Source organism: Tachypleus tridentatus, chromosome 9 (genome assembly GCF_004210375.1).
Source record: "Tachypleus tridentatus isolate NWPU-2018 chromosome 9, ASM421037v1, whole genome shotgun sequence".
Classification (NCBI taxonomy): Eukaryota; Metazoa; Arthropoda; class Merostomata; order Xiphosura; family Limulidae; genus Tachypleus; species Tachypleus tridentatus.
In genome coordinates this window covers 139,045,096-139,117,184 of record NC_134833.1, presented here as the reverse complement: position 1 = coordinate 139,117,184, position 72,089 = coordinate 139,045,096, and the positions used below count along the sequence as shown (strand labels likewise).

Genomic DNA, 72,089 nt, shown 5'->3' with positions numbered 1-72,089 from the left:
GCTTTGTCAACCACGGGAAACCGAACCCTGAATTTTATCGTTCCAAGCCCGTAAACGTAACATTGATGGAACGTGAATAACAAAAACATCAAGATAAAATGTCCACTTATATATTTAAGACAAGTTTTGAGTTGTTTTGCTGCAAGCGGGTCTCATTACTTTATCGTATAACTTCTTGTTAATTTATTCGTTCCGTTTGTTTGTTAATCATAGTGTTCTCACCAAGAGTATCGAAATCTGATTTATAGCACATTAAGCCATCAGGCTTAGCACTGATCGGCTAAGTAACTACTCCCACAAACACAATTACCCTCTTGTCGTTTTATTTTAATCTTTAAACTGTATTATTGCAGACTACAGCTGTACTTATCGCTTGATTTCACCTTTCAAAGTACATATGAAAAGAGTCCAAGATAATACACTTGACAACCATTAATTTTTATCTTCGACGTTTGACGACAGCCCCTTAGCTGAGCAATATATATAGTGCGTACCAGTTGAAAGGTTGGCATCGCGCGGTGCAACACAAATTTATTGTTTGTGTTGTTTTATTTCTGCACTGAGTTTATTTAACCTCTCAAATTATTTCACAATCTTAGCTTTATTTATTTTATACCTAAGCAAATATGACCACACGGAGTTCCATGAGAGTTGGTTGGATTCCGCTGTCTTTGGCACTGCTCTTACTTCTTGGTGTCATAGTGGTATACATTTGGGCAGTGATTAGAGAAGATGTTCGCGCATGGATACCGTATATCAGGTAAGTGCTTACACCGGTAAGATATCTGGATGTAGGTTTGCTGTGGCCCCAGAACAGAGATATTTTAGTGAGGATCTTTAAATTTTCTTTCGAATTAATAATAAATATAAAAAGACAATACACTGCACTAAAAATAAGTACAGAATTGGTCATAAAGAACAGTTTCATAATGTATTAAAACTACAAACATTTAAAGTCCTACTAACAAACATTTACATATACAAACCTGATAGGGATCTTTTCTATGTTATAGTAATTCATTTTTAATGGCTGATATAATAAGAATAATATTGAATTTTTCTGCTAACTTTCCTTCACCGAATGAGAGCCATATGTAGCACAACATTTGCACCTCCTCCTGACGTCTGTAATGCCTGCACATATTTCAAACACGACGTACTCATTATAGTAAGTGTTTTCAGAGTTTAAACCCTTGTGGACTTAAGTTTTAAAAATACAGTTAAGATAAGACTGATGTTGTTTAATTAAGACAAGTTTAAACAACGTTCTTAATAAGTTTAAAGAAAATTTGAGTTAATTCTATGACGCTATAGAAATAGGAAAATTACTAATGTTAGTAAGTCAATAATAAAAAAATAGAGATATACCTTCATTTTCACGGTATTATATAAAACCCTGATATCCTAATATCACAAAATATTTACATAAATACACATATTAGCTCCCTATCAAAATAAAATACTTAGAATGAAACAAAAGAACAGTCTGGTACTCATCAGTACAGTCAATCAAACATATTTTTTCTTTATTTCTCTTTATATTTTCGGTCGTAATTCCAATAATATCCTACAAGATTCTACCAGCTTATTAGGTTTACGTTAGTCCTAAACACACTTGCATATATTAAGCTGACAATGCGAAACAATCTCTATAATGAAGTATGATACAAAAAGTAAAATTGAAAACAAATAACATTCGATATATTGAACATTATCACCAACACCATTAATGTAAGCAACACTAAATTAATAAGATAGTATAACTTACAGAACATAAAACATTAGCTGCTAGCTTGAGCTACTGTCGTATAAGTAAATTACTTTTAAAAAAATAACGTTGTGTAAAATTAGGTATTTTGCTCTAGCTCTTCCTCACACATCTTTAGACCAAAGAAAACTCACTAAGCCTATCTGTTATCTAACAGTTTAAACTATGTATACTTATTAGCAGTGATTTTCCTACAGCACATCCAACACTAATTATGATGAAAATGCAAAATAATGAATAAAAAATTAAATAATACATGAACCATCCATAAAAAGATGTTAAAGTTGAATATAATACAAGGGAAACAACACGATAAGCATATCATGTAGTATGTCTAACACTAACATTCTTGTGTTAACTAGCCTCTAACACTTAACAAACACATGAAGTAATAAATAACGTTTTCCGTAAAAGCCAGAAAGGAACCAGAATATGCTTCTGAAATTTTCAGTAAAAATAATAAAACTTAAAAAGAAAAATTATAACCTCGTTAATTTGGTAAAGTTTGTTTGAATTTCGCGCAAAGCTACTCCAGGGCTATCTGCGCTAGGCGTCCCTAATTTAGCAGTGTAGGACTAGAGGAAAGGCAGCTAGTCATCACCACCCACCGCCAACTGTTGGGCTACTCTTTTATCAACGAATAGTGGGATTGACCGTAACATTATAACGCCCCCATGGCTGAAAGGGTGAGCATGTTTGGTGCGACAGAGATGAGAACCCGCGACCCTCGGATTACGAGTCGCACGCCTTAACCCACCTGGCCATGCCGGGCTAATTTGGTAAAGGAAGTAATTACTAAATATTAATATAATTAGGGTAATATTGTCATTATAGTTCTGTGTTAGAAGAAAAACCAACAATTTGTTTGTTTGTTTGTTTTTTGAATTTCGCACAAAGCTACTCGAGGGCTATCTGTGCTAGCCGTCCCTAATTTAGCAGTGTAAGACTAGAGGGAAGGCAGCTAGTCATCACCACTCACCGCCAGCTGTTGGGCTACTCTTTTACCAACGAATAGTGGGATTGATCGTCACTTATAACGCCCCCACGGCTGAAAGGGCGAGCATGTTTGGTGCGACGGGGATGCGAACTCGCGATCGTCAGATTACGAGTCGCACGCCTTAACACGCTTGACCATGCCGGGCCGAAAAACCAACAGCAAGTGTATTATAAATTTTGTAAATCTAGTATTATCGAATCAAATAAAATACATAGCAAATTATATGTGTTTGTATATATTATTATAATGGTTTCATTATTATTAACAAACGCCCCCCAGTGGAGGAATGGTATGTCTGCGGACTCTCAACGCTAAAAACCTGATTTTGATACCCGTGGTGGGTAGAGCACAGATAGTCCATTTCTAGCGTTATAAATCCGCAGACGTTCTGCTGTGCCACTGGGGGACTTAACTAGCTGACAGCAGTTTAAAACAAATACAGCAAAGGCTGCGGAATTAACTAGTGGATAGCGGTTTAACAAAGACAGACTAGTTAGGTCAAAGGTCGCTTGTTAAATAGAAAAACAAAACAGAAAAAAACACATAGTGTTACACCGGAATCTATCCACCATGTATGGAATATATCATATGCCACAAACAATTATAATACATGCACACACACACATATATATATTCATTGTAAATATAACAGTGAAAATATTGTGCACTGTTTTACACTTAATGTAAAACACTTCCGTAATTTCTTTCTTTTTTTTTAGTGAGGCGGGTGGATATCCTCCCGAAAGTGGGGTGTTTGGAATATTTCTGTTCCTGGGAGCTTTATTAGGTAAGGTATTACGCATGACTAATGGTTTGAATTATACATACTTTATTTGTTGAAGCAGATTATCTGTAGTATATATCTACAAATGCGGGTATAAGAACGGTTTACAGATGGGCTTACAACAAATACAAAGAACCCAAGAATCAACTAGATAAACATTTCTCCAGATGTTATAAAAATAATTTTGTTTTATTTTCATATGTTCAAACACCCTATTACCTAATTCTAAATCCTAGTGCCAGCAGTATAAACAGTGACTGTCTCGTATATTATTTGTTTGTTAAATTTCGAGTAACCTAATCGAGGCCTATCTGCGTTGACCGTCTGTAATTTTTGAGTGATTACGAGACGGAAGGCTGGTACTCAACAGTGGAAAACACTTGAACTACTCTATACTAACGAATAGAAGGAGCGATTATCTCATTATAATGTTTCTAAGGCTGGAAGGTCAAATGGAACCCGCGACCCGCTTGTTGCGAATCGAGTGCTCTAACCATCAAGTGATGCCAGACTCGGTTCTGCATTACATCTGTAGCCCACTACTTCTAGTTACATATGCAAACTAGAGTTATTATGTGACGTGTTAAATAATCACTTGAGCCCTATAATTAAACAGATGTGATCATCTCATGGTTAATCCTCAAGATAATGAATAAGAGAGACTCTTTCTGACTTTTAAAGAAGTATCTCACATGACGCCAGTCTAGAAGAAGAGTCTTTAGCAATAATTTTTTTCTTTTACAAACTGTTCAAAGGCATCTGTCTTTTGAGTTTTTAGACAGTAGTGGAATATGTAGAGAATATATCTTCTACTAGAGAAACTCTATCCACAATTCTGGTTTCAGAACAATGGAAAAGATGGTTGTGAAAGTTTGTAAAGTGAAACAGACATCAGGCCTTTTGTCACAGTTGACTGAATCATTCAACAATAGAGAGAACAATAATAGTTCCAAGTGAAAGACGAATGGGCTGTCGTATAGCTGACTAAGTCCAGCCAGAAAATCTTTTATTTCAATCACAAGTAAAGGTGGGATTACCTGAAACGTATATAACTCAGTGACAAGTGACAACTGAAAGACAGACTGGGTCTTATATTCGTTTGTTTTTTTAATAATTTAAACAGTTTGTCTGGCTGAATAATTCACAAAAGTAAATACCGTAATTAATACTGCACGTTCTTGAAATTGCTATATAAATGTAGATTTAGTGCGTGAGTAAAAGACATTTCAAAGCACTGTACATGTACACTCTATTACTATATGAAGCCTAATCATACTCTTTTGATTTGCCCTAGTCACGTGTTGGAATAAACGGATTTAGTTTCAGTGATAAATTTCATTACAGAAAATGTTTGCTCCTGAAGAAAGGGTAAAACCGATACGTTTAGTAAATAAATAATAAAGTTTCTCGGGAACTTACGGTCGTTTTCTTTATTACTAATTATGTGGGCTAATAATAATTCTTTGACACGTCCTTTTTGATAATTATTTACAATGTTTTCCTGGTATGCTTTTTTCATAGGTTTACTGACAATGACCCTTCGATACTTCATTGTAATTGAAAACACACAAAGAAACAACAAGATTGTCAAAATTCTCAATATATTAGGTTTATTTGTTGGCTTGGTCTCCATTGTTGGCATGGTTACAGTGGCAACCTATCCTGTTGGATTCAACAGTAATGACGATAACAAATCTGAATGGGTGAGTGAATTTCATATATAGACTAGCTAGAGTAACCGTCTCCTGGACAGAAGTTATGTAAATTCATAATTAATGAAAGGTTATCTTAGAACATGAAAAGTTGTTTTTCTTATACGTAATTCTAAATATCGCCCATAAAAACTGCGAAACATAAAATGCGAAAAAATAAATTTATATGTATCTCCCCAGTAAACATCCATGCCAAATTTGGCGAAGATCCTTCCACAGGGGTTGAAGTAGCAATAAGAAACACAAAAACGCCATTAAAAACTGCAAAGCGCAAACTGCAAAGCAGAATATTTGTATGCACCTCTTCATAGACCCAATGAACCTCGTCACCAATTTTGATGAATATCAATCCAAACACTACGAAGTAGTTAGGTAGACGTACAACAGATAACAGACAGTAGTTATATTTATGTAGATAAACAATAGCAAGTTTGAATTTATTTAATAATCAACTAGTTAGCACGAGATTCTAAACTACAATGTATTAATTAGAATCTATTAGAAACTCTTTACTAACAAAAGGTGATAACCCTCTCTCCCAGTTCCAACTAGTCTAAAGCAAACGTTGGAAGAACACCTGACAAGGCGACATGGATTAAATGAAATAAATGAATTCTATAGATTCCACCTAAACGCCAGTCACTGTATGATGCTATGCCACAAAAGTATTAGATGTCAAAGAAACATAATAAATCTATAAAAACAAAACAAATAATACACACATACCAGTGTTTTGTGCTCTTTTACTTCTTAGGCCTATCGAAATTCTAAACATTGTGCATTTTCTCTTATTCTATAACTGCAGTGCTATTAAAAACTATTAATCATCTCTCAATATTTGAAAGCCTTTACTTTAGTGTCATTTAGAAATTATTTATTTAGAGATACTTGCCTCTTGTTTTTATCTTCAATACTTATTAAGGATTTTGAAGAATTAAAGTTCACTCATTACGGTTGTTCTCTAATGGCACCAATACTTCCACACTAGCCGATAGATGGCTCAAATAAATCTTCAAGAAGGATGCCAACAACACAAGACAAAAATTTATTAACTGACAAATTTATTTTTTAAAAATCTTAGGTTAACGGTTCCTGGACAATATAATTTATTGCTTTAATCTTTATTTTTAATCAACAGAACGAAACTTAAGCTAGTTTTATGTATATTTTTTATATTATCCTATATAGTAGGATAAAATGATTCTAATTACTATATTTTTTGTGTTTTCCACATTATTCATATTGTAGGTTAGGATAAGGTCACTTAAGGTGGTTTTATGTTTGCTTTCTACGTTTGCTTTATTGTAAATCAAACTATAGCTACTTAACATAGTTTAATTTGTTGTTTTTAATTAGCTTCACAGTTTTAGTATTTAGTGGCTTGTGGGTTTTCCTAAAGCTAGTCAATTAGAATGTATTAACTGGAGATTGAAAACAAACCAAGTTACAAAGTGTGTGGCTATTTATCTCTTTGATTTTTAATTTATTTTGGCAGGAACAATGATCTGAATCATTAAAGATGCAAAGAAACAATTTTGTTAGCAAATATCAACAAACATTCAATCAAAATTAAGGTAATAAAATAAGAGCAAATGTGTCTGTTGTGTTGGACTATCAAGAGGGAGAGAGAATAAGAAACGAAACATTAGTGATGTTTTTCTCACCTGTACATTGTAAGACCTCCTCCTGTGTAAGGTAAATTAACTGAAACTATGAAATGAAATTAAACCTAAAACAATATGTAAAAAGAATAAACTCAAAGATCTCGGTTATATTTGAACAACGTCAAACCTTACACAAAAAAAAACTCTTAAAAAGTTATCTAAAAATCTTACCAAAATCTTCCAGTCTACAAAACGATTAAATAGATCAATAAATCAAATTCTCAACAAGAAACTTTACAGTAGAGACACTGGATTTTAACAAAATCAAATAGAATATGAATTTAAACCAGACTTGTTGTTGTTTTGAATTAAGCACAAAGCTACACAATGGGCTATCTGTGCTCTGCCCACCATGGTTTTTAGCGTTGTAAGTCCGCAGACATGCCGCTGAGCCACTGGGGAACTAAGCCAAGCTTACACACAAAACGTCTTCTATATCTATCATCTGCCACTCTTGCTGGAATTCAAAAGTAGGGACAACTCCGAATCATTACCATATTTGCAGACTCAGAAGACAGATTACTATTCCTAGATATCTTCTACTATCTTCCCTGCAAGAAACTTGGTTAACTGCCTGTTAACAGGTGAGTTTCAGCCAGAGTTAGCAAGAAGTTGAAATGTGTTTATTTGAATTACTTTCCACACAGAAAATACTGAAATTCAAAATAATAGCATATTAACTACACAGTACCATTCTCAACCACATTTCCTCCTCATTTTATGTTCAGTTCAAAATAAACATCCATAATTCTAAATCTACTGAAATTACATAAAAACTAACTTTACTTGTATGTTGGTCAAGAAACAATATAACTCGCCCTCTCTGCAATAAAAAACACTTGTTTAACAACACTAATAGGACTAGAGATATAAAATTAATTATACAGCTCATCTGCCATTTTAAGATGTGGGGGTTTAACAAACTATGCATGGTAAAACCAGAATAAGGATAATATCTTTAAACAGAGTTGTGCATAATAAAAAAAAAAGGTAACCCCATGAACAATGGCAATATATGTAAAAATAATCTTTAATGTAGATTATTTGCAAACACAAATCACTTCAAAAACAGAATTTTGACTGAAAAATATAATGAACCCTTCTACAATGCTAACATATATAAACAATACATACCATTTAATAGAGATAACATGTCAACTTAAAACATCTAACATGTTACAAGAGAGTTCAGTTTAGATAAGCATATAAAATTTAAAAAACTAAATCATCTAACTGTAACACAATAGTTTAAAATACAGTAAAAGAGCCCATTCATTATAATTGATATATATACACAAAAAGTGTCACAGAAATACACTATGGAATATGTGTGTTTTCTTATAGCAAACCCACATCAGGCTATCTGCTGAGTCCACCAAGGGTAATCGAACCCCATGAGTTTAGCATTGTAAATCCATAGACTTACCGCTGTACTAGCAGAGGACAGCTATGAAATGAAAATAAATATCGTGTATATAATAATTCAGAAATAAAACAAATAGGCCTTTCGAACATAACAAATGCATATAACAGATTACAGATAAAGCAACTCTTTAAATTAACTAAACAAAATCTACTTAGTGTTTTGAAACACGTGTTAAAATATTTCATTCATAATTTAAAACGGATTATCTATTCGTGAAACTTGTAAAATAAGCAAAGTAAAACACAATCATAGAAAGTAACTAAAATATATGATGTTCACCCAACAGAACTTAATCTAAACCCAATAATACATATACACAAAATAATTAAATAAGAACAAAAATCTACTAAGATATATATGTTCTTAGCTTACAGCCATAGTACGAAGAAAAAGTGTCTGAACACTCATAATAACTTCAACTCTCTTATCTACAGGTTATGAAATAAATAAAATAACTTGATATCTTCATAACAGCCTTTCGAGAAATGAATGTAGTCTAAACTGTAGAACGACTGGCAGATGTATGACTTAATAAATGGTATTGGTATCCTTTATCTTGACTCACCATAATGTATAACTACATCAAACACCATAAAAGAATAAATTCAATCACACTTTGTCTTTCATTTTGCTGCATCAGTAGAAAATCATTCTTTCCCTACTGGGATGATTCAGTCGTCTCCTGAGAAATTTCACCAAAAAAGTAATTTCCAACGCCACAGATACCAGTACAAGACTCTCAGCTGGAATTACTAGTGTTGTAGTGACCTTTTTGATAATAATATAAGAAACTTCTGTGGCACATCAGGTCCACAGCCAGGAATAGCCAAAACTGCAGTCATTTTTTACCTTCAATGATTTAGATATTTTAGGGTGCTAGTTGCAACGTATTGTTTACATATAATAAGGGGCATATTGGTCTATCTAGACTGTCTCTTCTACTAATCTAAAACTACAAAAATAACACTTTCAAAACTAATCCTTATCGTTCATACGTTTATCAAATTTTCCTTTAAGACACTTACATTAATTCCTCTACCACATTCAAAGGCAACTCATTCAAAATACGAAATACATCATTAGGAAAATACAACCGTCTTAGCTGAAGATGACTCCTACCCTGCCGAAATTTATATTTATTCTACTTTTCTCGTCATTAAGTCTCAAAAAGTATGATACATCAATATCATTAATTTCCTTAACAACTTGAAATATTTCAATGAAATATATCCTAACACATTTTTTGAAAAGAAATTATTTTCAGGGATTTCAATATCTCCACATATGGCAACCCATATACCAAATACCATTCTAGTAACCCTACTCTGAACCCTTTCCAACAATTCAATGTCCTTCCTTATGTAATGAGCACAAGACTGAACGCAATACTCGAAATGTGGCCTAACCAGTGACCTAAGCAAAGAAATTATAACTTCTTTAGACTTGTATTCAATATTTCTGTTGATACAACCTAAAACTTTAATGTCCTACCACGAGCAACAGCACACTGTTTGGATGGCCGTAGCAATTGATTAGCTATTACTGCAAGATTTTTTTTCTTTCATGATATTGTTAAGGTATTCTAATCCAAATTATACTTACAATTTAAATTGTGATAACATACAAGCATTATCTTACATTTATTATAACTAAAATCCATATGCAATTTATTTGCCTTACTCACTAAATGATCCAAGTCCTCCTATAAAGCAACGTCCTCCTTCTTACACCATGCAATACCCAAGGCCTTAATATAATAAGCAAATTTAAGTAGTCTATTGACAAATACTTCATCTATGTCATTGATGCAAAGGTCCGAAGACCAAGTCCTGAGGTACCCCATTTGTGACATTAATTCAGCTTGACTGAATTCAATTTAAAACAGCCTTCTAGTTTCTTCCATCTAGCCATTCTTTTATCCAATTAACCAACTTATTTCTCACACATATAGTAATACTTTTTCATAAAATCTTTATCTGATACCTTGTTAAATTCTTTGTGAAAATCCAAACAAACTAAATCTACACTCTTAACTTCATCTGTATAATTAGTAAATTTTCAAAGAATGTCAAAAGATTTTTAAGGCAAGATTTTCTCTCATTTAGACCATGTTGGCTATCCAATAAAATTATAAACTTTTTAAATTACTTTAAAAAGTCTCTTTTATCAGACTTTCAAAAATCTTTCATATAATTGATGTAAAATTAATAGATCTGTAATTACTGAGAGAATATTATCATCCCCCTTGAAGAATATTAGTTAATTTTCAATCCTCTGGCACCTACCCACTATTCAGAGACTGACAGAAAATATTACAAGAAACTCACATATTTAATTATTAATATAGTTAAACATCCTTGGGGAAATATTTTCTGGCCGAGAGGACTTATCATTCTCTAAACATTCCAATTTTATCTTAATAAGCTCAAAATTAATGTGATCATCTTGTATGAATTTTTACATCTACCAGCTATTCATGATTAGGAATATTTTTAAATGTCCATGAGTAAAATTTGAAGAAAAATCAGTATTTAATAACACAGCCATATCTTAATCATAAGATACCAGCTTTCCTTTATCATTTTTCAAAGACTCAACTCCTATCCTAGCATTTTGTGTTTGCCCTTAACGTTTACTTATGTGGGACCATTGCATCACGTAAATCTTTTATGCAAAATTTCTGCTGCAGTGACAATTCTCCACACTTTTTGGGCCGTGGCATGACAATAAAACTTTATATGTAGTATTAAACACTGAAATTTATCATGGTTTATTTGTGTAGTGCTATTAAATTGATTTATTCTGGCATGTACCGATACCATATGCTAACTTTCTTCTATATAATCAAGACACTGTATGTGGTATAATGACAGTTATTTCAGACCATAAATTTGATCAATATATTCTTTCACGCAGAATTCTTATGAGACTCCATTAGTACAAGTATATGAAAATTGTAAAAAATTATATGTATTCTCACTCTGACTCATTCATTTGTCAATAGAGATCAGGAAAGCATTACCATGGTGTTAAAATTTACATTCTCTAATGATATGGAAAAATTAACCCCATAGAATGTAAAGAATTACAACACTTTCTCTTGCCCTAAAACATTTGCACAGTATTGTGTACATCTGAAATTAAAATCACTCATAAGTATGACCTCATTAACAACCGAAATCTTAACCTTATTGTGAAGGTTCTCATTAGTTTTACCAGTAACATTTGGTAACCAGTTCTCACTAAAACTCCTTTCCCTTTAAATCGGCTAACAGAAATCCAAATTGCTTCAATTTCCTTATTATTATTTTTAATATCCTCATCTTCAATAGGATGTAATTCACATTTTACATATAAAGCCACTTCTCCCATCTTTAATACTTTGTCCCTATTAAATAACCTATAACCCTGTATTTCAATAAAATTTGTCATCAAAATTATCTAAAGTTAACCATTTTTCATTTGTTTTCATTATATGAAAATCGTTCATGACTGACAGTGCTCTAAAGTCTTCTATTTAATATATTATACTTCTAGATTTACAATAGTTACAATTAATCCTATCCTTGAAACTACGTTTATACTCACTTCCTAATCTAAACATTTGTCTACTTTTTTTCTGGGCTTTCACCACAGCCGATTTTAAGTTTAAAACTTCCTTTACAGTTGAATTAATAGACATTACAAACAAACCAAAACCTACCCTATTTAAATGTAAATCATCCATTCCAAAAAGCTCTTTTCTCCTATTGAACCGATCCTACAGATCTAAACAGCCAAATATACTCATACTTATATATTAACTTAAGCCTAACGAATTAGTCAGAATGGCTATTATTTTGACCTTAAATAGAAATTAAATGCTGGATCAAACAAACTCCAATCAGTCAGAAAAACGTGGGCAAAAGTGTGGGTTAGGGCTGTAATAAGCCCAGTTATAGCAATTTTGTGTCATGAAATATCCTTTAGTGCAGAGAGTAGTATTTAAGATAAATCGAGTGGGCAAGCTCCAGACTTACAGACTTGTGTATACTAAGAGTGGGCAAGCTCCAGACTTACAGGCTTGTGTATACTAAGAGTGGGCAAGCTCCAGACTTACAGACTTGTGTATACTAAGAGTGGGCAAGCTCTTACAGACTTACAGACTTTGTGTATACTAAGAGTGGGCAAGCTCCAGACTTACAGGCTTGTGTATACTAAGAGTGGGCAAGCTCCAGACTTACAGACTTGTGTATACTAAGAGTGGGCAAGCTCCAGACTTACAGGCTTGTGTATACTAAGAGTGGGCAAGCTCCAGACTTACAGACTTGTGTATACTAAGAGTGGGCAAGCTCCAGACTTACAGGCTTGTGTATACTAAGAGTGGGCAAGCTCCAGACTTACAGACTTGTGTATACTAAGAGTGGGCAAGCTCCAGACTTACAGACTTGTGTATACTAAGAGTGGGCAAGCTCCAGACTTACAGGCTTGTGTATACCAGTGCTTGACAAGCCTGTAGAGTAAGATCTCTGCTTGTGGATAGTTGATGCGGACATCTTTGATCCTGCATCCTGGTCCATTGCGATCAGAAAATCAACATCCATATTTGGGCCAACAATTACAGCTGTTCTTTCTCATTGATCACTTGATCAAATATCGTATGTCTCCAAATCTGCTCAGTCCAGACTTTGGCCTGTCTGGAATGTTCCAGTGCATGGTTTAATCCTTCACCACCTTTTATCTCAAGCACTGAAGAAGAGGTTTGCTTTGCTTTTGTAACGGATTCTGGTGATTTCATGGTTAATCTCTTTCTTGTGAACTTGCAGTTAACACTGGAACGAAGAATCCCGTATAGTGGGGAAGCATCAACTCTAACCTCTGGAGCTGCCAGGCCATGAAATGCTGTATGTACCTTATTTATATGCACTGCAAACTCCTGGGGTAGTAACTCTTAAAGAATAGTAACTGGTAAATGATTCACTGATTCAGTAGAAAGGCAGCTGTCCAGTATCTATACAAACTTGTTTTTGCTTTTCATTTTGACTTTACTTCACGTGTCTAGTCTTTTCATTTTCTTAGGTTTAACTCAATCATTTAGTTAAATTTCAGATCTACTCTATATTTATCCTGCGCAAATTTCCCTTTATAAAAACTAACCAATCTAATACTCGTACAGAAATCGGTTTTTCCTGAGAATACCACTCTGCCATTACATGTAATCAGTTCCTACCTGTCTTCTGTACTGGAATTTTGATGTTAAATGATTTCAGTGAATTTCTGTATTGCCGGTTATTAAGGTGTTACTTCTTCGGTTAGTCTTTTATAAAAAAAATAATGGGATTGACTGTTGCATTTCAACGAACCCATAACTAAAAGAGAGATCATGTTCGATAGCATGATTCGAAGCCACGATGCGAAGATAGTGAGACGAGTGCCTTAACCATTCTGGATTAGTATTATTTAGAATAGTGTTCCTACCAGATGTAGTAGAGACACTGTTTGGTACATGAACATTTACTAAATTGCTTGCTTCAAAATGACTTTTACCAAACAATAACTGAATATTAGCTCAAATTATAAAATAAAACATGTTAAAAAATATTGTGAGTTTAATTTATTATTTTCTTCATACGTAATATGTATAAAATTAATATGATTATTGTATATTTACATTTATTATTTATATAATTTAGTTATGAAGTTTATGTTTTTATTAAACAATTTTTTAAAGAAATGTAAACAATGTTTCAAGCTCTGGGAAAATTTTATAGAAAATAAAAATATCTGAATATCTGTCTGCTGTCTACAGAGCCTTCATCAGCTTATTGGCTCAGTATCTGTTCAGCATTAAAAAAATTTGTTTTAATTTCTATGTACATCTCATATTACACGTTCTGGTTTGTTTTTTTTTCTAGAGAAAGCATATTCTTCTCCCACACACGATCGGTGCTTTCATGCTCTTTATAGTTGGAGTGGTCTACACCCTTTTACAAACTATTGTAACTTACTTGATGTATCCAAGACACCATGGGTTAACGCTTTTTTACATCCGGCTTGTTTGTGGAGCTCTGGCTTTAATCTCTTTAATAACCAGTATCCTTTACTAAGCTGTTTAAAAAGTTTCTAACGTCAACGCTCATACATCTGATCGGGAAATAAGAATATTTTGTTTGTTTGTAATTAAGCAAAAAGCGACACAATGGACTGTCTGTGTTGTGTCTGTGGTGGTTTTTAGTGTCATAAGCTCTATCGTTGAGACACTTGAGGATAAAAGTAAAATAAGACAATGCGACATGTTAGCTTTGTTAAAATGTTAATCTGTATTTTGTTGAGTGCTCTAGGTTTATTTATTTTTGTTGTTTTTATGAAGAATGTTGTTGGGACATTCTGAGGGGATGTTCTATGTGTGTATTTTAACACCTTTAGAACAATAATGATAATTTAACTTCAGTAAAAATTATTACTCGATTCTGAGAAGAAATTTATCTGTATTCTAGTCAGGTTTTTGCTGCTAAATATATCATCAAATAGAGCATTTGTATTTTATGTACAGAATAGTCATAAAATTATTTTAAATGATTATATCCTAAAAACTAAAGTTAATTAAAAGCACCTTGAGAATAATGAATTTTATTTATGGAAGTTTGGTACATGTTTCAAAACCTTTCACAGAAGGTATTTAAGGTGTTATTTTGAATTAGGTTGTTGCGTGTATTATCTGTTCTATATATAGTTCATTCCTCTAGGAATCCTAAGCACTCATAACTATTTTTCTACATCATCATTCTCACAATGATAAAATAGGAGAAATCTTACTTTGATAGTCTGTGATAAAAGCGATTTACCTATGTTTCTTTGGCCACGTTGTATAATGTCCAATCTTTCCTAATTAAAGCTGTGGGCTCTCAATGAACTGCTGGCAAAATTCTGCATCCTTGGGATAGGTAGTTAAATATGATTGGTTTTCTAATAATTGCTTGCTATTGCACAATGTTTTCTCTTCGATCGTGCAAGTTATCGTCCAATTTCTGGTGAAAATATCGAACGTTTTGCTGAGAGAGTCGAACGTGCTCTTATGATTACATAGACCACAGTGTACTCACCCCGGTTACTTTTATAGCTTTCAAAAGGGAGGTATCAGAAAATAAGCCCCATAAGAACATCCGCCCTTGATACCTGGGCAGGTTTGCCATGTTCAGTCCCGCTAGTTGATGAGAGGGTGGAAGTAGAATAAATACAGTTTCAAACATGGTACCCCCCAGAATTCTGTAGTATTTTAGCCAAAACTACAAACCCGATTACATAATTGGGTTAAGCGACCTGGATAACCTAACCCTAGACTCTATAACTGAACTATCGGGTGCATTTTAACGTTGATAATATTACTACGTTGTAGAGAGAAATGAACTCTCAGACCAGCCTGTATTCCGTAGATAAGTTTGGTCTCTGTAGCTTTAAAACTGTGGGAGAAGTTTGTGGACAAATTAATTTACACACAATGTGATGATTAATATATAATTTTCAACCAAAGGCATTTTATCAGTACCTAAGCAGTTCTTAATTTTAAAATACTGACCACAGAGAGAAGGCATATGAGCATTATCTGGCTTTAAACAGAATAGTAAAATACACTGCTACTTTTATAACTCACCCACAGCTGAAAGTGTACACCTTTTTCAAAAGGAACGTGATGTGAACCAAATACTTTATGATCCGCAGCTTCGCACATAAACCATTAGGCCAATCAGCTTTTGAAAAACGAACTTGGCATTTGAATGTTTTAGTAGTGATAACTCGTTTTAATTCAAGATTATGAATTTGAATATGTAAGAAAATAATATGACACAAATAATTATAATATTTAAGTGTCTACATAAACTACTCATAAGCATCTTAACCAGTACAGAGAGTGAATCATCATAGGAAACGTGTAATGTCTTTAACTGTCTGTTAAGTGATGTCGGCTGTGTCAGTGGAAAACCAAACCTGGATAGATAGAAATGAAAATGGAACGGAAAGTGGAGAAGTGAGTATAGAACTAAACATCCATCCATAAAATAGTATTTGATAATCTGTTAACCTATTCTCAATTAGTAGTAGATATATTGCAGTTATCTAAGCTAAGTAAATGATGTAGCATATATATCATGAAAACAACAGCATATTAAATGTTTTTAATTAAAAAAGCCAACACAGTTAAGAGCTTGGTGGATTTAATTATCAATTTATTTTTATTACTACTATTCGGAACGATTAAAAAAATTATATCTCAAGGTTTTTCTACTTACAACAGTTTTCACTTTCTTAATTACAAGCCTTCTTATAGTTCTAAACTTATTTAGTTTTATGCTTGAAACAAAATTAGAATTTAATTTTTTACAAAAGCTCAGATTTATGCTTGTAACATCCGAACTTTATTTAAAACAATTCACTTTGACACTTAAAACATCTCAGATTTTACACCTATAAACACCTGACTTTCATAGAATTCCCCAGAGTTTTATCCTTGCAGCATTTAAGTTTTAAAACTATCACATCTTAACATTGTAAAGACCTGAAAGTCATGTATTTGTAACCCCTTAGTTTTGTACTCACGAGTTTTCATAAAACTTTTATAGATATGCTACAGTTTTAAACTTAACCCAACTAAAAGTGTTATTGTTTCACACCTAATTATATATTCACAATTCTTCTCCATATATAAAAGTTATTTTGGTCTTATGTATAATTTTTTTTTCTGCAGCAAACAACAGGACAAAGAATTAGCATCGCAGCTGAGTGGTTACTGGCTTTATTTTTTATCTCATATTTTTTTACGTTTTATAAAGAGTTTCAAAAGATTTCATTATCACTTGAAATTCAAATAAATCGATTTGGACAATCATCGTCTCATCAAGATCTTTCAACAGAAAATCATATTTAGTGTGTTACAGCTATCGATGTGCATAGTGTAAGTTTCGGAGAAAATCGAATTAAAGAGGAAGGGAACAATAAAAACACGTTTTTCTATAATGTTTAAGTGATTTGTTTTCTTAAATTACAATTCAGTGACTTGTTCATTACAGTGTTGTTGTTATTATACATTTCGATGGGTATGTAAAGTATGGTCGTGTCCAGAATAACATTCAGTGATGTATTCAGAGCTACGTGTTTGTTAATGACAATTCTATATTAAACTTATTAAACTATTTATGTTTTTTGATTGGGATCCAGTCGTCCGTTTAATAACAACGTATTTATTCATAAAAAATCCATATGAGAGTTAAACTTTTCTCGTAGACTAGAACCCACTTGTCTGTTTCATTACAATGGGTTTATTAATAAAGATTCGTATGATAGTTACCTTTATATTTTTTAACTAGAACCCCTTTGATCATTTCATAAAATCATTTTTATTAATAACGATTTCTTGTGTTAGCTAAGTTTGCTTTAGATTACAACTCACTTGTCTAGTTCATGGTAACGTGTTTATTTAATTTCATACAGCAATTAAACATTTTTTGGTTTTTCAAACTATCATTATTTTTATTATTAAAGCTTAAATATTACTTTTACAAACTGATTAAAATCATTTTTGTTCTATTATTTTATAGAGTTTAAAATTGGATAAAATGAATAATAATTAATAAAGTACATTAAAGTACAATTTCCAAAAACAAAGTATTTTATATATAAAATATTATAGATAATATAATATTATCTATAAAATGTCAAACCTACGAAAAACGCTTTCTGTGTTCTGCCCACAACGGGTATCAAAACCCGGATTTTAGAGTTTGCAAGTCCGAATACATACTGTTGTAATAAGGGGAGGGATGAATGAAAAACAAACTGAGACCCCTTTTACTGGTATGTTTTGTATCAAACAACCAAACTTGTTTGAACTATGAAAAGTTTTGTTATCAAACAGCTGAGATTTTATATTTTAAAACTGCACTTGGTGGTTTACGTTTAATTTATTACGTTTGTATCAAATTACAAAAGTATTTCTTTTAAACATCATTTAAATTTATTGAAATGGAGTAAGCAAATTCGTGTGTATTTTAAACGGGAATCTAATAACTAAATAATGACTTTATTGTTTGTTTATTTTAAAAGAAAATATTTTCTGCCGTATTAACTAAAACTGCTCATAATCTAAAACATTCTGCTTTGCAGTTAAATGGATTTCACTCAACGATCAAAAACGGATCTTACTCATTAGGCATACGGGATACGAATAAAACGGATCTTATTCATTAGACATACGGGATACGAATAAAACGGATCTTATTCATTAGACATACGGGATACGAATAAAACGGAGCTTATTCATTAGACATACGGGATACGAATAAAACGGATCTTATTCATTAGACATACGGGATACGAATAAAACGGATCTTATTCATTAGACATACGGGATACGAATAAAACGGATCTTATTCATTAGACATACGGGATACGAATAAAACGGAGCTTATTCATTAGACATACGGGATACGAATAAAACGGAGCTTATTCATTAGATTTACGGGATACGAATAAAATGGATATATCAGATAAAAATGAAAGATAATTTACTCGTTAAAGATACGAAATACGAATAAAACGGATTTACTCAATGGATATACGATATATCAGATTTATTGTAGCCAGAAAATAAACCAATTAACTGAAACATTTTTCGGAAAATGGCTTCTTCTTCATGAAAGGCTTATGACGACTGTATAATTATAGCTTGATTATCAATAGCGTGTATTCGCAGCTTCTTTACCGCACCAATTATCTTTATTATTAGAAGCAAGCTTTCTTTTAGAGGAAAAATACTTTTGACTACAGCTTCGAAGTAATGTAAAATCCATTTCATATTCACGTGTTTATATACATGACGTTTCTTTAGTGTGTCCAGTGTTAGATTAGTAAAACCACAAGTAGATGTAAATCTAGTGAGATTAGTGACTTCAGAACACCTCCTGGTGTAATAATGTGAAACTTGATTCTGTTAGACTGCCAAACGAATACTTTTCTTTCAAGATTATTTGTGAAAACCAAGTAAAGTCTTAGCAAAATAAACGTTAGGGATTCACGTATGTTTTATTTATTTAAAACCTTTCTAGCAATTATTTTTATCCTGTGGGTAAACAGTGAATTGACAAACTTACAATTGAATTAAAATAATAGTGCCATCTAGTGACACTATTTTAAACGTTTATCATTAATTCACGATTCTAACCTGAAATTATGTTTATTTTTAGGAAATTCAGAACATGGTGTCAAATATTTTACTTATCTGATGTTCCTAAGCTTCAATCTGTAACAGTGCTATATTTGACTAAACCAAAAACAATGCATGCTATGTACATGCACATCAACAGAAGCAGTTCACCATATATATATATCCTTCAATTCCGCTTTTAAAGAAACTAGGTTGTTCATATAAATTAACAATCACAGTTGAAACTAATCCAATCGAAATAAAGTGTTCAAGTGTATTATTGCCGACTGGTCATGATCCCATTGATTTTTAAACACATTGTTTTAGATTATTTATGAAACAAATTGCTTATATATCCATGACATTGTTATTTAGAAGGACCATAACAACGTACGAAAATACCAACCATATTGCAAATAGTCCCTTTACTTATTGCTGAGGTCCTCTGTTGATTTATATTAGCTACAAACTATTTTTAGTTAAGTTTTGGCCAGTTATATATAATGGGTGTTGTGATAAGAAGAGACACAAAATTACTCAATATTCTGCAATGTGTAGACCTCGGCGAAAGTCAATGGTATAAAACAAGTCAGTACCCAGATGTTAAGCATAATAAATAATAAGGTTATTTATTCTTCAAAGACTTCGAAAAACATGGGCTGTCCGTGATGAGTAAAGGTAAGTTATACAACGTCCACGTTGGCTGTAGCTTATCACAACAGGCTCTCGTCCAGAGTTGCTGATAAGTGTTGGCTACCATGGTGCAGGGGTTGTTGTTCATTACTATCAAAATGTCTTCAAAGTAACTGCTGAGGGGTGACTAGCCTGACACTTGATCTGACATTAATCATTATAAGATCTTCTGCATAGTAACTGGTGATGGTTGGTTAGCATGACACTTGGGATGGTGTTGATCATTATAAGATATTGTCCACAGTCATTGATGATGGTTGGCTAGCATGACACTTGGGCTGCTGTTTATAATTATAAATATTGTCCAGAGTTATTGGTGAGAGTAGGAAATCCCAAAACCAGTATTATTCACTGGTATGGTAAATCTTAGGATATACTTGCATGTCACGTAGGCTGTGGTTTACCTTTACAACGTCTTGTCCGAGTTACTGTTGGATGCAGTATAAATCCGTGAAATCATGGCATATTAGAGGATAGACTTGCTTAACCTTTCCTGTGGTCGGAATTGACCATTTTGGTAAGAAAATAAAAATAAATAATTAAATATTAATAAAAATAATCATCGTCATAAATATTTTGTTTAAAAAAAAGATTTAATGGTAAAGTTGGCTTTGTAGAGAAAAACACTGGTAAACTAAGCCTCGTTTTGGTCACCAACACGTAACAAATACAACTGGTGTGTTTGATAAAACCATAGGAATGATAAATCTAGTTTTGCCACGAAGCACATGAGTAAAGATATATTTGGTTTGCTTAATGAAAACACAGGCTGGAGTAAATCTAGTTGGGATAGTGAAACCACAATTACTGGTTAATATGACAAGAATAGTAATATCGCGAGTAAGGTGTGATCTGCTTAGATTATTAAAACCATGAGTAAAAAGTAATCCTAGTTAGATTAGTAACACCATGAATAAAAAGTAAACCTAGTTAGATTAATTAAACCATGAATAAAAAGTAATCCTAGTTAGATTAGTAACACCATGAATAAAAAGTAAACCTAGTTAGATTAATTAAACCATGAATAAAAAGTAAACCTAGTTATATTTGTAACACCATGAATAAAAAGTAAACCTAGTTAGATTAATTAAACCATGAATAAAAAGTAAACCTACTTAGATTAGTAACACCATGAATAAAAAGTAAACCTTGTTAGATTAGTAACACTATGAATAAAAAGTAATCCTAGTTAGATTAGTAACACCATGAATAAAAAGTAAACCTAGTTAGATTAATTAAACCATGAATAAAAAGTAATCCTTGTTAGATTAGTAACACCATGAATAAAAAGTAAACCTAGTTAGATTAATTAAACCATGAATAAAAAGTAAACCTAGTTAGATTTGTAACACCATGAATAAAAAGTAATCCTAGTTAGATTAGTAACACCATGAATAAAAAGTCAACCTAGTTAGATTAGTAACACCATGAATAAAAAGTAATCACAGTTAGATTAGTAACACCATGAATAAAAAGTAATCACAGTTAGATTAGTAACACCATGAATAAAAAGTAAACCTAGTTAGATTAATTAAACCATGAATAAAAAGTAAACCTAGTTAGATTAGTAACACCATGAATAAAAAGTAAACCTAGTTAGATTAATTAAACCATGAATAAAAAGTAAACCTACTTAGATTAGTAACACCATGAATAAAAAGTAAACCTAGTTAGATTAATTAAACCATGAATAAAAAGTAAACCTAGTTAGATTTGTAACACCATGAATAAAAAGTAATCCTAGTTAGATTAGTAACACCATGAATAAAAAGTCAACCTAGTTAGATTAGTAACACCATGAATAAAAAGTAATCACAGTTAGATTAGTAACACCATGAATAAAAAGTAATCACAGTTAGATTAGTAACACCATGAATAAAAAGTAAACCTAGTTAGATTAATTAAACCATGAATAAAAAGTAAACCTAGTTAGATTAGTAACACCATGAATAAAAAGTAAACCTAGTTAGATTAATTAAACCATGAATAAAAAGTAAACCTAGTTAGATTAGTAACACCACGACGATGAGCAAATCTGGATGCTTTATTTGTTTTTGTGTTTAATTTATTAATTAAAATATATCCTATTGTGAAAATATTGAAAGATTTACAATGATGGTACGAAATTGTTCTAGCAATGAGTTAGGTGTACCACATGACTTACTTAAATTATTTTATTTAAATATAAACAAATAGCCATGTATTATCATAGTGAGACGTTCATTAATTATTAAAAACAGTCCTACTGCTTGTAAATTATGTTATAGTAAGCGTTCTTGTTACTAGTTTCAATAATTTTGAGAAACAATGAGTATCAAAGTTTTCATTCGATGCCAAAAGCCTTGCGTGTATTTAAAACTACCTTTGTTTTATATCTCTGACTTGTTTTACTCATCAGGACTGAGTCTTCTCCTTGCTCCTCAAAACTAAGGCCCCATCTTGTGGGACGTGGGCTTATAGATGCCTCTGTAGTAATTAATGAATTCTAAATAACCATTTATTTTACAGCTATTCATTCTGGTGAAATCTAAGCTAAACGATGTGTCACCAGATAGTACGACACATTAAACTCTAGACGAGTTTCCTCGCCCAATAGGAAAAGGGCCATGATTCGTTATATATGACTGAAATGCTCTCACCAAACGTCAGAGTATTTTCAATGGTTAACAACAAACTCCAATTTCAAAAATTTCTATTTTTAATAACAAACTGGGACTCGAAATTCTGCGTTTTATTAGACTCACTTCTTACAAAAAAAGAGAGAATAAATGAGTTACTTTTTGCTAGTATTTTTTATTAAGCTTATTCCTTGAATCAGTAGTTAAAGTTCGTTATTAATAAGCAATATATCAAATTTAACATCATAAGTCCAGGACTGATTTACTAGAAGGTTTTGGAAATCAACCTGTGTAATGCTTTTCTATGTGAAAGTGTTAATTTATTTCTCAAAAACAAGTATAGTCTCTAATCAACGATTTCTTCACCGTGTTATATTTGTACGCGGTACATTTACCATCTTGTAACAAACTGGTGTAGGTTTAGTGAAAATGTTTGTTTGATTAGAGATAGCCAGTAAGGTTTCCATAAAGGTAAAGGCTAAACGAGTCACACTGTATTGTTTTAATGGCAAGGTTCCCATAATGATAAAAAAACTACAACAGATGATGTTAACATTGTTTTAAAAGTAAGATTTTCATAACAGTAAAAAACAAAAATAAATGACGCTGAATTTTGTTTTCAAGGTAAAGTATTCATAATGGTAAAAATAAACAAATAACTGGAAGGTTTTCTTAACGGCAAAAAACGATACAACAAATAAAATAAATTTGATTTAACGGTGAGATTTCCATAATGGTAAAAAAACTACAAGAAGGAGTGATATTCTGTCGGTACTCACCGGTATTGTCCACCGAAACTTTTTTTTTAAGGTGGTACCGGTACCGGGATTTATTTGAGTTGAGTTTTTGGAGTGTTCCATTGTTCCTTCAAAAGTATTTATTATTTGACACCCAAATTGTCGTTTTGTGTTTGCATGTATATACTTTAATTTTTCAAAATCAGCTAAATACCTGTATTTTTTTGAGAATTTTAACCCTGAATACAATGAAACTTTTTTTTATACAAGGTATAATTTTTTTAACAGCGAAACTGCTGACTTTAATTTTGACAACTGACCCTTGAAGTTTTATGAAAATCTCTAGCAGAAATTTGCAATGATAAAACACCCATTTACAGGTGTAAATTGGGGTTTGGTTTGGTTTGAATTTTGCGCAAAGCTATTCGAGGGCTATCTGCGCTGGTCGTCCGTAATTTAGCAGTGTAATACTAGAGGAAAGACAGCTAGTCATCACCACCCACCGCCAACTCTTGGGCTACTCTTTTACCAACGAATAATGGGATTGGCCGTAACGTTATAACTCACTCACAGCTGAAAGGGAGAGCATGCTTGAAATAATGGGGATTAAAACCCGCAACCCTCAGATTACAAGTGGAGTGCCTTAACCACCTGGCCATGACAGGCCAGGGGGCAAAGTAATGCTTGGTAATTTATAAGGTTTGGCCAGTATAGGAAAACTAAATGAGTCCCAAATTGATATACTAAGCTAAAAATGCAATATGTATATTAAACCTTTTAACCAATACTGTTAATGAAAGTAAGATTAACGAAAGGGCGGAGTGTACCTTACTATAAAAAATATATAATTGATAGCTTCGTATTGTTTGTTGTAAGAGTTACTGTTTGGCTCAATTTTCTTTTATTTGTTTCACCTGGATTTTTCTTCTTCATTTTGAACCTGTGCTTCTTCTAAGGTTAGAAATATGTGCAATATAATATTTGAATACGATTTTTTATTTTAGGTAAAAACAAATAAGTTTAAAAATGGTGTTATGTAGTTTCATTTGTTTAAAAAAATTCATTATACCAATAACTTAGATTTGTGTTATAGTCATAAGATCAGAATATCGAGAAGTCCAGAGATTTCTTTCTTACGATAGTTGAAATATAGAACAAAAATCTGTTTAATTCATTCTTCCAAACTTCAGTAAGTTCTTCCACACGTGACAATTTTCATAAGGTGCTAACCTCACGTTAACTTTGTTGCCAAGGAAATTAATGAAGGGTGTTTCTTTCAAAGACGAATATCGTACGAAAGGTTTTCCAGTATGCACAAAGGTGTAGAATAGTTCCTGGAGGATCCTTTGAAACTGAATATCCTGTTCACTGGGCTTCATTAGGTAGTTATCCAGAAGATCAAAGATAGCAACAACGTCCAATCCACTGAAGGCGAGTCTGGGAATAGTTGTATTAACAAGTTGGATGTCACTACTGGGGACATAGTTAACAATATAGGAGTACACATTGGATTCTAGTGTGTCAGCTATGGTTTTGGTCAGATGTTGAACAGGACAGACACTTCGAACATCTGAGACCTATATAGAAATACGAACCTAATTACTGATGCTACAGGAGGAACTGTCTTCATGAAGAAGGGGAAAAGAGAAGGAAAACTTAGTTAAAAACAACTACACTTACTTCGTAAATTTATTCTATAGAGAGATAACTGCTCTTATATAAGACATTATTGTATAGAAAGATAACGGCGCTTGTAGAAACGTTTTTTGCTAGAATATAAGTGCTTTCATAGAAGAGTTTGTTCTTTAGGGACATGGCACATTCAATGAGTAATTTGTTCTACAGAAAGATAGTTACTCTTGTATAAGAATATTTTTATAAAATAGTAACTTGTAGAAAAGTTTGTTTTCTACAAACTTAATTACACTTGTAAGAAAGTTTGTTATATAGAAAGATAACTACAATAACTTAAGAATTTGTTCTACACCAAATTAACTACGCTCATAGGATATTTGTTCTATATAAAACTAATTACACTTATAATTTGAATAGTATCAAAATTAACAAGACAGAGCAAAATACGAATAAGTTTTTGTGGAACAAAATAGAATTTTCAAGAAATAGGCTTCAAGTAATTTATGACTTTTGCATTTCATAAGTATTAGAATGATATTATTATGATGTCAAAACCAAAAAGACTACTATTTCTTATTTATGAATTTTGACGTCATAATGAGCGACTCTTATCGTTCTCATGTTTTCTGTATTTAAGTTTGGGAAGTTTTTTAATTCTGTTGAGACTTTACACATTGTGATGCTCGATTAATCTGGTGTAACATTTTGAGTGATGAAAACTAACTTTCCTTATTTGTCTCCAACTAAGGATATTTACCTTATCATTACATGGCTATTTTGAACGTCTTGAATAATTTCAAAAGCTTACCATTGTATAGAACTGCTTTTGTGGAGTAGATGTGTTTGTTATGTAGAAATTCAACACTGAATCTGTGAGATTAGTGTTTATAGTATCTAACTTTTGTCTAATGTAGTTGCTAAAATCTTCCCAAGTCCAAGTGCTCAAGCTCTGGTGGTCCATACTCCATAGCCCTATTTCTTGTTCTGAACTCCCTAGACATGAAACACCAATTATAAATCAAGGTATAATAATACAACATACATGAACATATCTTTTTGAGTTGTTTAATTTCTTAGAATAAATTAACATAGCACATAACAACATAGCACGTAACAACATAGCACATAACATAATGTTTTGAAACAACAGATAATCTATTGATCCATCTCGGCCATCCCGTCTTCTACACTGAACTAAAACTACCGAATAAATAAATTACAAAAAATAAATAAAATAAAAATCTTAAAGCCAATACTTATATTTCATATATTTACAAAGCCTACTATTAAATTTATTTACATTTACTGCTTCCACAACATCAGAAGTACATCCACTCCACTTAAAAAATAAAACTGTCTTAGCCAATGGTGAATTCTACCTTACCAAAATTTATATTTGTGTCTTTTCCTACTGTTCTCACTGTTAAGTATGATAAATTATTATGCAGTCTTAAAAACCTCAGTCAGATCCCCCTATAGCTCTTATCTTTTCGAAAGAAAAGAATTTCAAATATTTCAACCTTTCCTTGAAAGCCAACTCCTCATCTCAGGGACCATTTTATTAGCCCTCCTCTTAATCCTTCTTAACAATTCAATGTCCTTCCTAAGGTAAAGAGCCCAACACTCAACACAATACCCTAAAAATATCGTAACCAGTAACCTATATAATAAAACTACAACCTAAAATCTTATTTCCAGTACCACTAGCGACAGCACACTGCTTGGATGACTTAAGAGACTGATCCACCATTTCACCAAGATCATTTTTTTCATGACACTGTTAAGTTTATTCCAATATAAACTATACTTATAATTCAAATTATGATAATCCACATGCAATATCTTGCTTTTATTATGGTTAAAATCCATTTGTCATTTATTTTTCCAACTCACTAAATGATATAAATTATTCTGTAAAGCAGTAGCATCCAAAACCTTAATATATTCTGCATTCCTTTATGCCATTGATGTAAATAAAAAAAAAAAGAGCGAAAGTCCTAAGACTGAGCCCTGAGGTACCTCACTTGTGACAGTAACCCAGTTTGAATGAACTTCATTCATAACAACCCTCTGCTTTCCTCCATCCACCCTCCAATATATCCAGTTTGCTAATCTATCTCGCACATCTAAAAATATAAATTTACAAGACTTTTATATGGCAAATTGTCAAAGAGTTTTGAAAATCTAAAATCACCAACTCTACACCTACATAAGCAGTAACATTTCAAATAATATCAATAGATTTGCAATGAAATAATTTCCCTTTGTAAAACTATCTTGACCATCCAATAAAATTCTAAACTTTGTTAAATGATTTTGCAAAATATACTTTATCAAACTTTTCAAATATTTTCGCACAACTATTAACACTACAGCTTTCACTTCAAGATCCTTAAAACCTTACAGTAATCTCAACATTTTCACAGCTAGCAACATCCAAGACCTTAATATAGTCTACAGTTATACCAAATTATACAACGTACTCTCCACAATTCATTCCTACTTCATCTCGGAACACACAACATAGCTTTTATTCTCCACTCATAACAATTCAACAGTCCTCGGCCATCCCATCTTCTAAACTAAACTAAAACTATCAAATAAATAATTTACAAAAATAAAACTCTTAAAGCCAATACTTATATTTCATATATTTACAAAACCTACCCTTAAATTCACTTAAGTTTACTGCCTTCATATCATCAGAAGTAAATACATTCCACTTAAAAATAAGTTTTAGAATAATATTATTATAATGTCAAAAACAAACATTGCTATCTCTTATTTATGAATTTTGACGTAATAATGGCCGACTTCCCACCCTCAATACTATACCCAACTGCCACTACAGAAAGATAGTTACCTTATATTCACAAAAACAAGTTCTGATTGTCCATACTCCACAGTCCTTACTTATCTTGTAACAACCCACTAACTCCCTACTCCACAGTCTTTACTTATCTTGTAACAACCCACTAACTCCCTACTCCACAGTCTTTACTTATCTTGTAACAACCCACTAACTCCCTACTCCACAGTCTTTACTTATCTTGTAACAACCCACTAACTCCCTACTCCACAGTCTTTACTTATCTTGTAACAACCCACTAACTCCCTACTCCACAGTCCTTACTTATCTTGTAACAACCCATCAACTCCCTACTCGACTTTTTTGTCCCCAACTCGCTTTTTGAATTACGTAATTTCTTAGAGTAAATTAACATATTACATAACAACTCCCAACACATAACACAATACCTTAAAAGTATCCTAACCAGTAACCTATATATAATAAAATTATGGCCTATAATCTTATTTGCCCTACCATTAGTAACAGCACACTGCTTGGATGGCTCAAGAGACTGATCCACCATAACTCCAAGATTATTTTCTTTCATAACACCTAAAACTACTGCTAACTGTCTCAGCTACGCGGCGTGCCGGGATCCCGCCAGACGCAAACGTTTCGACCAGCAACTTACAGCCGACTCAGAACTAGCACCGACCGGGGGAATCTGACTGTCTAATTAAAACAAAGCATTGCGATGACCATTGAACGGTGCTGACACAATGTGATTTCTGCCCAGTGCTCTGAATGCCAAAGTGAAGAAATTCAACCAAGCGCGGATAAACTGGTAACTATGACTCTCTTTCCATTCACGTGAAAGAACAACCGGCATCTGTCGGTATCGTCGTCCCTGACGTTAAATTAGGTGATTTGAAATATCGATAGTCAAATAATGTCTCGTCATCTAACCAGCGGCGCTCATGAATAGATTAATGAGATTCCCACTGTCCCTATCTACTAACTAGTGAAACCACAGTCAAGGGAACGAGCTTGGAGAAATCAGCGGGAATAATTCTAAACTTTGTTAAATGGTTTTGCAAGGTATATTTTATCAGACTTTTCAAAGTTTTACGCACAACGATTAACATCACAACTCACACTTCAAGACGAGGAGATATCCAATCGAACGATAGTAAACAACTCTCCTAGCATCTAGAGATAGCCAACAACATTTCAGTATCCTTGAGGTAACTAAATACTTGCAAGTCAACAATTCTTCTGATATGTGGATATAGCCAACAGCTTATCGGGCACCTGAGAATAATCAATAACTTTTCATGAGCCTGGGAATAATAAATTGCCTACAGACCAACAACTCTAAGTATCTGACACTTGAGTATATCCAATAGCTTTTCTTGTGTCTCTAAATAGCTATGTACCTGCAAAACAACTATTCTGGCACCCTGAGATAGCTAACAATTCATGAGGTACTATGAGATATCAAACAACTCTTCTGGCACCTTGAATTGGCTAACAATTCTTGAGATACTTAAAGATATCAAGCAACTCTTCTGGCACCTTGAGATAGCTAATAATTCTTGAGATATTTGGAGATATCAAACAACTCTTCTGGCACCTTCATATAGCTAATAATTCTTGAGGTATTTGGAGATATCAAACAACTCTTCTGGCACCTTCATATAGCTAATAATTCTTGAGGTACTTGGAGATATCAAACAACTCTTCTGGCACCTTCATATTGCTAACAATTTTTGAGGTACTTGGAGATATCAAACAACTCTTCTGGCACCTTCAGATAACTAACAACTCTTCAGGTACTTGGGATTATCAAACAACACTTCTAGCACCTGACACACGTGAATAGTCAAGAGCTCTAAAGGTATTCTGTGATGGTCAGAATGGTCAGTTCTAACAGGCTATAAACTTTTCTACTGTTTCGGATCAGCTAACTGATTGCAAGCCAACGACCATTCTGTACCTGAACATTTCCTACGTAACGCGTTTGAAGGAAGAAAATGATAGATGTTAAATAACCTCAAACTGTTTTTTGTTTTACTGATTCTATTACAGCGTATTTTTACATCAGACAGTATCATTCGAGTGATTTTGATGCAGTATTATCTAGCATGTTTGAGACCAGGTGTAACCCTTACATACTATCTTCCAAAGTAACTTACAGTACTCTTGGATGCTCACACAAAAGTGTCACCCAACATCACTGTTGAATATATATATTAACTGATGCTTTAATATTATCACAGTAAGATTAAATGTTTGTTCAAATGTGACACTTGCAGACTTTTATATTTCGTAAATAAACTACAGTTCTATATGACGTAGGCCCGGCATGGCCAAGCGTGTTAAGGCGTGCGACTCGTAATCCGAGGGTCGCGGGTTCGCATCCCCGTCGCGCCAAACATTATCGCCCTTTCAGCCGTGGGGGCGTTATAATGTGACGGTCAATCCCATTATTCGTTGGTAAAAGAGTAGCTCAAGAGTTGGCGGTAGGTAGTGATGATTAGCTGCCTTCCCTCTAGTCTTACACTACTAAATTAGGGACGGCTAGCACAGATAGCCCTTGAGTAGCTTTGTGCGAAATTCAAAAACAAACAAAACAAACTTTATGACGTTCAGTTGGTAAAGTTATTTAATATTGTCCCCCACTAGGACAGCGGAAAGTCTTTAGATTTACAACGCTAAAATCAGGAGTTCGATTCCTCTCGGTGGACACAGCAGATAGTCTAATGTAACTTTCCTATAAGAAAACACACACACACTTAATATTAGTCGCAAATGTTTTAATGGAAACATACTGTTATCTAATGTTAAATGTCTGGCTGGAACACTTACTGATATCACATAAGGTACGAAACTCACAAAACATTTACTTTCTAGTGTGCATGTTGAAAATGCTTTCATTTCGGTGTATTTTTATCTAACATTATATTAAAAGCCGTTATATTTCTGAAGTACAAGAGTAAATAATAATCTCACTTGTTCTGTGATCTTAAATCGTTTCTGAAGTAAGACAGTAAAAATTTGTTTACTTGTTCTGTCTCCTTAAATCGTTTCTGAAGTAAGACAGTAAAAATTTGTTTACTTGTTCTATCTCCTTAAATCGTTTCTGAAGTAAGACAGTGAATGATATTTTTACTTAGCATTAAGTGTTGTTCCCGTGACATTTATAATTTCTAATATTCCTAAGTGTGTTACAGTGTTCTGAAACGTTGATTTAATAGTCCAGCTAAAACCATTGTCGACAATATTTCAAACTCAGTACACCGTTGCCTCACACAACGTATTACAGGCGTTTTGGTAGATAGCTTCTAAAACAATATATTGTCAGTAGTTTTTAGTCTGGATTGGCTAAATCCATAATACGTATAACAGTGAAAACCATTTCCTTACCTATAACAACAGGAACATCGTTCACTGCTCCGTCAGACCACATTCTATACGGATCATTATACACAACAACACCTGAAGTAAGAAAAAAACACATGAGATACAAGTATTTTTAATAAACAACACATTTATATTTTGTTTTCCAAAACTCTCTAGTTTTCCAAATTAAACTGTTTAAACAGACCTTCGATGTGTTATCTGTAAAGACTTTGAAATAAAAACATGTTAAACGCAGTTAGAAACAGTCTTACATCTACAAGAAGTAAAGCAACCAATGTCTGTTTCAAATGTTTCTGTTTCATTTCGGAACAGTGCTTTCAACTCACCTATGGTGCTAAACATTCTGAGTGCACACGTCCTCAACACGTATTTCTAGTAATGGTTTGGTTTGTTTTGAATTTCGCGCAAAGCTACACGAGGGCTATCTGCGCTAGCCGTCCCTAATTTAGCAGTGTAAGACTAAAGGGAAGGCAACTAGTCACCACCCCCCACCGCCAACTCTTGACTACTCTTTTACCAACGAATAGGGGGATTGGCCGTAACATTATAACAACCCCACGACCCATGAATTACGAGTCAAGTGTCTCAACCACCTGGTCATTCCAGGCCAGGAGTTTAAAACTAGAGGAAAGACAACTAGACATCATCAGCCATCGCCAACTCTTGAATTATTCTTGTTACCAACGAATAGCGAAATTGACCGTCACATTATATAGGACGAACATGTTTTAGCGACGGGGATTCGAACCCGCGACTTTCAGATTACGAGTCGAGCATCTTAACCATCAGACTATGCCGGGCCCTGATAGAAAGGTAAGTAAAGGTATGTCTTAAAACTTCATATTCATTTTATTTCTGAAGTAAGACAATAAGTGTTTAACTCTAAGTTTCATGTGTTCTTGGTTGATTTCTGTACAGATTTATCACAATACAAAGTATTTATTATGCAATAATTTCACTTTTGTATTGTGTATGATACGACATAATACGCTATTTTGTCGCTAAACTCTACAGAATAAAATTAGGAAAGTTAAATAATATATGAAGGAAATAGAAAACATACTGAAAGAAAGTGACCACACGAAATATGTAACACAATTTCAAGTAGCAAGCGTGAACAATAAACCTGTAATACAGTTCTAGAGAAGTTAATATATAAAAAATATTAAAATCAGTTCTCAGAAGATATACCATACAACAAATATGTAGCACAGGTTCAATGAACTGGCCTCTACAAATAATCTGAACAGAATTCAGAGAAAGTGACCTTATAGCAAATACGAAAACAATTTCGATGAAGTTATCTATATAAATGTATGAAAGTGAATGTGTTTTCGTATAGAAAAGCCACATCGGTCTATCTGCTGAGTCCACCGAGGGGAATCGAATCCCTTATTTTAGCGTTGTAAATCTGTAGATTTACTTATCGCTGCACATATGTGTGTGAAATTTTGCTTGGATCCAGGTACGTGTTTGTGTTTTTTAATTTCGCACAAAGCTACATGAGGGCTGTCCGTCCCTAATTTAGCAGTGTGAGATTAGAGGGAAAGCAGCTAGTCATCGCCACCTACCGCCAATTCTTGGGCTACTATTTCACCAATGAATAGTGGTATTGGCTGTAAAGTTATAACACTCCCACGACTGAAAGAGTAGGCATGTTTGTTGTGACTGGGATTCTAACCAACTGACCTCAAATTACAAGTCGAGCACCCTAACCACATTGACAAGTAAATAGTCTTGTAATGATAACATTGGCTTTTCGATTAAAACACCGATTATATCAACCTTTGAAAGGTATATGTATGTACAAACACAAACAAACTGTATTTTTATTGATTGTTGTTAATTACTGAGTCCAATTATACACAGTGGGCTATCTGTGTTCTGATCACCACAGGTATCCAAATCTGATTTTCAGTGTCATGCTTCTGCAGACTTCTGACCCAGGGGCGGAGGCGTAATTGGAATATCTTATCTATTTTTATATTTCGTTAAATACACTACAAAATAAGCTTGTTGTTGTTAAGTGCACAGTACAGTAGACTATTTATGCTCTGTCCGACGTGGATATCGAATCCCGATTTTTAGTGTCATAAGTCCTCAGATTTACCGCTGAATCACTAGAGATCTAAATATTTTTAAACAAAGTTTTATGATTCTATAACTTATGTTTTGAGACAATGTGATATAACAATACAGTTTGTGTTTTTATGCAATGTATTATGAAGATATAGTCAAAGTTGAGAAACATTATGACAACATAATCCATTATTTGTAGCGAATGCAATGATACTGTATTCATGTTGTGCAACACTGATTTAGTATGACATAATCTTTGTTATTTATTATTGTACTAGCAGATGCCCATTTAAACAATTCAACGGTAACCTTCATAAAATTAGTGATGAGTAAATACAAAATGTGCAATCAACCCAATCCCTTGGATCAGAGCGTATATGCAATATAATTGTGTAGTTGGCTTTTTACAACCATCTTTTGTCATTCCATGTATTATTTTGGTAAGAAAAAGTGCATTACGTTTATTTATTAACAAAGGAGATTGACTATATTGCAATTTTTAGCAAAAACTGTTTTAGTTTTAAAGCGATCATCCAACAAAACAGAGCGCTGAGATTTATTTTTCCGCTGGATGCCACAGTTCTCTATTATTTACTGAGCGCAAGAAAAGACCGCTAACAAAGTAAGCACTTTTCGACAGTTGTCATTTCTGTAAGACATCAATTTATTCGACAAGATGCAGTAAGATCATGCAGGAAGATAATATCGACATAAACAAAACAACACGCATATATATAAATGAAACAACACCAAACATATTCTCAAACATGTTTCTCTTTATGTCTTTCTCTCGTTCATGCTCCTATCTTTGAAATATTTCTTTCAATTGACGGAAAAAGTTGAGTTTGTTTTTTCATGAAAATCCCTTACAAGAATAAACATTGCTATTCTTAATCATTTTTTTCTGTATTCACAGTCCAGCGCCTAAAAAACTGAGTGGTCTATTTTTATGTTAATAAAAATTATAAGAATTGTAAAAAAATGAATAATTTTTTTCTGTAATGAAAAGAAACATTTTTATACAGGAGATACGATACAGAGCACGACAAACAGACATTTGGCATTTGCAGAAACACATGTACTTATATATGTAGAGAGAGGCATTTGGTTTTAATTATTACATTTTGTTATAATTATCTCAAGTTTTGTTATTGCACATTTTTAGAAAGGATTATTACGTCTTCACGAATAAAGATGTCGCGTCAAGTAAACTTGAATCCGATATGAAAGTTAAGTACAAAATAAAGTGTTTGTTAGGTAATTTCGCACAAAGATACTCGAGGGCTATCTGTGCTAGCCGTCCCTAATTTAGCAGTGTAAGACTGCTAGTCATCACCACCCACCGCCAACTCTTGGGTTATTTTTTTACCAACGAATAGTGAGATTGATCATAACGTTATAACGCCCCCACGGCTGAAAGGACGAGCATGTTTGGCGCGACGCGGGCGCGAAACCGCGACCCTCGGATTACGAGTCGCACGCCTTACGCGCTAGGCCATGCCGGGCCACAAAATAAAGTGAGAAATTCAACAGTCTAATCAATGTAATGTACTATTTAGTACATGTGGAAGGAGAAACTTTAGCAAGATAAATGTCAAAATCTAAATTATTTTACAAACAGAATTAATTATTCATTCTATAATTGCTTAATAAAAGATCAAAATATAAATTTTCTTTAATACATTGTGCGTGCCTAACTATGGTTAAAGATAAAATGAACACTATACACCGGTAGTATAGCTATATTCATTATACTGTTATGACACTAATCAAAACTAGAAGACTGCTACATCGTTGTTTTCTATAACTGGGTAACAAGAAAAACAAAGAACATATTTAAGAAGAGAGAAAAGATGCAGTTACTACAGTAAATAATATTTATAATTTATTTACTAAATAAGCTCCCAGCATTTATTTACCATCAATAACAGTCACAGATGGAAAAGGATGGTCAGACGAAGAAGGCAGATCAGATGGATGTTCGACTGACCAGGATTTCGGCAGGGAGGTCAACAAATCTTCGGGTGTTTTGCGAAGTAAGCACTCTCTAGTGTCACAGTTTAGATTACTGAAACAGAAAACACGAGATTAAGTACGTTATGTTGAAACTATTTTAAATAAGTAAATCGGCCTGTATAAAGTCGCGGTTGAACGGCATGTACTATAACTACATTTTAACATTGTTCTGAAAAAAAAAAAATATAGTGTTTGTGTTAAAGTTTGATCTTCTCAAAGTTACAGATGCCACTGAGAATTGATAGCTTTCGGAAAGTGTGCACCATAGCCCATTTCTACGCAAAATATTGTTGTATTCAAATTAAAATATGTGTTCAAGTAGGAGATCATATTAGAACAAAGTTTCATGTCACTTCGAGAAAACATTCCTGAATTTTGTAATGTATGTTACAACAAAATTTCAAACTATTTTTAGAAACGAGGCTTATACTTTATTTTGTAACTCTAAAACTTAATAAAGAACATTTGTATAACATCAAGGAAGAACCTAAGAAACTGTAGATTGTCCATCTCAACTTGTTGTAGAGTTTTGTTCGTGAAATATGCAGACGGTCCCGTAATCCACATCTGTTTGAAGAGATCGTGGCTTTTCACGGAGCTGAGAAGATAGATAGCCGCTGTAGCTCCAGAACCGTAAGCTAAGACTGTTACCTGCAAGAGATTTATAAACAAACACACTAGAGACCCAAAACATGTTCTCAAAGTAACTCCAGGACCACAGAAATGTATATACATAACTTAAAATATATAGTTGCTGATTTCAACAGATATGTAACAAGTTTATTTATTCAAGTGCGGCGACTGTTACTGGCTAGAAATCGCTAGATTGAGGTCCACGAGGAATTTATACTATGTGTAGAGTATGCAAAAAGGCCCCCCTCCAAAAAACTCAGAACGAATGAATTACACCTCTCATTTGATATGAGGAATTTGTTGAGAAATAAAAAAAGTTAATACGTTTTGTTATATTATTCATACAGTAGCCACTCAGAGAGTCACTAGACAACTTATAATAATTTTTGGTTCGTGAAATAAACCTGAAACTTTAAATTAGCTCGCTATATAAAGAGAGGGCGTTTGTTTAACATTAAACTTCCAAGTCATGTTAAAAACATTCATTTGCTCATTTTTATCTATTTACCCACAATCATTACAGTATTAGATCAGCACGTTAAACTATTAATATCAACAATATAATATCTGATCCTTCTGGAATATTCGTTTATTTAACTAGGATCTATTACAATGATGCATAAGTGTGTCAGATTACTAAACTCTTGTTATCAAAATTCATTACAGTATATGATCCTTCTTTGACGTCCACTTACTCAAATATATTTATTATTATTACAACGAATTAAAATACGTTAAGATATCAAACTATTAACAGTTATAATTCTTTCTAATAGGTGGCTTCTCTTGAATTTCCCTTACTTAGCAACATTCACTACAATGATGCATTAGCGTAAGTCAGAGTATCAAACTAATAATATGAACAATACAAACCTGAAACTGTAGAGTAAGATAGAGTAGAAAGTAGTAATATCAACTTCATGCTAGTTTAACTTTACTGTGTTCTTCAGTTATTACATCAAATAACAATGAAAGTACTTTATCAATCATTACGACAATTAATAAGAGAAATATTTTATTAACGTTGAGTTTACATTGTTTGGATTAGACTGAAGCTCTAAGGTTTTCTACACAGAATTTCTCCCTCAACCAGAACTTCATAACTGACATGAATCGAACGTAAAAACGTTTGGAGATTTATTCAATCTCAGGGAAACAGATGCATGAGATGTTGCAATTCACATTTTTCTAACTGGAAGAAATAGACTTAATTATAACTCGCCACACTTCTTGTTGCGTAATCGTTGGATCTGCTGTTTGAGTCATTGTGTTTGTGTGTGTACGTTGTTACTTCTGTTTTTCAAACAGATCTACGACTGACCACTACTGTAACTTTGGTGCTCTTCACCATCACTAATCATTATCTTCTTGATTACATGTGCGTGAAAGATATCCAGATGTTCGACTTTAAGCTTGTGCATCTACTGGGGATGAGATCACGATGGACTTTTATATTTTAAAATCTTCTTTGAAGCAAGTCCATCTGTAAAACGGGACTCAGAAATAGGTTTGGTGCTGCCAATAAGAGGGTGGGAATAACAGTCGCCCTCCACCAAATCTAGAACGAGGTCTGCAATGTCATACAGATGACGACAACAGGTCAAATAATATGACTTGAAAATTTAAAAATGATAATCTGTTCGTGTTTTTGGCCTGCCATTCTGAACCCCTGTCTCTCTTTAACTGCTCATAATTCACTATTGAAATAAATTACCATAATATGAATTTCCAAACTTTAGAACGGTGCTTGAAACACCTCCTACAAAAAAAATACAGGATTGTTTTTCTTTACCCTGCCACGCAAAAACGCTAGCTTGCATCTAGATGAGGGAGAAATTCAGTGTTCAAAGCAAGTATTATACTTCAAAAATAGAAATTCGAGAATCACCTTTTTTGGGTCTCCACCAAAATGTATGATATTTTTGTTCACCCACTTGAGAGCTGCAATTTGATCGTATAACCCATAGTTTCCAGAAGTTGGAGGCCGAACAACATCGGATAACACCTTTAAGGCCAGAAAACCAAACACACTCAAGCGATAGTTAAAGGTGACGAATATGACATCTTTTTCTCTAGTTAATTGGGGATTAGGTTTCCACTCAAAATCCTTTCCATAACCCTGTAGAGAATAACCTGGAATGTAAACCACGACAGGGCGAAGTTGGTTATGATACAAGCTTGGAGTGTACACATTCAGATACAAGCAATCTTCACTGAAGTCCCGCTGGGAAGATAAAAACTCTATTTGGTAACAGTACTTGCTTATGTTGTGAGCCATGAAAGTCCCGTTCCAACAATCTTCAATACCAGTTGGTGATTGAGGGGGTCTCCATCGACGCTTGCCCGTAGGCGGAAGGGCATAAGGAATACCTTGAAAAACATAGACACCATCTTGTATCAGTCCTTGAACTTGACCACATTCAGTTATAGTCAAAGCGTCAGAACTCTGCAGAAAAGGCTTGGGTTCAGAAATCGTGAGCAAAATTCCGAGAATAACAGCAATTATCACTAAGAGTACTACAAGAATTCCCAGAAGAATCCATTTCCAGCAATGGAAAGTTTGTAAGCTAACATTAACCGTATTTTTGGAACCAGAAGGATCTGTGACAACCACAGGTACATTTACATCAGTTCCACTCCCGTTTTTTTCTTTGTTATCCATATGATCTGTTTGAAATACGTCCTCGCTGCTTTTCTCATTTTAAGTGATTTTGATCCTTCTTGCTGTTTACTTAGCAGTTCTGTGCATGTCTCAGTATCCACTTTCATTTTACTCATCTTAGAGCGTCTTTTAAACAGCCTAAAATAAACGTGAATTGGATTTACATTCACGAAATAAGTATGTAAGAAATTATAAGAGAGCGTTTTATGTATGAAATGGAAAGTTTGAAACAGGAAATGATAATTTCACTAATTAAACTATCTCTCCGTTTCTCTTTAAGTTAAAAATACATTAATTCTGATTAAATTACTTTCCGGAAATGTAACAGTGAAATTAATTTAGATATACAGTTCTCTTGGCTTCTTTATTTCTAATGTTATTACAAACAATATCATCTTTGTTTACTAGTAATTCCCACATTGTCTCAAAATATTCTGTCAGTTCACATCCATGTTAAAAGAAAAGAAAACAACAACATAAGGATCAAACACCAAAATAAGTAGCATAAAAATCAAAACTTTTAAAATTTTATTTTTCAATACACTCAATTTTTATCGTAATAAATTATGGTTTAAGATTGGTTTTAGTTTCTTACCCAGCAGAATCTCTTTAACTCGTACATTCTGTATATTGTTGGCACTACATGTTAAATAGTTTGATAACATTTTAAAGGGAGAAAAAGCCGCTCATAAAGTGGGTTTTGATGTACCCGAATTGTCTTTTTATGTCAGTCTTTCATTTATAGCTAAAGACAGTTGTTTATTAAAAAAAAAATAAAAATATGTTGAAATTAAAATATCCACAAATTTCAATGGGTATAGCCTTAAAATAACTAAAGATGATTAAGAACTGTACAAGGAAAAAGGAAGCGTTGGCAAACTTCAAAGTTCTCACGTTGTTTATCCATTAAATGTGATCAGTCATGCATTGTTTAAAACAACGTGTCTATAAAAACCTATCAGGTAGTGGTAGCAATATCTGATTAGAAAAAAGTATAATGATAAGTTAATGGTAGCAATATCTGATTAGAAAAAAGTATAATGATAAGTTAATGGTAGCAGTATCTGATTAGAAAAAATATAATAGTAAGTTAATGGTAGCAGTTTCTGATTAGAAAACAATATAATAGTAAGTTAATGGTAGCAGTTTCTGATTAGAAAAAATATGATAGTAAGTTAATGGTAGCAGTTTCTGATTAGAAAAACGTATAGTGATAAGTTAATGGTAGCTAATTAGAAAAAGTATAGTGATAAGTTAATGGTAACAGTATGTTTGTTTTTTGTTTATTTTTTGAATTTCGCACAAAGCTACTCGAGGGCTGTCTGTGCTAGCCGTCCCTAATTTAGCAGTGTAAGACTAGAGGGAAGGCAGCTAGTCATCACTACTCACCGCCAACTCTTGGGCTACTCTTTTACCAACGAACAGTGGGATTGACCGTCAAATAATAACGCCCCCACGGCTGAAAGGGCGAGCATGTTTGGCGCGACGGGGATACGAACCCGCGACCCTCAGATTACGAGTCGCACGCCTTAACACGCTTGGCCATGCCGGGTCACAAAATGTTTGTTTTGAATTAAGCACAAAGCTACACAATGGGCTATCTGTGCTCTGCCTACCACGGGTATCGAAACCCGGTTTTTAGTGTGTAAGTCCGCAGACATACCACTGTGCCACTGGGGAGCGGTAGCAGTATCCGATTAGAAAAAGTATAGTGATAAGTTAATGGTAATGGTATCTGATTAGAAAAGTAATTTGGTAAATTTTTAAATATGTACAAACAGCTGATCAAGAATGTGACAGAATCGCTAACGATAAAACTTTGTAATTTTATATTACGTTACGTCATGTAGCTTGGTGCAGATAGCCTAGTTGCTTTGCGCCATGAAACACCAAACCAACCAACTAACCAATCATGTAGTTCCAAGAACGAGGAAGATATTAGAATTGAGGAGACTCGGGTGATGATTAATATATTAAAACCTGAATTGTATTCTAACTCATCAGCGATAGAAATTATTTTAAAATTATAATTAAAGTTCCTCTCTCGAAATATTCTATGTTATTCTGCGATTAATACAAACACAGAGCTAATACGATTTTGGAAGTATAAATCAGTTTAGATAACAAATATCTTCTGCAATACCTCTGAAACAAAGTAAGGCTTTCTTCCGTGATGAGCTCATCAGTAGGTTTTGGTTTTGTTTTGTTGGGTTTTTCACACGTTTCTTGTTCATCCTGGTCCTCACCAATTACGATGTTCTCATTAATGGTAGAGTCCTCGCTTTGACTGTCTCTGTCGGTGATCATTCTGGAAACTCAAACAAAACAGTGTTCATATATCAATACTGCGTTTTTGGTGAATACAAAATACTTTATAAATAGCCTTTATAGAGTGTTTGATAAATAAATATGACAGACTTTTAAGAGTTTGTTAACTCTTAAAAACTACTCAGTGTCTCTCTGCGCTAGCTTCTCCTAAATATTAACTGATGGACTAGAGGAAAGGCAACTAGTTAGAGACTACCTAACCAGATGGGACTTGACCATCGCTATTGTAATTCATGCACAACCCTACACACGATCCATGTATCCTCGGAATGACGCGCCGTCACACCCACCCCACTTTAAGATATTTTCATTTTTTCTGAACTTTTGTAACAGAATTATCTGACAGTTTTATACGTTTTACTATGATAGGCTTAGGACATTTTACGATGTCCTAAACGACACATGGATGTGACAGTTATGACACTTTTCTTTGATAGGTTTATGGAGTCTTTATGCACGTGAGATTTGTGGTTTTAGAATACTTTTTGACACACAATCGTATGGGAACTTTCACGACGTTTCAAGATACATGGGTATCATAGTTTTATGACGTTTTAAGATACACGGGTATCGTAGTTTTATGACGTTTTAAGATACACGGGTATCATAGTTTTATTAATTTTACGCCACTTTACAGTTTTGTTACTTTTGGTGGTTATCCTATTCTGTATTTATATAAATGTAAAATATTTGAAAATGTTCCTGAGTTTATTTTCAGAAAGTTATACGTTACACGACTGAAACGAAGCTAAATGATAGTATAAATCACTGCTTTGATGTTTTGAAATCGGTGTTTCGTTGCTACACTTGTAAAGCGAAAACTCACTCTTAAATTAAAAAAAAAAAAAAAAGTTGTAGAAATTTCCACCATTCTTAGCACCTGGTAACAGGTTCGGAAAAACTGTTTAGTTTTAAATACGTTAAAATACACTTATTCGCGCACAACGCTAAAACCTTCTCGGGCAGCGACACGGAACTCTGGGATACTGAATCGTGTGACTTTCCCTTGGATCACGTAGTCCTGTGTATGTTACGTGAATCGCTCAACAGTGACGATCAGTGTTAACTACTCTCAAGTAATTATGTGCTTATCCACAACACCTAAATTATTACTAATAGAATGACTGGAAGACTTCACCGTTTTGGGATGACATCATGCCTTTTTTTTATTGCGAACTTTTTATCCTTCGTTGAGGGTCAAAGAACAAACTTGAACTACAACAGGTTAAAAAGAATGAAAGAAAAACGCAAAAACTGAGAACTTAAAGTCTGACAGTAATTTCCACAAATGCAACCTGAAAGTGAGAAACTTCATATTACAATGACGCAACAGTGTGCTGTAGTTTTGTCAGCACATGTCTCCACAGCTTGTTATAGTTTTGTCAACAAGTGTTACTGTAAGGTGTTATAATTTTCTGGACATGTGTCAACACAGCATGTTATAATTTTATCAGCAAGTGTTACCACAGAGTGTTATAATTTTATCAGCATGTGTCACCACAGTGTGTTATAAATTTGTCAGCAAGTATCACCACAATGTGTTATAAATTTGTCAGCATGTGTCAACACATCGTGTTATAAATTTGTCAGCATGTCACCACAGCGTATTTTAAATTTGTCAGCATGTGTCAACACAGTGTGTTATAAATTTGTCAGCATGTCACCACAGCGTATTTTAAATTTGTCAGCATGTGTCAACACAGTGTGTTATAAATTTGTCAGCATGTGTCAACACATCGTGTTATAAATTTGTCAGCATGTCACCACAGCGTATTTTAAATTTGTCAGCATGTGTCACCACATTGTTGTATAAATTTGTCAGCCTTTGTCAACACAGCGTATTTTAACGTTATCAACATGTGTCACCACAGTGTGCTATAACTCTGTCAGAAAGTGTCACCACAGTGTGCTATAATTTTATCAAAAAGTGCCACCACATCGTGTTATAAATTTGTCAACATATGTCACCACAGTGTGTTAAAATTTGTCAGCAAGTGTCACCACATTGTGGTATAATTTTATCAGAAAGTGTCACCACAGCGTGTTATAAATATGTCATAAAGTTTCTTCAGAGCATAATGCAGCTCTGGAAGCACGGGTCACGACAGTATTTACTGATTTCGGTGTGCTACATCTCACCAGCTTGGTATGAAATTAATATATATTTCCTTCATTTTGTTATCGTTTTCTTTCTCATCTACTTTATTTGGTTCCGTCTTAAAATCCCACCAGTAACAGAATCTGATGCAATATGTGACGGTTTGATATCAAAGGTGGTCAAGTAAAGAGTTTATATTCAATTGTATATCTAGGTCGCAGATTACAAATAGGAAAACACGTGTTCCATCGTAGATCTTGTGAAAATACTACATATCTGGACTGAAGATAACGAGTAGGAAAGTATATATTTCTTCATATGTCAAAATATTGTGTATATAGAATAAAATTCACGATCAGAAAATTCCTGAAGCCTAACAGTATAGGAGGACTGGTATACCAAGAAAGTGTTCAACATCACATAAGTCACTATATATATAGGAGGACTGGTATACCAAGCAAGTGTTCAACATCACATAAGTCACTATATATATAGGAGGACTGGTATACCAAGCAAGTGTTCAACATCAGCCTTAGTCACTATATATATAGGAGGACTAGTATACAAAGCAAGTGTTCAACATCACATAAGTCACTATATATATTGGAGGACTGGTATACCAAGCAAGTGTTCAACATCACATAAGTCACTATATATATAGGAGGACTGGTATACCAAGCAAATGTTCAACATCACATAAGTCACTATATATATAGGAGGACTGGTATACCAAGCAAGTGTTCAACATCAGCCTAAGTCACTATATATATAGGAGGACTGGTATACCAAGCAAGTGTTCAACATCACATAAGTCACTATATATATAGGAGGACTGGTATACCAAGCAAGTGTTCAACATCACATAAGTCACTATATATATAGGAGGACAGGTATACCAAGCAAGTGTTCAACATCAGCCTTAGTCACTATATATATAGGAGGACTAGTATACAAAGCAAGTGTTCAACATCACATAAGTCACTATATATATTGGAGGACTGGTATACCAAGCAAGTGTTCAACATCACATAAGTCACTATATATATAGGAGGACTGGTATACCAAGCAAGTGTTCAACATCACATAAGTCACTATATATATAGGAGGACTGGTATACCAAGCAAGTGTTCAACATCAGCCTAAGTCACTATATATATAGGAGGACTGGTATACCAAGCAAGTGTTCAACATCAGCCTAAGTCACTATATATATAGGAGGACTGGTATACCAAGCAAGTGTTCAACATCACATAAGTCACTATATATATAGGAGGACTGGTATACCAAGCAAGTGTTCAACATCAGCCTAAGTCACTATATATATAGGAGGACTGGTATACCAAGCAAGTGTTCAACATCACATAAGTCACTATATATATAGGAGGACTGGTATACCAAGCAAGTGTTCAACATCACATAAGTCATTATACATATAGGAGGACTGGTATACCAAGCAAGTGTTCAACATAACATAAGTCACTATATATAGAGGAGGACTGGTATAACAAGCAAGTGTTCAACATCACATAAGTCATTATATATATACAAAAGGACTGGTATACCAAGCAAGTGTTCAACAACAGCCTAAGTCACGATATATACAGGAGGACTGGTATACCAAGCAAGTGTTCAACATCACATAAGTAACTATATATATAGGAGGACTGGTACGCCAAGCAAGTGTTCAACATCACATAAGTCACTATATATATAGGAGGACTTGTATACCAAGCAAGTGTTCAACATCAGCCTATGTCACTATATATATAGGAGGACTGGTATACGAAGGAAGTGTTCAACATCAGCCTAAGTCACTATATATATAGGAGGACTTGTATACCAAGCAAGTGTTCAACGTCACATAAGTCACTATATATATAGGAGGACTGGTATACCAAGCAAGTGTTCAACATCACATAAGTCACTATATATACAGGAGGACTGGTATACCAAGCAAGTGTTCAACATCACATAAGTCACTATATACACAGGAGAACTGGTATACCAAGCAAGTGTTCAACATCAGCCTAAGTCACTATATATAGAGGAGGACTGGTATACCAAGCATGTGTTCAACATCAGCCTAAGCCACTATATATATATAGGAGGACTGGTATACCAAGCAAGTGTTCAACATCAGCCTAAGTCACTATATATATAGGAGGACTGGTATACCAAGCAAGTGTTCAACATCACATAAGTCACTATATATATAGGAGGACTGGTATACCAAGCAAGTCTTCAACATCACATAAGTCACTATATATATAGGAGGACTGGTATACCAAGCAAGTGTTCAACATCAGCCTTAGTCACTATATATATAGGAGGACTAGTATACAAAGCAAGTGTTCAACATCACATAAGTCACTATATATATTGGAGGACTGGTATACCAAGCAAGTGTTCAACATCACATAAGTCACTATATATATAGGAGGACTGGTATACCAAGCAAGTGTTCAACATCACATAAGTCACTATATATATAGGAGGACTGGTATACCAAGCAAGTGTTCAACATCAGCCTAAGTCACTATATATATAGGAGGACTGGTATACCAAGCAAGTGTTCAACATCAGCCTAAGTCACTATATATATAGGAGGACTGGTATACCAAGCAAGTGTTCAACATCAGCCTACGTCACTATATATATAGGAGGACTGGTATACCAAGCAAGTGTTCAACATCACATAAGTCACTATATATATAGGAGGACTGGTATACCAAGCAAGTGTTCAACATCAGCCTAAGTCACTATATATGTAGGAGGACTGGTATACCAAGCAAGTGTTCAACATCGCATAAGTCACTATATATATATAGGAGGACTGGTATACCAAGCAAGTGTTCAACATCAGCCTAAGTCACTATATATATAGAAGGACTGGTATACCAAGTAAGTGTTCAACATCACATGAGTCACTATATATATAGGAGGACTGGTATACCAAGCAAGTGTTCAACATCACATAAGTCACTATATATATATAGGAGGACTGGTATACCAAGCAAGTGTTCAACATCAGCCTAAGTCACTATATATATAGAAGGACTGGTATACCAAGTAAGTGTTCAACATCACATGAGTCACTATATATATAGGAGGACTGGTATACCAAGCAAGTGTTCAACATCAGCCTAAGTCACTATATATATAGGAAAACTGGTATACTAAGCAAGTGTTCAACATCACATAAGTCACTATATACATAGGAGGACTGGTATAACAAGCAAGTGTTCAACATCACATAAGTCTCTCTCTATATATAGGAGGACTGGTATACCAAGCAAGTGTTCAACATCACATAAGTCATTATATATATAGGAGGACTGGTACACCAAGCAAGTGTTCAACATCACATAAGTCACTATATATATATAGGAGGACTGGTATACCAAGCAAGTGTTCAACATCAGCCGAAGTCACTATATATATAGGAAAACTGGTATATCAAGGAAGTGCTCAACATCACATAAGTCACTATATATATAGGAGGACTGGTATACCAAGCAAGTGTTCAACATCAGCCTAAATCACTATATATATAGGAGGACTGGTATACCAAGCAAGTGTTCAACATCACATAAGTCACTATATATATAGGAGGACTGTATACAAAGCAAGTGTTCAACATCAGCCTAATTCACCATATATATAGGAGGACTGGTATACCAAGCAAGTGTTCAACATAACATAAGTCACTATATATATAGGACGACTGGTATACCAAGCAAGTGTTCAACATCACATAAGTCACTATATATATAGAAGGACTGGTATACCAAGCAAGTGTTCAACATCAGCCTAAATCACTATATATACAGGAGGACTGGTATACCAAGCAAGTGTTCAACATCACATAAGTCACTATATATATGGGAGGATTGGTGTACCAAGCAAGTGTTCAACATCAGCCTTAGTCACTATATATATAGGAGGACTAGTATACCAAGCAAGTGTTCAACATCACATAAGTCACTATATATATTGGAGGACTGGTATAACAAGCAAGTGTTCAACATCACATAAGTCACTATATATATAGAAGGACTGGTATACCAAGTAAGTGTTCAACATCACATGAGTCACTATATATATAGGAGGACTGGTATACCAAGCAAGTGTTCAACATCAGCCTAAGTCACTATATATATAGGAAAACTGGTATACTAAGCAAGTGTTCAACATCACATAAGTCACTATATACATAGGAGGACTGGTATAACAAGCAAGCGTTCAACATCACATAAGTCTCTCTCTATATATAGGAGGACTGGTATACCAAGCAAGTGTTCAACATCACATAAGTCACTATATATATAGGAGGACTGTATACAAAGCAAGTGTTCAACATCAGCCTAATTCACTATATATACAGGAGGACTGGTATACCAAGCAAGTGTTCAACATCACATAAGTCACTATATATATGGGAGGACTGGTGTACCAAGCAAGTGTTCAACATCAGCCTTAGTCACTATATATATAGGAGGACTAGTATACCAAGCAAGTGTTCAACATCACATAAGTCACTATATATATTGGAGGACTGGTATACCAATCAAGTGTTACACATCACATAAGTCACTATATATATAGGAGGACTGGTATATCAAGCAAGTGCTCAACATCACATAAGTCACTATATATATAGGAGGACTGGTATACCAAGCAAGTGTTCAACATCACATAAGTCACTATATATATAGGAGGACTGGTATACCAAGCAAGTGTTCAACATCAGCCTGAGTCACTATATATATAGGAGGACTGGTATACCAAGTAAGTGTTCAACATCAGCCTTAGTCACTATATATATAGGAGGACTAGTATACCAAGCAAGTGTTCAACATCACATAAGTCACTATATATATTGGAGGACTGGTATACCAATCAAGTGTTACACATCACATAAGTCACTATATATATAGGAGGACTGGTATATCAAGCAAGTGCTCAACATCACATAAGTCACTATATATATACGAGGACTGGTATACCAAGCAAGTGTTCAACATCAGCCTAAGTCACTATATATATAGGAGGACTGGTATACCAAGCAAGTGTTCAACATCACATAAGTCACTATATATATAGGAGGACTGGTATACCAAGCAAGTGTTCAACATCACATAAGTCACTATATATATAGGAGGACTGGTATACCAAGCAAGTGTTCAACATCAGCCTTAGTCACTATATATATAGGAGGACTAGTATACCAAGGAAGTGTTCAACATCACATAAGTCACTATATATAATGGAGGACTGGTATACCAATCAAGTGTTCAACATCACATAAGTCACTATATATATAGGAGGACTGGTATACCAAACAAGTGTTCAACATCACATAAGTCAATATATATATAGGAGGACTGGTATACCAAGCAAGTGTTCAACATCACATAAGTCACTATATATATAGGAGGACTGGTATACCAAACAAATGTTCAACATCACAAAGAACAGAATATTTCACGCAATAATTTCATATTAACATCAATGACGTAACAATATAACCATTTCACTTGAATCTCACATCAAGCGTTGTACTAACTCTGTGGGTTTGTGCTCGTGGTAGAATAATTTTCATCTTAATTACTGCCTCCCACCATGATGTGTGGAGAACAGGTCTTCACGGGCTCATTAATCTGTGTCTTTAATGTATACCTCACAACCTATTTAGTTTATAAACTTGGTATTCTAAACATTTATTCTCATCATTTTCCTGTCAGTTTGATGCACCAACGATTCAAGGTCATATTTAAATAGATCACATGGAAATTTTCTGCTTGTCGTATTTCTGAACCGTGGAAGACATATGTGGGTAATGTACTTTACCTGTTAGTAGATATGTGTTACATCAACATGGTGATCGTAATACACTATGTAACACCAATTTTGTTCCTGGATAGTATATGTTATTTTTTAATTGCTTATGTTGTAAAAGTACAGAAAATGGCCATTATTCCTTTCAAACTTTGTTTTTGTGACCTGGATAATGAAATTTAGAAATTACCCTATTTTCTATGTAAAAACAGGGTAATTTGCACATTTTCATTTGCATAAGGTCTGAATAAAACAACATATGAATCGAGATTTACATGTATTTATACTACAGTAAAACAAATATGTTTAGAAGTGATTAGTTTTTCGAGATTTGCGATCACTTTCATGTTTTCGTTATACGCTCCCAGGTCACAAAAGCAAAGTTTGAAGAGAAAAATAGGTCTTTTCCATTTACTTTCGGCATAAGCAATTGAGAAATAACACTTTCTGCCCAGGAACAAGGAAAAGTAAAAATTTTGTAACATAGTGTTATCGATGATGTTCTTCAATAATATCCCCCTCTTATTGTGTCACACGTGGTCAAATGGTTTGTTCTGAATTTTGCGCAAAGCTACACGAGGGCTATCTGCGCTAGGCGTCCCTAATTTAGCAGTGTAAGACTAGAGGGAAGACAGCTAGTCATCACCACCCACCGCCAACTCTTGGGCTACTCTTTTACCAACGAATAGTGAGATTGATCGTCACGTTATAACGCCCCCACGGCTGAAAGGACGAGCATGTTTGGTGCGACAGTGATTCGAACCCGTGACCCTCAAATTAGGAGTCGGTGTCTTAACCACCTGGCCATGTCGGGCCTACATTCAAACTTGACGTCGAGGATTTGAGGACATGTGAATAATTGCTTTATCTCCTAAAAACAGAACTATATAGCTTAGAATCTCCTTCTTTTCGTATGTTTTGTTGTGGCCCCTTATCTTAAATACTTTAGTTTGAAAAGATCTGCCTGTGTTCTAAATTTGATACTCATGTTCATATCTCTTCAATCGCAATTCGCGCAGCTACTTGTTGTTCTTCAACTCAAAATTCTGCACGAGTATTTTAACATCTTGTTTTCAAATGTTTCACTCGAACTATACTCTAGAAGTAGGCCTTCTTAACCAACTCGGACCGTGTCTGTAGCGAACACACGCATATAATTAAAACAGAAGATAGTGACACGAGAGTTTCGAGGGAGAGTGAGGGTTTATAATCCTAGAAGAAGGCTTAAACAGAGAATAAAGATAAAAACCATAACCCTCTCTGAGGTGACGTTTCAAAAATGTTTGATTTTTTGTTGAATTTCAGGCAAAACTAATTGATAGCAATATTTACCAGTCTTCCTTATTTATACACTAGATAATAGTGTATAAATACACTAGAGGATACATAACTAGTTAACACTACCAACCGCCAACTTTTGAGCCTACTTTAATCAAATAGTGCCTCTATGGTTGAAAAGACAAGTGTGTTTGGCGATATGATTCAAACCCGCGACGTTCAGATTTCGAATATGAAACACCAATAACGATGTTTTTATTCTAATATATTACTCCTTTTGTGAAATGTTTCTTTTAAAAAAAATGATTAAAATAAGTATTATGACATACCGTTTCAGACCTTAAACAAATAGTTCTACAAATTTCATAGAAATATCACACCTCAACTTATTCATAAACAGATTTTTGCAAATTATTTCCCAGCATCCAGTTCTTCAGCTGATTCTCTGTGACAGATAACTTGTAACTAATTAATTACTCAATATTAAGACAATACCTCTATCCATTTGATATATGCTGAACATGTCACCATACTAACCACCCGTGAGGATGTTTTTCAGGACCCTCTTATCCGATGGTTCAAGGTTAATAAAGGTGGATGTTACAGTTTTAACAAGTTACTCCCACACTCTTTAACAGACCCACTTATCCTATGGTTCAAGGTTAATAAAGGTGGATGTTACAGTTTTAACAAGTTACTCCCACACTCTTTAACAGACCCACTTATCCAATGGTTTAAGGTTAATAAAGGTGGATGTTACACTTTTTACAAGTTACTCCCACACTCTTTAACAGACCCACTTATCTTATGGTTCAAGGTTAATAAAGGTGGATGTTACAGTTTTAACAAGTTACTCCCACACTCTTTAACAGACCCACTTATCCAATGGTTTAAGGTTAATAAAGGTGGATGTTACAGTTTTAACAAGTTACTCCCACACTCTTTAACAGACCCACTTATCTTATGGTTCAAGGTTAATAAAGGTGGATGTTACAGTTTTAACAAGTTACTCCCACACTCTTTAACAGACCCACTTATCTTATGGTTCAAGGTTAATAAAGGTGGATGTTACAGTTTTAACAAGTTACTCCCACACTCTTTAACAGACCCACTTATCCAATGGTTTAAGGTTAATAAAGGTGGATGTTACACTTTTAACAAGTTACTCCCACACTCTTTAACAGACCCACTTATCTTATGGTTCAAGGTTAATAAAGGTGGATGTTACAGTTTTAACAAGTTACTCCCACACTCTTTAACAGACCCACTTATCCAATGGTTTAAGGTTAATAAAGGTGGATGTTACAGTTTTAACAAGTTACTCCCACACTCTTTAACAGACCCACTTATCTTATGGTTCAAGGTTAATAAAGGTGGATGTTACACTTTTAACAAGTTACTCCCACACTCTTTAACAGACCCACTTATCCTATGGTTCAAGGTTAATAAAGGTGGATGTTACAGTTTTAACAAGTTACTCCCACACTCTTTAACAGACCCACTTATCCTATGGTTCAAGGTTAATAAAGGTGGATGTTACAGTTTTAACAAGTTACTCCCACACTCTTTAACATTAGTTTTATTACTAATAAACATATAATAGTATGTGGTTTGATTTTGTCTCATTTTTATCAAAAAATAATATATTTCTTCACCAGTTTTTCACTGGAAAATCGATTGTCTAAATCTTTAATGATACGTAACACTGAAACTTGTATAGATAGTGTGTTTATACAGTACTGTGTAAAAGTGTTAGGACAAGTTGTTGACTTTGTCCTAGTACTTTTGCACAATGCTGTAAATAATAAACAATGGTAAAAGTAGCTCATTATCTTTATTGTAAACATTTCTTAACTAATAAAAATCAGGGATATTTATTGTAATTCCTGTATTATTGGTAAAAGTGGTAGGATTAATTCATTGTAAACATTTCGTAAACGATAAGGATATTATATATTTATTGTAGCTCGTTTGTTATTAGTGAAATTGGCAAGATAACTTTACTCTAAACATTTCGTAATCAATAAGAAACAGTTATTGTAGTTCTATTCGCTTGTAACAAAAAGAAGTAACATCCGCTATTCATAATCTCGTAGAAGTAAAACACGTGCCTTGTCCCCATGACTATCTAACACAGCACTTGTAAGATTAAGGACGAATGGCTCTAATTAACCAACATTTAATCGACCCTGTTGTAGTTGGTTTCTGACTCGATTCCGTCAAACTGTTTTCACACGCTATTGTATTCATCTCTCTTACCACGTTTTATACAGACAAATTTAACTTTTCCAGTTGCTACAGCAAATAGCGAACTGTTTATTTATAATAGAAATTCTCGTAATAGATGTTTTCAAGAAGTGTTTTATAGTCTGTGTTACCACGAGAGGTTTTGGTTTTGTTTCAAATAAAATGAAAACGTGGACGTACGGATATGTTAAGTATTAATTACCTGCTTCATACCAACACATATCATGTATAGTCTTTGAAAAAAAGGCTAATACTTAAATAGTTAGATTACAGTTAACTGGTCATGTTTAAGTTTAAACGAAACGCTGTTTTCGTAACCTTTATCTCTTAATTTTGGGCAAACGGTTGGAAGCTCAAAATGTTACAGTCAATTTATACTTTAAAATGTATTTGACAGTTTTACACTCGTTTATAGTATATTAATTTCAGTTATCTTATAATTTTCAAAAATATATTTATAGGGCAAACAGTTGCTATGTGCTCAAACCAAAGCATTATCTGTAACGTGTTTAACAGCAGAGAGCAACCGAGAAGGTAATACCGATACAGGTATACGTTCAAAATAAACAGAGTTATTTATAAAAAACGGCAAGGAATGCGAAAGCGTTTCAATACTTTTGTTGGTAACACGACAGTCTACGGGAACCCGTAACAAGTAGCGTCACGCCGTCGCAAATAACTGAGAAACTGTATGTAAGAAAGTGGTCAGTAAAAACGACCGGCGGAGAGGTCTGAATTGTTTAGTTCAAACTCACAAAGGTATGTTCAGTTCAGGAGGAAGACCAGCTGGTCTAAAGTTAGGACTAAATACACTACCGAGTCCTTCCTTTCAGTCGCCCGCTTTTACTGTTCTCTAGATTCCCGCTGTGATGTGTTCGAATTTCAAAGGAAAGCTTCTTTGTTGAAACATTATAGAGAGTCGTAGAAGCTCTTATTGTCAAATTGACCGTTACGTTTTGGAGAGCCGTTTAAAAATTCCCAAATATTCAATTTTGTTATTCTAAGAATTTCTAACACACGCATATATATTAATATTGTTATTTACAACAAGGATACAAAATGTTATATAACAAATGGGAAAACAAAACTCTTAATGTTTGTTTCTATGGTAACGAAACTTTTTCTTCAAGTTTGCATACATTATTAAAAACAACTGGATAATGAAAGTTCAGCTTGTGTTCAGAGATTAATCTCGTCTACAAGGACCTTAATTAAAATGTTCCTTATTTTTGTTGCGTTTCGAATATCCGGCTTGTTTGTGTTCAGATATAAATCATATTTTTTTCCAATCGTATCCAAAGTGTTCGTTTTTAGTTGTTGTTGTTGTTGTTGCGTTTCGAATATCCTTCATGCTTGTGTTCAACTGTTCAAAACATTTACAAGAACCTTAATTAAAATGTTCTTTATTTAGTTTCGAATAGCCGGCTTGTTTATGTTCAGATATTAATAGGCCTAGCATGGCCAGGTGGTTAAGGAGCTCAACTCGTAATCTGAGGGTAGCGGGTTCAAATTACCCTCAAACCAAACATGCTCGCCCTTTCAGTCGTGGGGGCGTTATAATGTGACGGTTTTACTCATTGGTAAAAGAGTAGCCCAAGAGTTGGCTGTGGGTGGTGATGACTAGCTGCTTTCCCTCTAGTTTTACACTGCTAAATTAAGGTCGACTAGCGCAGATAGCCCTCGTGTAACTTTGCGCATAATTTAAAAAACAAACAGATATTAATAATAACTGTAATAATCTTTGCAGATAAAGCGTTTGTCATTTTTGCTGCCTATCGAATATCTGTTATGCTTGTGGTTTTAACCCAAACGTCTTTTTTTTTCAAGATACGTTTTTTTTTGTATCCTAACAGCTGCAACAATCTCAGTTATAAGTACCTTGCATAATGTGTTGTTTACTTAGGCTGTAATATTCAGTTGCTTTGCTTTTTTCAGACGTTACTTACAGTTGCAAGAATAGTAACATAAGGTGAAAGAAAGTTCATGTTTCTTCCTCCTGTCTCTATATACACTTCTGTAAGTGTTAATTACTGAGTTAACAAATTTCACAGAGCTCTTGGGTTTCCTGAATCTACGTGTTTCAAACTGATTTTTTTTCAAACGTTAGCCCAAAACTAAAAATAACTCGCAAATTAATGAAGATAACAGTTGACAGCCGGTGTTGTTAATTAGCTGCCTTCCCTCTTGCTTAACGAGTCAAAATTGGTGACGTCTCTGTTCAGATAATCCTTTATTTAGCTTTGAGCGAAATTCTGAAACATCTGTATGCGTTGTTAGTGGTCTATGGAATTTCTCTGATGACATTTCAAGCTACTGGCGCAGATCTTCGTCCAAAAAAAACAACTTCCTAAACAAATACAGTTCATAAACAATTATACTTTACTTTGTTCTTACCTTTGGCTCTCGAGCAGTCTGACTTATAAAGGCGGAATTTGAATGCGATGACTCTATACTTAAACAATGTATTAAACATGTTCAGAACCAAAGATCTATCACTTTAGCTATTAAGAATGTGTTGCTTGTTAAGAACCAAGGATGTGTCAGTCTAAGAGTTCTTTAGTTGTTAAGTTTCTTATCAACAATCATCTTATAACTCAAATTTAGGTACGCATTAAAAGGCCCAGCTCCTGATCCAAGGATCGCAGGGTCGAATTCACGGTTGCAAGAGGGATCATGTTTGGCGTGACAGTAATACGTTGACAAGGTACACAACAATTTTTCCAGTACACATCTTATATGCGTATCACTTTATGTTTGTGTATAAGTTCGTTGAATATAGCATTAAATACGATTTTTTGATCAAGTTTAATATATTCAAGTGTTTTCATTTAGTTACTTTGGAAAAACACTTATTTTATATATTTGTGTGTATATGTATATATATATATATAAAGCTTATTTTGATTATTTAGATCCTATTATAATTGTGAGAACTTACAGCTAAGATAGATTGTAAAGATAGATAGATTTGTAATAATTAAATAATGACTTACCTGTTGTTAGATGTCCAGTGGGATTGCAGCACTCACCTGTCGTCAGATGACCAATGTAACTCACTTTCAAAATTCAAGTAAAACCTGAGTTGAGTCAAATTGTTGTTGGTGCACCGCTTTCAAATACGAACAATCTGTGACGTCACAGTCACTGATGCAAACGGTCTAACACGCTGACACCTAGTGGATAATTTATGCAATAGACTGTATGTATGGTTCGAGTTTTACGTATTTTTCCTACACTGTATGTACTGTTTTCACTACTACTACTATAATGTTATGTAGCATTTGTTTAAATTCTTGCATAATACGTTTCACTCCTTAAATAAGAACAACAACAGTAATTTGAAATTTATTTATCTATTTTTCTTTCCTTTCATAGATGCGTTTGTCAATTGTTTTAGTATTACAGTTAGTCAATTTAATTTTCAGTTGCATGAAATTCACAACTAGGTCAGATGGAGTTCTAACTCCCAATGAACTACGTGTAGCCAATTGGTTTGTGACCCGAACTGTGAATCCGATGGTTTATGATTTATCGCTCGTTTCCACAGAAATGCGCTTCGAACTTTTGGCCTGTAGTGACGATCTAATCCTATTATTCTATCAGACAGGAGTGGCCTAAGAATTAGTGGTCGGTGTTGATGATTATGCTGCCTTCCATCTAATCTATCAGTTCAAAATTAGGGCTAACTATTTCCTTTGTACAGTATAGCTTTGCGAGAAAATATGAAAACATAATTTCTGATGCAATAATCTAAATGTCAAGGTTATACTCTTAAACGGAATGAAAATGTTTTTGGATTAAAATGACACGTCAAATAACTCACAGTCTTTGCATAAAAAGTAATATAGAATAAACTCAACCTGATTCTTTCTTATTTACATAGGACCCGGTATGACGGGTAGTTAGAACACCCGAATCCTAATCTGAGGGTAATGGGTTTGAATCCCTGTTACACCTAACATGCTTTTCCTTTCAGCTGTGGGATCGTTATGATATTACAATCAATTCCACTATTCGTTGATAAATAAGTAGCCGAAGAATGGGCGGTGGTTACTGCTAACTAGTTGCCTTCTGTTTAGTCTTACGTTGCTAAATCATGAAGGGCAAGGGCAGACAGCCCTCGTGTAGCTTTGTGCGAAATTTAAGAAACAAATCCTATTCACATTTTACAGAATTTTCCCAAATACTTTGGCTTTCAGAAATATAAAGTAACATAAACAAAGAAGTATATTATACACTTAACTAACAACATTTCAAATAATGTGAGGTACCCAAAAAATGTTTAATGTTAATTTTAAAGGAAACATGTCTTTGATCATTGAGTAATTAATCAATGCTATACATTGTTATATTTGAGGAGTGCCTCATGCTTCCAAACAGTAAATTTCATCGTTTCTTTATTATCTTTCTTAAATAATATGCATATTACGTATTCACTAATAATACAAATATTAAAATTTGTTGTATACCTATGATAAATAAACTTCACATGATTTTTTCACAAACAGTGTAAAAACCATAGTTCCTTTCGTACCTTTAATAAATAAACTCAAAATAAATTTTGTGTGAATTATAGCTCCCCTTATATCAATGGTCATGAACTCCAACTAAATCATGTCCACCATGGTCAAGTGGTTAAGGCACTTGACTCCTAATTCAAAACTCGCGGGTTCGAATCCCTGTCATTCAAAGACTGCTCGTCCTTTCAGCTGTGGGGTAGTTACAATGTGAGAGTAAATTCTACTACTTGTTACTAAAAGAGTAGCCCACGAGTTCAAGATGGGTGGTGATTACTAGCTCCCTTTCCTCTAGTCTTAGATGGCTAGATTAGGGACGGCCAACTCAGATAGTCCTCGTGTAGCTCTACTAGTCTTAGATGGCTAGATTAGGGACGGCCAACTCAGATAGTCCCCGTGTAGCTTTACTAGTCTTAGATGGCTAGATTAGGGACGGCCAACTCAGATAGTCCTCGTGTAGCTTTCAAAACCCTAAAAACTACAGTTCCTCATAAACTTCAAATAAATTACGTATAAATTATATGTCAACGATAAATAAGCTCCAAACTAATATTAAATTTCTAAGTTAATTTGAGAAAAGAAAATCCTTTTTTCTGTGTTTCGACGCGGATAATGAAGTGGATAAATGAAGTTTATATTTTTAAATAAGCGCTGAAATTTGTTTATTTAAGTGAACTGTGAGGTTTCTAAACAAATTTTTTTAAAACTTATACTGTTGGTAGTTAATATAAAAATAACATGTCTACCTTTCTTCTTGTACCTTAAACGACCGTGGCCTTCTTATTAATAGGCTTAGGATGCATATTTATTATAAATTTAATACAGTAATAAATCTCAACACAGTTCGGAAAAATGTGAGAGTATTAGTACATAAGACGTTGTTCGAACTGTCATGGCACGACTTAACACATTTATACATGTGCGAACTACTTTTAAACAAATATATTTCTGGGGGCTAACTTTAATAAGGCTTACGTACAATTCTGAAAGAAACTGGTGACGGTTTATTATTGTTATGAATCCCTATAGGGAGCAATTTAATCTTCAGGGGAAACGATATAAACATTTTATTTACATACTCAGTAACTGATATTTATGTGTTTATTCTAATACCAGTTGCCTGTTCAACTACAGGGTAAGGCAAAGAGACAAATCCAAACGCTGAACGTCTTCTATCACTTCTCGGATGGGGGTCGTAAGTGTAGATGCAAGAAGATAAGTGAAATTCGGTTTAATAGCTTAACATTTATCAGCTGCCACACATACACACACATACTTCTGTCAAATAATAGTTTAAATTTAGTTTTCTCTCTGCTTCTCCGGAAAGAAAATATTCACAATCATTACTGGGCAAATTTTAAAGTAGAAACAAGTACCTAAATATTTAGTATTTTCTACAAATAACATCAAAACTTATTACTAAAATAATTTTACGTTTGAGTCGGTGCGTTTTATGTCTTGGTATCTGTATTTTACATTTCAAGGCTAACGCTGAGTGATATCAGATGGTGTTTGTTGTTGTTTTTTATAATGAACGCATAAATATTCACAGTTTAAATACATTTGTTTGTAATGAAGTACAAAGCTACACAATGAGGTACCTGTGCATTGCCCATCACGGGTATCGAAACCCAGATTCTACCTTTGTAAGTCCGCAGACACACCGCTGTCCCACTGGGATACTTTTAAATACGTAGTACATAATATTTCTAATAAGCATACTCTGGTGTATATAAATATACTATAAATCACGTTCATATTTCTACAATTAAAGCTTATATAAGACTTTTAAATGATGTTGAGTGTCACGTATTCTGCTGTGAAAAAACAAAACAACAAAGCCAAATTTACTATTAAGAGAAAAAAACAAGAAACTTATACGATACCATGACACATGAGTTGATGTGAGAATTACACCTTATGTTTCTACGTGTTGTGTGTGTTTGGATATCACTAGCAATGAAAACTAATTGCAAGGCAATTACACTACGCAAAATTGATCTAAAAATGCATAATTCATTGTTTGTTTGTCGACTTCCGCACAAACCTACTTGATTATTGCTTGTGCCGCCCATAATTTAATGTGATCGACTGAACGGTAGACAGCCAGTGAACGCCACCACCACTAACACTTGTGTTATTCTAATATAATAGTGCAAATGCTTATCACACTGAAAAAAGCGAATATGTTCGGTGACAAGATTCGAAATCATGACGTTCAGAATGCGCTCTTACCCCAAGGTCTTACCAGGTCAAATGGCATATTTGAATTTCACGCAAACCAACACGAGAATCATGTGCACTAGCCGTCCCTAGTTTAGCAGTGAAACACTATAGGAAAAGCAGCTAATGAAAACTGCCAACTCTGGGCTACTCCTTTACCAACGAATAGTAGGATTGACTTTTACTCTATAACTCTCTCCTTAACGGCTGAAAGAGAGAGTATGGTTGGTGAGACGAGGATTCAAACCTGCAACCATGAGATTGCGAGTCGAGCGTCTAAACCGTGAGACTATACAGTATGCAATTTTAATACAGTTTTGATCGGTGACCTGAAATGCAGAAGGTAAAAACGTAGCTGCTCTTGTGAGAAGTTTATCAGAAAATGTATTACGTAGCTAATCTGAATTGTGATTTGGTTTAACTAAATAAGATGACTGGTCAAAAGGTTTGAAAAGAAGGCAAAACATTCTGTTTATTTAATAGGATAAAATTTAGTGTGTAATACGGACTTTTCACACCACGAAATGCCGTCTCTGCTCTGGTCTGATAACAAACCTTGTATCGCCTATTTTTGTGAGTAGAATGAAATGAAACTATGCTTGTACAGTCATGCGCAGCTGCTTGTAGAACTAAAAAGTTTTATACGTAGTCTACATAGTCCTAATCAAGTATTAACATTTTTTTTGCTTAGAACAGTCTATTGCTCCCAGACCCCAGTATCATTAACATACTTTGTATGCAGATTGTGCTGCCCCCAGACCCAAGTACCATTAACATACTTTGTATGCAGATTGTGCTTCACATGATGTGCATTGTCCTTTGTTCTCTCAAAATCGGTAAGTCTACAGATTTAAAACGCTAAAATCTGAGCTTCGATTCTCCTCGGTAGACTCAGCAGGTAGCTCGATGCGACTTTACAATAAGGAAAACACACTAAACACTCAAATTAAAACCTCACCTCACGTACGAGCCTGACACAGATGAAAAAGTTGTTTTTTTATAATATTACTCATAACTATCTTTTAACCTCGGGTATCCTATTATCTTGTAGTGAAGCAAACTTAACACTAGATACACTATTACCTTGTAGTGAAGCAAACTTAACACTAGATACACTATTACCTTGTAGTGAAGCAAACTTAACACTAGATACACTATTACCTTGTAGTGAAGCAAACTTAACACTAGATACACTATTACCTTGTAGTGAAGCAAACTTAACACTAGATACACTATTACCTTGTAGTGAAGCAAACTTAACACTAGATACACTATTACCTTGTAGTGAAGCAAACTTAACACTAGATACACTATTACCTTGTAGTGGAGCAAACTTAACACTAGATACACTATTACTTTGTAGTGAAGCAAACTTAACACTAGATACACTATTACCTTGTAGTGAAGCAAACTTAACACTAAATACACTATTACCTTGTAGTGGAGCAAACTTAACACTAGATACACTATTACCTTGTAGTAAAGCAAACTTAACACTAGATACACTATTACCTTGTAGTGAAGCAAACTTAACACTAGATACACTATTACCTTGTAGTGGAGCAAACTTAACACTAGATACACTATTACTTTGTAGTAAAGCAAACTTAACACTAGATACACTATTACCTTGTAGTGAAGCAAACTTAACACTAGATACACTATTACTTTGTAGTGAAGCAAACTTAACACTAGATACACTATTACCTTGTAGTGAAGCAAACTTAACACTAGATACACTATTACCTTGTAGTAAAGCAAACTTAACACTAGATACACTATTACCTTGTAGTGAAGCAAACTTAACACTAGATACACTATTACCTTGTAGTGAAGCAAACTTAACACTAGATACACTATTACCTTGTAGTGAAGCAAACTTAACACTAGATACACTATTACCTTGTAGTGAAGCAAAATTAACACTAGATACACTATTACCTTATAGTGAAGCAAACTTAACACTAGATACACTATTACCTTGTAGTGAAGCAAACTTAACACTAGATACACTATTACCTTGTAGTGAAGCAAACTTAACACTAGATACACTATTACCTTGTAGTGAAGCAAATTTAATACTAGATACACTATTACCTTGTAGTGGAGCAAACTTAACACTAGATACACTATTACCTTGTAGTGGAGCAAACCTAACACTAGATACACTATTATCTTGTAGTGGAGCAAACTTAACACTAGATACACTATTACCTTGTAGTGAAGCAAACTTAACACTAGATACACTATTACCTTGTAGTGAAGCAAACTTAACACTAAATACAATATTACATTGTAGTGGAGCAAACTTAACACTAGATACACTATTACCTTGTAGTGAAGCAAACTTAACACTAGATACACTATTACCTTGTAGTGGAGCAAACTTAACACTAGATACACTATTACCTTGTAGTGGAGCAAACTTAACACTGGATACAGTATTACCTTGTAGTGGAACAAAATGTACATAAATGTGTTAATACAGATATTAGCAAGCGTTCACACTATTCTTTTGGCTTGGAATAATCAATTTACATTAGATTTAAGTAAACGTGATTTGTATTAAAATTATATTAACTCTGAATACACTATTATCTTGTAATGGAGCAGATTTAACCCCAAATACACTATCACATGTTAACCTTGGATACACTGTTTCTTTGTAGTGGGGCAGATTTCTCAAACAGTTGTGATAAAAGCACGAACATTGGTAGGAGTTATACAAATATGTGTGTGTCTACTGAATATTTTTACGAATGAGCCAAGCTGAAATAACTCCACTACGACCGTTCTTTTGGATTTCACAATGGCCACCACCGGAATCAATATAAATAGAACCTGCATTTCTAAGGCACACAGAGGGTTGATTTAATTAGATACACCCACATTTTTTTTGCAACCAAGGATTTTGATTAGATAGCATATAATATATCACCCGTTTAGTATTTCAAGATGGCCACCGACTTTACCTGATTATAATCATATCTGACATATAGGGTAAAATAAACACAGCTTTCATTATCAGACCTGGAGTCTGAGAAAAAATGAAGCCTTTTAACACCATCAGTGGTATTACTTATGAATGGACACATTCAATATGACCTTTAAATATATTTATTTCACCATAATAACACCTGACGACAACTGAACTATCAAATAAACTGAAGCGTAATATCACACAACGTTACTAACTGCTTGTCAACTGGCACAATACACACTTTCAGTGTATAATACGCATTAACCGAATAGTTTTAAGTAATTTCTTTTGAAGTAGGTGATGCAAGTGAAGCAACTTTCCTGACCACTCGCCATGAGTACCGAACACTTCATTTCATCCTGTTGCATTTATAGTTCTTTTAGTACCTGTTTTTATAACCAAACTTTAGCAGTTCCTGACCAGACCCTCTGAGTTCTGGTAGCAAAGATAATAGTCTCTGTGATTCATCTTTAGTGTTACTTTCCATTCATCACTCACTCGAAGATGCTTCCTCGGGAGCTCAGATGTCTGACTGACTTTAAATGTGACTGGTATGGTAGGCAACTCTTTTATTGGCTGTAACAGAGCCCCCTGTGATTGGGAATTTTCCTTAAATCCCCTTCCTTTACCTGTGAATAAATATTGCCTATACACATTATAATTCTACTCAACACTTGCTTAATAATGTAATAGCTGCAAAATATCCAGCTCTGAGCTTGGCGAGTAAACAAGTATCTTGTAACTGAAGAGAGGACTTGCAAACATGCGAAAAGTATAGACTTCCTGAAGAGAATTATTAGTCTTATCACGGAAAAAATGTTCTATTTCACTAACTGATTCACTGATGAATGGTTTACTCCTAAGGATATGTTTCTACATTCTTTCAAACTAGAAGCATTATTTTCTGCAGATTTCCGTTTCTGTGCTTTCTAGAGTCTGTATTTATTGTAGTTCAATTCACACGACTTGTGTACTTAGTCATCTAATCTGGTTATATTGAAAGGTAAACAATCAAAGTGGTTGAAATTGATAAGGCTCCGACCATAATTTTATAATAAAAAAATCATACTGCGCATCCCTAGCAGAGCGCTGTAATTAGCTGTCTGGCTATTGTTTCAATCTGAAGGAAAGTGATGTACTGAGATGAGATGATGTCCTTTCCTTAACATGCTTGTCATGCTTCAGATTATCAACTGTTTTAGCCACTACGTTCTAAACTTGCCACCAGTATAAGCTTCAAATCACTACTATTAATGACAGCATGTGTGTACTGAGCTTTGTCATGTTTGAATAGCATTATCAAGCCTCTCTCATACCAACTGAAAATAAACGAAGATGCATTTTCTTAGTTTGGTTAAGGAATACTGATGGTAACGTTGGACACGGTTGGTACTAGTCACAATTGACAGACATATTAAATAAATGAAATCATTTGAAAATAAGATTTGACTAATCCATTAAAAGTATCCCAATGAGCTCCCTTATCCTGATATAGTTGGGTAATGTCATCCTCTGTGGTTTGGAACCGCAAACATCAGGTATATTGGGTATCGAAAATAGCCATTTTGAAACCAAAAGCGATAGCCTTGATAGGATTACTTCAGGTTGACTTCTGCTTGTAATATATATATCTATCTAGCATCAAGCCAGATTTGGTGCGTTTGTTACACGTTTTCAATTATTTCATATCATGTCACACATATACCCAACTATTGTCGCAAGTTTCAATGTTAAGTTCTTTATGCGAAACCTGGAAATCTATTAGTACAGAAACTCGCTGTAATACTATTATTAGGCTATATATATATATTTGTTACTACATTTACAGAGTAAGTTCCATATGACGATATTACAAAATGTCTTTGGAAAAAGCAGCTATATTGTCAGTAATAATGTTCTTGGTTTATATAAAGACAGAAATTATAAATACTACAGTAATCATCAAGTATTATAAAGTAAGTTCCCCGCGGTAAGTCTACTGCTTTACAACGATAAAATCAGGGGGTTCGATTCACTTCTATGGACTCAGCAGATAGCGTGATGCGTTTTTGCTACAAGAAAACGCACACATTATTAAATAAATTATAAACATTTATAATGATAAAATATATATCAAGTGTTAAATAGTAGAAAAATAAATTTAATAAAACATATTTGTTTGGTTTTTTTTCAAACAAATTTTACAATATACATCTATATGTGTAAGTTTTAATGATCTATAGCGGACCCTAAAATTTTGTCTTGAGGAAGGTTTTATAACTATATGAATGTTAAGGGCGGGCATTAAGGTTTCTTAACATTTATAATAGTTTAGAATATGGGACAGACGAGATGAGCCAGCGGGTCCCTTGTTGTCCCAAAACGTTATATTATATTATTGTTAATTCCTGAATAATTAAAATACTCTATTGTAAATCAACGTGACGTTTTAACTGATTCTTTGGCCAAAATTATCGTCTTTATGTTTAAATTACTTGGTTGTGTTATTATTTTTATTAATGATTTGTAGATCTTGTACTTTTTTCTGATATCACTGTTCAGTGTGCTTCTCTCTCAGTCAGGTGTGGCCCAGCAGTCATCATGGCGGCCCGTCAGAACGTCCGAGGTTCGATCCACAAATTACGCTCCTCTCTTTAAGCTGTAAAGATGTTTTGATCACAATAATTAGTCTCGTTGTTCCTTTAAAAGTAGTCTTGTAGACAATAATCTCTGCTTGGTTGGTTACCACCTCTTCCATTTAAGATGGAAACGACAAACTGCTTTCATGTTGTAGTAAACGTTGTGTAACTTATGACTGCAAAACTAAAATTAATGCACATATATATATACACATACTGTTCCATATTTAACCCGAATAAATTTGATATTCAGTCTAGTACGTTTTTAAGCAAGTAACACTAAGTTTTTTTATCTAAATTTTTAATTTTTCATGTAAATAAAGTATGGACAAGTTTATATTTTTAGCCTATTAAATAACACCTGCGAATATTCCTGACAAGAGAAACGTGAAATAATAACAATAATATTTACTTGTTTATTCCCTCACCTTTAAATGAAATTATACAAATTGAGATAGTAGAAAACATTAACTGAATACATTAAAGATAAAACAAGGTTAGTCCTTGTATGTTATACACCAATACGTATAGGCATTCATAATCCGTGATGACGAGAAAACCCACTTGTAGAGAAAATTATATATTTAAAAGCGTCTTGTAAAAACAACGTTTCGACCTTCTTTGGTCATCGTCAAGTTCACAAAGAAAGAAAGGGTTACTGACCGGTTGCTGACCACATGTTTGAAGTCGGTTGTGTAATTGAGTGTAGGAATGTAGAGGGCGTGCTTAGATGTTGGATATATTTGTTAATATAGGTATAAAGGTGTTCCTTTATATTTGTTTATTTTGGGCTAAAAGGCATTCACTTCAAGAATTATAGAAGTCACTTTCACTGCTTTTTCACGTGACTGCAAATTGACCAGTCAAATTGCAAAGGTTTGTCGTGAATCTATAGGTGTTTTTAATATATTCACAGATCTACTTTTAGGTTGATCCCAATCAGACCTCAAAACCTTTTGTCATATAGCTTGAGGGTGAGACGTTTGGAGAGTGAGATTCTTTTAGCTTTAGTTGCTTACGATCGTGTAAGACGATTACAGCAAATCAAACTATATTTTAATTCCAATAAATGAAGAACTTTTAATGTGAAAATAACACTCTTATTTCAGGTAAAACAAGTAATTAAACGTACGTTTAAGTTTTAAAGAAACAGAACACTGCGTTTACTATCATAGATTTGTTTGTTTTTTTTAATTTTGCGCAAAGCTACACGAGGGCTATCCGCGCTAGCCGTCCCTAATTTAGCAGTGTAAGACTAGAGGGAAGGCAGCTAGTCATCATCACTCATCGCCAACTCTTGGGCTACTCTTTTACCAACGAATAGTAGGATTGACCGTCACATTATAACACCCGCACGGCTGAAAGGGCGAGCATGCTTGGCGCGACGGGGATGCGAACCCGCGACCCTCAGATTACGAGTCGCACGCCTTAACACGCTTGGCCATGCCAAGCCTTGGATAGTAGAACAAAATTGGTACTTGTTGCTGTATCAACAGCAATACTACATCACTAAGCTACAAAATGTAAGTAAAAAAAAAAAACTAATTGTTTCTAACCAAGTTTTATGCGTGATATTTTTGTTAGAAATAATTAAAGAAATCAAAATGAAATTAAACTTGAAATCTTTCTTTGTAACAACATGAAAATTAAGTCACATCGTTTCGCACAAAGTTGTTAACAAAGGTACTTCGTATCGACTAGTTGTTAACAAAGGCACTTCGTATTGACTGATTGACTGATTTTTTTTATTTTTAGAATTACGCACAAAACTACACAATGGACCATCTCTGCTCTGCCCATCACGGGTATCGAAATCCGGTTTCAACGGTGTGAGTCCACAGTCATACTGCTAAGTCACTGAGGGGCTATCTTTGTATCACATTACATGTAAAGACCGTGGTAGTTATTGTATTAGACAAACCTAGCATTAACCAATGTTCAAGCTTAAAATGTATTTAATTTGATATTTCCCTATTTAACAATTGTGTTCCATGGGTTTTTATGTTCTTGGTCGGTGATATGGTATCACTGTTGAAATTACAGTACGTAATAGTTTTGTGTCTCAGAACGGCTGATATTGGTATTAACACTTTTATTCATTAGGAGAGAACAACGTTTCGACCTGAAGATGACATAAGAAGGTCGTAACATTGTTCTCTCCTTGTCAATAAAAGTGTTAATACCCATACCAGCAGTTCTGTGATACATTTTAATTTCAAGTGGGTTTCTCGTCATCAAGAGAAACGTAATGGTTTTGTTCAATTATTTAAATATATCCACTTGTTCATGATAGGTAAACCTAGAGAAAAGTGGTGTTTTTCATAGGAAATTATTAATTATTTTAAATACAAATATAAAATTAAAATTATCCTTTAACACCATTTTAATCTTTTAAAATAAAGCGAATCATTTTGCTAAGGTAATTATATTTCAGTTGTAATCTAATCTTTCCAACTCAAATACACTACCGAGAAATTTAACCGCATAAATCTCAACTGTAAACTTTTCCTTAGAGATCAGACGTACGCTTGAGACATTTCATTGAATAAAGCCTAAAAGTAAAATTTTCCTCAGAGACTGGACATATTGTTAAGACATTTCATTTTATAAATCCCACAAGTTATTCTGTCTTCAGGGATCAAACATATTGCCTCCTAGTGGCTCAGAGGTATCTCTGAAGCCATATAACTCTAAAAACCGAGTTTCAATACCTATGGTAGGTATAGTAGAAAACATTCGTTGTGTGATGCTGGACTTAACAAGATACCAGTAATATATATTGTTAAGACGTTTAATTATATGAATCTTAATAGTGAGTTTAAACCTGTTGACTCAGACGTATATTTACAAATATCTATATAAATCCTGGTGGCGAACTTGTCCTGCAGTTGCCACGTTTTATTGAAATATTTAACCAATAATTACGAGAATGATTTTTGATTAGGTGGTTCAGATAGATCTCAACATATTTTTAATTAATAGAAGCTACAGTTTGTTTATAAAAGTGTTGCTCCAAAAATGCAAAAACGTCTGCTCCTGCTACACGATATTAAAATTGCAAAATGAAAAACATATATTAAAAAATAAAATCCCTGAAGGCCATATAAACACTGTCATTATTAGTTAAAGACTAAATCTATAAAACCAGTTGCGAGTTCATCTCAAGAACAACTTGCTGTTGAGACATTTAACCGTCTATATTATACAACTGAGCTTAACAATATAAACTGTTGGTTACTGTAGCAACGTAGACAGTTGGGTACTTCTGTTAATATCAGTTCGTACAATTGACGTCACCGATGATGATGTATACGACCATACTTGTTCCACCAAAACAGCATGACTTGCATGTTATGTAGGCCCAGAGCAAATTGTATATGTAGACGTTTTTTCAATCTGAGTGGACTTTAAACTTGAGAGAAACACGTTGATAAGGGTAATAATCGTAGAGGTTTGGTACTGGGAAGGTTTCACATTAGGACTACAAGAAGCACGAGAGTTCTTGTATACGTAATTCCGTCTATAACGCTGCTTCTGTATCCAAAGATTAGATAACCATTTCCATATCAAAGGTCAAATGCAAGTTGTCTAGAATAGTGTTTTCCTTTGTAGTTAAACTACTGAACAATGGATGAGACTATAAATACCTTGGCCCTTGTTGCAGACACACTGGATGTTCTATTAGAAGATACAAAGTTGTTACGATGTAAGTATCCAGGTTCTGGTAATTATTTTATGTAAACGTATTACTGAAACGCTATATTTCTATTAAAAGATAAACGTTGTCACGGATTAATTATTTTGCTACATTCATGTATTACAGAAACACTAAATTTTTATTAGAAGATAAAACTGCTGTCACGGAGCAGTTATACAGGTTCTCATAATTATATTGCTACTTACGCATATTATCAAAACACTACATTTCTAATAAAAATTAAAAAGTTGGTACAGTAAACCATCCAGGTTCTGGTAAATATATTGTTACAGATACCTGTTAAGCAAATACTAGATGTAAACGTTTTCCTGGTTTATCTGCACACAAAGATTCTCCATACTGCATCTAGACAAAATCTTTCCCATGTGTTTCTTGACACATAATTTCCCGTTATGTACCTACGTGTAGACTTTTCCTTAAACTTTTGGTTACAGACTTTCTCTTATGCATTTAGACGCAAACTTCCCCTAACACATTTAAATATAAGCTTTCCTCTTACACACGTACATGCAGACTTATCACATATATGACCTTTCCAGAATGATTGTTCTAGAGGTAAGAATATTAACCACAACAAGTTAATGAATAGCGATAATTGTGCTGAGTTAGGATTTCCTACCTGACTGATTGTAAAAGAAATTGGACAAAAATTGGCAGTGGAACATAAATAGTCTACATGAATCATGTATATATTAATAACTTGGTGACAGATCTGGCATGGCTTGGTGGTTAGGACGCCTGACTCGCAATTTGCGTGTCGCGGATTAAACCCCAGTCGTCGCACATACTCGCCCTTTCACCCTAAAGAAGGCCAAAATATGACAATCAATACAATTATTTGGTCAGAGTAGATGAAGAGTTGACAGTGAGTGGTGTTCACTAGCTGCCTTCCCTCTGGACTATCACTTCTAAAATATGGAAGGATATCGTAGGTAACCCTCGAATAGCTTTGTGTGAGATATAACAAACAAACAAGTCCTTGTTGGTTAGGAAAAGACTAAAAGATTAAAAACAGATAGAGCACCAGGACCAAACAAGGACTTCCTAGAATTTCAGTAAAACTCAAAGATGTAACATCCAAACTTCTCTGTTTTATTTTTGTCAGTTAATAGACGGTGCACTAGTATATTAAAAAAAGTTCGGCCCGGCATGGCCAGGTGAGTTAAGGCGTTCGATTCGTAATTTGAGGGTCGCGGGTTCGAATCCCGGTCGCACCAAACATGCTCGCCCTTTCAGCCGTAGGTGTGTTATAATGTGACGGTCAATCCCACTATTCGTTGGTAAAAGAGTAGCCCAAGAGTTGGCGGTGGGTGGTGATGACTAGCTACCTTCCCTCTAGTCTTACACTGCAAAATTAGGGACGGCTAGCGCAGATAGCTCTCGAGTAGTTTTGCACTAAATTCAAAAACAAACAAGAAAAGTTCTATTTTTTGGTGTGTAGTAACAGTTGTTCTGGATATTGTACCCTCGTTATTCTTACTTCTGTAAGAAATAAACTAAACTATTTAATAAAGAAACTCTGCAAAATAGTTTAGTAAAAGATAGTATTACAAAATAAATCCAACATATATTCACTTATGAATAAAGAGTGTAAACTCGACTTCTTGATTTTTAAATTACTTTTAATTAAATGCCACATAGATCATTGGCTAAGTAAAAGTTAGCCAAAGCCTAATATTTTCGATTTTGGGGTGATGATATCGATAGGGTCATAAACATTAAATTGGTAAAGTTTGCTGATGATATTAGACCCTTGCATATTTCTACAAGTACTGAGAATGTTGGATTGTTACTAAATAATTTAAATCAATCGGTAAGTGAAACATATTTGGCCAGTATTCATTTATTATAGTAAATGCAAGCTAATGCACTTGGGTTACTATAACGTATATTACAAATGTTATTAGGTACAATAAATATCCCCGTGTGGTAAATTATACTTTCCAGGCTTAATGATCGTCCAAACAATTTTAAAATGTAGTTCTGATACAATCCGTCCCACTGTGATTTTATATTGGTTGTGGCTATTAAGTAATTTTGCTTATTTATATATTAAAAATCATTTTTAAAATAAGATACTTAAACCTTTATAGTTAATAACGATGTTTCAGACAACTATTCTTCGTCTATTTGCTCCTGATTAAGAAAGGTCAACCTTACAAAAGCGCAGGCCCGGCATGGCCAGGTGGTTAGTGCGCTTGACTCGCAATTTGAGGGTCGTGGGTTCGAATTCCCGTCCCACCAAACATGTTCGCCCTTTGAGTCGTGGAGGCATTATAACGTGCCGGTCATTCCTACTATTCTTGATGACAAGAAACCCGCTTGAAATAAAAATGTATATCTGAACGGCTGGTATGGGTATTAACACTTTTATTGATAAGGAGAGAACAACGTCTCGACCTTTTGAGATACAATCCTACTATTCGTTGGTTAAAGAGTAGCCCAAGATTTGGTGGTGGGTGGTGATGACTAATTGTCTTCCCTCTGGTCTTTCACAGCTAAATTATGGACGGCTAACGCAGGTAGTTCTCGTTTATCTTTGCGCGACATTCAAAACTAACTAACTTACTTACAAAAGCGCTCAGGTTATAGCAATGTGTATTTCTGTTAACTCTTTATCAGGTTTGAAACAAGTATGAATAACGATTGTACGGTTCGGAAGAAATCTGTACTCGTATAAAGATACATCTCATGACGAACAGTGTACGCTTAACACCAACAGGCAATATTAACTAAAATTATGTGGTACCGTTTCAACAATATTGTGAAGAATATATATATAAAAAGGGCTGGTTTGGGTTGAGAAACTTTTTATGTAGAGGAGCGAACAACGTTCGTTTTGAAGGTACATAAATATACAGGAAGAATTGAAATGTACACTTCATTTGCTAACCTGTTCGCTAGCTATGTCTTAGAAAATATACGATAAGTTTATTAGTATTCTAATTGACTTTTATGATGTATTAATGGTATTTTAGATACAGTGACCCTTACAAAGAACTTTGAAATAATTTATTTCTTACGGACAATACTTCCATCCAGTTTTCAAATAAACTTATAATATTTATAACCAATATTATATTTCTGAACACGGACATAAACATTTCTGGTAAAGCACTCGTAAACTACAAACCTACTGACGGCCCCATGTGCCACAGTTTCAAATCCTTCATTCTCCTATAAATTTAAAATTACATCCCCAAGTATTGGTTCCTTAGGTTTAGACGCTTAAACATTAATGACCCTGATTTGAAATTCAAGCCTGGCAAGTTTACAGGTTTCATCAAGAAGATGTTATCCTGTTAATAATAAAGGTCCTAAGATCTTCCACAAAGCCTAAAAGAACATAATATGAATTCTATTATTTCCCCATTCTTTCAACAGAAACACACTTCCAGACTTATACAAAATAACTTCACCTTTCTAATTC

At 34.0% G+C, this 72,089-nt stretch overlaps 3 protein-coding genes across 4 annotated transcripts in view; 2 read left to right on the top strand and 1 right to left on the bottom strand.

The window, feature by feature from the left end:
* The first annotated feature begins 481 nt into the window (after positions 1 to 481).
* Positions 482 to 17,538, top strand: LOC143226505 (DNA damage-regulated autophagy modulator protein 1-like). The gene is made up of 6 exons (XM_076457532.1): positions 482 to 760; positions 3,485 to 3,552; positions 5,071 to 5,252; positions 14,246 to 14,423; positions 16,286 to 16,356; positions 17,074 to 17,538. Exons 1-6 carry the CDS (start codon positions 627 to 629, stop codon positions 17,251 to 17,253), a joined length of 813 nt encoding a protein of 270 aa, XP_076313647.1. The 5' UTR covers positions 482 to 626; the 3' UTR covers positions 17,254 to 17,538.
* A 7,018-nt stretch (positions 17,539 to 24,556) lies between these two features.
* LOC143226503 (neurotactin-like) lies at positions 24,557 to 55,735 on the bottom strand. Of its 2 annotated transcripts, none has more exons than XM_076457531.1 (8): positions 55,597 to 55,735; positions 40,958 to 41,129; positions 38,041 to 38,952; positions 36,007 to 36,170; positions 35,423 to 35,571; positions 31,428 to 31,499; positions 26,019 to 26,203; positions 24,557 to 25,152 (listed from the first exon to the last, which is right to left on the bottom strand). In XM_076457531.1, the coding sequence occupies exons 3-8, from the start codon at positions 38,812 to 38,814 to the stop codon at positions 24,742 to 24,744; spliced, it is 1,755 nt and encodes a 584-aa protein (XP_076313646.1). In that variant the 5' UTR covers positions 38,815 to 38,952; positions 40,958 to 41,129; positions 55,597 to 55,735; the 3' UTR covers positions 24,557 to 24,741. The 2 variants fall into 2 exon arrangements, with proteins under 2 accessions (XP_076313646.1, XP_076313645.1); XM_076457530.1 differs by having other exon boundaries at positions 40,958 to 41,122; positions 55,597 to 55,734.
* A 12,693-nt stretch (positions 55,736 to 68,428) lies between these two features.
* The window catches only part of LOC143226502 (uncharacterized), a 34,384-nt gene continuing 30,723 nt past the window's right edge, over positions 68,429 to 72,089 (top strand). The window contains exon 1 of the mRNA XM_076457529.1: positions 68,429 to 68,647. Within this exon, the coding sequence (XP_076313644.1) occupies positions 68,569 to 68,647 (79 nt within the window). The 5' untranslated portion in view covers positions 68,429 to 68,568. The remainder of the gene's footprint in view (positions 68,648 to 72,089) is intronic.

Bases quoted from the DNA above. Each gene is read 5' to 3' on its own strand.
- LOC143226505 (XM_076457532.1), top strand. From the start codon at position 627: ATGACCACACGGAGTTCCATGAGAGTTGGTTGGATTCCGCTGTCTTTG. The intron at 3,553-5,070 runs GTAAGGTATTAC...CTTTTTTCATAG, and splicing joins GTTCCTGGGAGCTTTATTAG to GTTTACTGACAATGACCCTT. The intron at 16,357-17,073 runs GTGAGTATAGAA...TTTTTTCTGCAG, and splicing joins ATGGAACGGAAAGTGGAGAA to CAAACAACAGGACAAAGAAT.
- LOC143226503 (XM_076457531.1), bottom strand. From the start codon at position 38,814: ATGGATAACAAAGAAAAAAACGGGAGTGGAACTGATGTAAATGTACCT. The intron at 36,171-38,040 runs GTGATTCTCGAA...AATCTCTTGCAG, and splicing joins TTGGTGGAGACCCAAAAAAG to GTAACAGTCTTAGCTTACGG. The intron at 35,572-36,006 runs GTTCTTCCTTGA...TTTCTGTTTCAG, and splicing joins GACAATCTACAGTTTCTTAG to TAATCTAAACTGTGACACTA.